The sequence below is a fragment of the Capra hircus genome, chromosome 7, assembly GCF_001704415.2.
Source record: "Capra hircus breed San Clemente chromosome 7, ASM170441v1, whole genome shotgun sequence".
NCBI classification, from domain to species: domain Eukaryota; kingdom Metazoa; phylum Chordata; class Mammalia; order Artiodactyla; family Bovidae; genus Capra; species Capra hircus.
Genome location: NC_030814.1, coordinates 47,382,323 through 47,454,237, shown reverse-complemented (window position 1 = coordinate 47,454,237; position 71,915 = coordinate 47,382,323). Strand labels below are relative to the sequence as shown.

At 41.0% G+C, this 71,915-nt stretch overlaps 2 protein-coding genes across 5 annotated transcripts in view; one reads left to right on the top strand and one right to left on the bottom strand.

Annotated features, from left to right (window-relative positions):
- Positions 1-8,407, bottom strand: part of ATOX1 (antioxidant 1 copper chaperone) — a 25,604-nt gene extending 17,197 nt beyond the window's left edge. For both annotated transcript variants that reach the window (XM_005683195.3, XM_005683194.3), the window contains exon 1: positions 8,279-8,407. In XM_005683195.3, the coding sequence (XP_005683252.3) occupies positions 8,279-8,284 (6 nt within the window). In that variant the 5' untranslated portion in view covers positions 8,285-8,407. The remainder of the gene's footprint in view (positions 1-8,278) is intronic.
- G3BP1 (G3BP stress granule assembly factor 1) lies at positions 25,604-60,071 on the top strand. 3 transcript variants are annotated; one of them, XM_005683197.2, is made up of 12 exons: positions 25,604-25,848; positions 38,176-38,288; positions 40,340-40,421; positions 40,867-41,040; positions 44,835-44,925; positions 45,707-45,800; positions 46,783-46,984; positions 48,200-48,301; positions 48,802-48,913; positions 49,129-49,257; positions 50,065-50,174; positions 53,143-60,071. In XM_005683197.2, exons 2-12 carry the CDS (start codon positions 38,194-38,196, stop codon positions 53,347-53,349), a joined length of 1,398 nt encoding a protein of 465 aa, XP_005683254.1. In that variant the 5' UTR covers positions 25,604-25,848; positions 38,176-38,193; the 3' UTR covers positions 53,350-60,071. The 3 variants fall into 3 exon arrangements, with proteins under 3 accessions (XP_005683254.1, XP_017905618.1, XP_017905619.1); XM_018050129.1 differs by lacking the exon at positions 25,604-25,848 and adding an exon at positions 26,097-26,510; XM_018050130.1 differs by lacking the exon at positions 25,604-25,848 and adding an exon at positions 36,951-37,078.

Here is a 71,915-nt window from a genome sequence, read left to right as displayed (position 1 = left end):
TCTCCTTTGCCTTTTGCTTCTCTTCTATGATCTCTGCCTCTTGGTATTTATGCCCTTGAGTAGTCTCATCCCACAATGTCTCAGGGTTAGCCTGTATGTCTTGTAGAACATGGCTGAAGTGATGTTAGGGGACCTTGGAGGCTAACTCATAAAAGACATGTGTTGTCTGCCTTACTCTCTCTAGGATCATTCACTCCAGAAGAAACTGGCTGTCATGTCCTAAGGACTCTCAAACAAACCTAGTGAGAGGTGCACACGGTGAGAAACTGAGCCCTTCAGCCAACAGCCATGTGAGGGAGCCCTCTTGGAAGCTGATCCTCCTTCAGAGGGCCACAGCCCTGGACAATACGGTTACTGCACCTCCAAAGAGACCTTAAGCCAGAAACACCAGTAAACTGCTTCCAGAGTCCTGACTCTCACAAACTGTAAGTTAATGAATATTTGTTGCCTTAAACCACTAAGTTTGGGGGGCAATTAATCAGGAGTGATAGATAACTAGTATGTTAGGTAAAGAGATTGAAGCCTAGTAGTAGGTTCCACTGGGGTAAAAAGTTAGCTATCAGGGACTTTCTTGGTGGCCCAGTGGCTAAGACTCTGCAGTTTCACTGCCAAGGGCTGGGGTTCTATCCCCAGTTGGGGAACTAAACTCTGTGGTGTGGCCAGAAAAAAAAAATAAAAAAGAAAGTTAGCTATTCTGATTATTATTGTTATTACTTTATTCCACTTCCCTCTTTTCTATCCCTTAAAAAGAAGAAAAAAACAAAAAAACTATGGCTACATTTTTCATGGAGTATTTCAAATCTGTTACCTTAATAGGAATTCTGGGCATAGCATTGTATCTTACTGGAAGACCTCAGGCAAAATCCTTGCCCTTAAGGGCCCCAGTTCCCTTATCTAAACCATTAACCAATTAAGTTTTCTCAGCCTCAGTGCACATAAGAATCACTTCGGGCCTTGGGGACCAGGCAGGTCTGCAGGCTGCCTCAGTGGGCACTGTGGCTCTGGGTGGGCCCTGGGACCCTCCATTTTTAACCCACTGAGGAGAGACAGACAGAATGTGGTCCACTGGAGAAGGAAATGGCAAACCACTTCAGTATTCTTGCCTTGAGAACCCCATGAACAGTATGAAAAGGCAAAATGATAGGATACTGAAAGAGGAACTCCCCAGGTCAGTAGGTGCCCAATATGCTACTGGAGATCAGTGGAGAAATAACTCCAGAAAGAATGAAGGGATGAAGCCAAAGCAAAACCAACACCCAGCTGTGGATGCGACTGGTGATAGAAGCAAGATCCAATGCTGTAAAGAGCAATATTGCATAGGAACCTGGAATGTCAGGTCCATGAATCAAGGCAAATTGGAAGTGGTCAAACAAGAGATGGCAAGGGTGAACATTGACATTCTAGGAATCAGCGAACTAAAATGGACTGGAATGGGTGAATTTAACTCAGATGACCATTATATCTACTACTGTGGGCCAGGAATCCCTCAGAAGAAATGGAGTAGCCATCATGGTCAACAAAAGAGTCTGAAATGCAGTACTTGGATGCAATCTCAAAAACAACAGAATGATCTCTGTCTCCAAAGCAAACAATTCAATATCACAGTTATTCAAATCTATGCCCCAACCAGTAACACTGAAGAAGCTGAATGGTGCTATGAAGACCTACAAGACCTTTTAGAACTAACACCCAAAAAAGATGTCCTTTTCATTATAGGGGACTGGAATGCAAAAGTAGGAAGTCAAGAAACACCTGGAGTAATAGGCAAATTTGGCCTTGGAATGCGGAATGAAGCAGGGCAAAAACTATTAGAGTTTTGCCAAGAAAATAGCAAACACCCTCTTCCAACAACACAAGAGAAGACTCTACACATGGACATCACCAGATGGTCAACACCGAAATCAGATTGATTATATTCTTTGCAGCCAAAGATGGGGAAGCTCTATACAGTCAACAAAAACAAGACCAGGAGCTGACTATGGCTCAGATCATGAACTCCTTATCGCCAAATTCAGACTCAAATTGAAGAAAGTAGGGAAAACCGCTAGACCATTAAGGTATGACCTAAATCAAATCCCTTATGATTATACAGTGGAAGTGAGAAATAGATTTAAGGGCCTAGATCTGATAGATGGAGTGGACCTGTAAATGTAAGACTATGGCAAATGAGGTTCGTGGACATTTGTAAGCAGGGAGAAGTGGATCGGATCAAGAGGACCATCCCCATGGAAAAGAAATGCAAAAAAGCAAAATGGCTCTCTGAGGAGGACTTACAAATAGCTGTGAAAAGAAGAGAGGTGAAAAGCAAAGGAGAAAATGAAAGATATAAGCATCTGAATGCAGAGTTCCAGAGAATAGCAAGTAGAGATAAGAAAGCCTTCTTCAGCGATCAATGCAAAGAAATAGAGGAAAACAACAGACTGGGAAAGACTAGAGATCTCTTCAAGAAAATTAGAGATACCAGGGGAACATTTCATGCAAAGATGGGCTTGATAAAGGACAGAAATGGTATGGACCTAACAGAAGTAGAAGATATTAAGAAGAGGTGGCAAGAATACACGGAAGAACCATACAAAAAAGATCTTCACGACCCAGATAATCATGATGGTGTGATCACTCACCTAGAGCCAGACATCCTGGAATGTGAAGTCAAGTGGGCTTTGGAAAGCATCGCTACAAACAAAGCTAGTGGAGGTGATGGAATTCCAGTTGAACTATTTCAAATCCTGAAAGATGATGCTGTGAAAGTGCTGCACTCCATATGCCACCAAATTTGGAAAACTCAGCAGTGGCCACAGGACTGGAAAAGGTCAGTTTTCATTCCAATCCCAAAGAAAGGCAATGCCAAAGAATGCTCAAACTACCGCACAATTGCACTCATCTCACATGCTAGTAAAGTAATGCTCAAAATTCTCCAAGCCAGGCTTCAGCAATATGTGAACCGTGAACTTCCAGATGTTCAAGCTGGTTTTAGAAAAGGCAGAGGAACCAGAGATCAAATTGCCAACATCCTCTGGATCATGGAAAAGGCAAAAGAGTTCCAGAAAAACATCTATTTCTGCTTTATTGACTATGCCAAAGCCTTTGACTGTGTGGATCACAATAAACTGTGGAAAATTCTGAGAGAGATGGGAATACCAGATCACCTGACCTGCCTCTTGAGAAATCTGTATGCAGGTCAGGAAGCAACAGTTAGAACTGGACGTGGAACAACAGACTGGTTCCAAATAGAGAGAGGAGTGTTTCAAGGCTGTATATTGTCACCCTGCTTATTTAACTTATATGAAAAGTACATCATGAGAAATACTGGACTGGAAGAAACACAAGCTGGAATCCTGATTGCCGGGAGAAATATCAATAACCTCAGATATGCAGATGACACCACCCTTATGGCAGAAAGTGAAGAGGAACTAAAAAGCTCCTTCATGAAAGTGAAACCGGAGAGTTAAAAAGTTGGCCTAAAGCTCAACATTCAGAAAAAGAAGATCATGGCATCCAGTCCCATTACTTCATGGGAAATAGATGGGGAAACAGTAGAAACAGTGTCAGACTTTATTTTTTTGGGCTCCAAAGTCACTGCAGATGGTGAATGCAGCCATGAAATGAAAAGACGCTTATTCCTTGGAAGGAAAGTTATGACCAACCTAGATAGTATATTCAAAAGCAGAGACATTACTTTGCTGACTAAGGTCCATCTAGTCAAGGCTATGGTTTTTCCTGTGGTCATGTATGGATGTGAGAGTTGGACTGTAAAGGCTAAGCGCTGAAGAATTGATGCTTTTGAACTGTGGTGTTGTAGAAGACTCTTGAGAGTCCCTTGGACTACAAGGAGATCCAACCAGTCCATTCTGAAAGAGATCAGCCCTGGGTGTTCTTTGGAAGGAATGATGCTAAAGCTGAAACTCCAGTACTTTGGCCATCTCATGCGAAGAGTTGACTCATTGGAAAAGACTCTGATGCTGGGAGGGATTGGGGGCAGGAGGAGAAGGGGACGACAGAGGATGAGATGGCTGGATGGCATCACTGACTTGATGGACGTGAGTCTGAGTGAACTCTGGGAGTTGGTGATGGACAGGGAGGCCTGGCGTGCTGCAATTCATGGGGTCACAAAGAGTCGGACACGACTGAGCGACTGAACTGAACTGAGGAGAGACAGAAGGGTAAGGCCACACACCTGAGAAAAACTGGTCTAAATGGCTTCTCAGGCTCTCTCCAAGTCTCAAACCATCTTGGGTCTGGATTATCATCATGCTGTACAAGGGAAACTGAGGCCAAGAGTGAAGTACTTCGGTTTTTCAGTGCTGAGTTATATAATCATCATTTGCACCATCATTACACAACCAGCAAACCACTATTTTACTGAGGCCAAATCTGCAAAACTTGCCTTAAAGAAATAGTCTTCCTTTTCTTCTAGTTAAACACATTTGATTCTTTCAGCTAATTTTGTGACCATTCAACAACAACCACAACAAATTCTGGAAATAAGGATTTCTAGTGGGGACTCCAAAATCTTGCCTTTAACAGGTGGCTTTCAGTATCAGCATCATCTGGGAACATGCCAGAAATGCAGACTCTCAGGTCCTACCCTCAGGCCTCCTGAATCAGAATCCTCGGTTTTTAACAAGACACCCAGCTCATTCCTGCCCACATAATAGTTTAAGATGCTGCTCCAGCACACAAACTGTCAAACTACAGCCTGCCTGCAACCTGGCTTTGTAAAGTTTTACTGAAACACAGCTAAGCTCATTCATTTACTTTCACACTAGAATGGCCGAGTTGAGGACTTGTAACAGACCATATGGTTCATGAAGACTTAGGTATTTACTGTCTGGCCCTTTAAGAAAAAGTTTGCTGACTCCTGCTCTAGAGTACGGAGAAGGCAATGGCACCCCACTCCAGTGCTCTTGCCTGGAAAATCCCATGGACGGAGGAGCCTGGAAGGCTGCAGTCCATGGGGTCACTGAGGGTCAGACACGACTGAGCAACTTCACTTTCACTTTTCACTTTCCTGCATTGGAGAAGGAAATGGCAACCCACTCCAGTGTTCTTGCCTGGAAAATCCCATGGATGGAGGAGCCTGGTGGGCTACAGTCCATGAGGTCACTGAGGGTTGGACACGACTGAGCAACTTCACTTTCACTTTTCACTTCCCAGCATTGGAGAAGGAAATGGCACCCCACTCCAGTGCTCTTGCCTGGAGGATCCCAGCGACGGGGGAGCCTGGTGGGCTGCCGTCTATGGGGTCGCACACAGTCGGACACGACTGAAGCGACTTGGTAGCAGCAGCAGCAGCAGCTCTAGAGTAACTAGTAATCAAGAATTGTCGGTGGGGGTGGGGGTTTCCCTGGTAGTCCAGTGGTTAAGACTTAGCCTTCTAATGAAGAGGTTGCAGATTCGATCCCTGGTTGGGGAGCTAAGATCCCACATACCTTACAGCCAAAAAACCAAAACATAAAGCAGAAGCAATATTGTAACAAATTCAATAAAGATTTTTAAAATGGTCCATGACAACAACAACAACAACAAAAGATTGGTCAATAGCTTGCATCTGTATACCAATCCAAAGCTTTAATGGGTTTGCAAGACCAACATAAAACCTAAATCTGTTGAGTACCCACTACGTGAAATGCTCTTTATATAGTATCTAAGTCAGTCCCCACCCAGCTTGGAAAGGGAGCTAGTCACCCTACTATACTTAGGAGAAAACTGAGGTTCCAGGGGTTAACTAAGCTACCCAGTCACGTGGTGGGTATATATGGAGGTTGGGATGTGAATCCAGGTTTTCCTGGCTCCAGGGACACCTTGCTGGTTCTGGACCAGCAAATGGGGCTGCAGAAACCCTGAGACGGGGACACCTTGGGAAGAAGCACAAGGTTTTTGCTGCCCGAGGACCTAAAGTCAATAGATCTCTAGAGCTTTCTTTTGTTGGCTATGAAGGACACGTCTCTTTCCATCCTGCACAGTACAGAGGTCAGAAGCCAGCAGACAGGCAATCATTATTCAGGGCTCTCTTCCAGTACCTCTGAGTTACAAAAGTAAATATGGGGGTTGTGGAAAGACTCCTTAATGAGTAGAGTAATCCATTCTTTACAGAGAATCCCAGGACTGGCCCCACCACTGAATGCTTGACTTTGCAGAGTCAGCCCCTCAGCGCCTCTGCTCTGCCACCTATAAAACAGTTTCTGTAAAGAAGATGAAAAAGCCCAGTCATCTGTACAATCCTTTAATAGAATCTCAGAACTGGAAGGGCGGGAATGGAATGGAGTAATACTATCCAGATGCCTCCCAGAGGCGAAATGCTTTCTCAAATATCCAGAACATTCAGTCTTTGAACACCTTGATGATTGGGAATTTACTAAGATAAGAGTGCCTACTATGTGCCAGGCATTGTCCATGCATGTCTTTGTTTAATCATCACAACAACCCCACAAGATAGGCCTTAGTATTATCACTTCTTGACAGCTGAGGTCACTCACTCAGGGTGACAGAGAACAGCCACTGTGGTCCTTGTTAACACAGGGTTGAAACTTGCCTGCTGTAGTTCTACCCAATTTGTTCTAGGTCTACACAAGAGCTACCATTGCTTCAGGACTATGCCAGTGGCTGAGCTACGAATTTTACTGGCACTTTTCCTGTTACTACTAATGATAGTCTTGTGAGGTTGCAGTTTTTATCCCCATTGTATGCTGAGGAAATCAAGGGACAGAGAGGTAAAGCAGTGTGTCTAAAGTCACCAGCTGGCAAGGGTGGCGGTTGGGGCACAGCTTTTTCAAAGAAGTTTCAGAGATTCCAAGTGTTTGTGTGAGAAGCCTCTCAGGTGACTCATTGTTCCCTTTCCAGCTTTGGTGTGAGTCCCTTGATTAATACCCTTCTTCCTTCAGCTGTTCATCTCGTGATAATACTGCCAAGTGCCCTCTTCATTCTGATATCCACTCTGGTCTTTTGTCAAAATCCCCAGAAGTATAAAAAATAAATTCCCAGAAGTGAACCTAGAATAGAGCCACCCTCAAGCTGGCTTTTCCCTCATGCCACCCAGCCACCAAAACCTGGTAGCCTCCACTATCCCAGACCCAGAGTGATTAGTGCTGTTCTCTGACACTGTCACAGGCAGATTTGCTCAACCGGGAGGGCTGGTTCTGTCAGGTTCTTTGTTCATACTTTGGTTGTCTGAGGATTTGTCTCAAGGTGCCTGGCAAGACCCAAGGGGAATGACACTTGAGATGTTTGTGACCTGGCCCGGAGGAGTCTCTAGCTCACCTGTCAGCTCCCCAAGGCTAGGCTGCTAAGACACAGGGCATCTGTGGGATACCTCTGGGTACCTACTTGGAGCAGAGCCATAAAACCAGGCAACCCTGGGGAAAAGTGTTAAGCACCACAAGACACCAGCCAGAAGCCCCGAGATCAGATCAGGAACAGAACTTTCTCCCAAGCCAGCATGACTACTTTTATTGAGCAATTATCATGTGAGACCAGGAGAGACTTGGACCCTGAAGATAAGGGGCTTAATCTGAGCGCACCCATTTCTCAACACCACCCTGAATAAATCAGTGGACCTTTTTTTGTAATCTGAAAAAGGCCTTAAATTTTTACCTACAAAATGAGACCATGAGACTGAGTCAGTTGCAAAGGTGCCCTAAGACCTGCTCTGCCCATCCCAAACTCTGCCACTGAGCAACTGGTGACTTTGGGCAGGACCCTGAACCTCTCTGGAGCCCATGGGTTCAGGTTCATAAAGTGACTGGTAGGAAAGGGTGAAAGCACTCTTTCCATTCATTATGGCTCAACTTGAAACTCAAAAGTGGCCAGGGGAAGCGAAGAAAAACACAGATTTCTGAACACCTGTCCTATATGGGAGGCAAAAGCCACCGCAAACCCCTCTTTCAGGCCAGCTCTGCCAGAAGAGACATCCAGGTGGGACACGCAGCGACCAGCCATCCCCGTTCCTGATAGCCACCTGTGTGATCTCTGCGACTCCCTGCCCCTGTTGGGGTGGTCTCAGTTTCCCCGTCTATGCATGAAAGGTTCAGGCTTGTAATCGCATGAAGGTTAGGAGCTTCCATATGCTGAAGCCTGACTCCCAGATAAAATTCTTTTGGGGATCCGATTTTCTGGAGGGTCGCAGAAGCTGTGGGGAGCTAGGTGGGAGGGGCAAGAAGTGAGGCGACAGTTCCGGCCGCTGCCAGACCCCTTGAAGAGGGACGTCTGACCCACCGGCGGTGCAGCCGAGCAAGCCGGAGGCCGCGGGTCTGCGCGGGGCGGGGACGGCGCGACCACTTACCGGCATGATTGAGGAGGAGGTGGTGGCTGCGGCGGTGACTACGCCTCCACCGGCTCTGAGCGCTGACGCGGCCGCGCTTCCGGGTGTGCACGCCACAGGAGCCGCCCTCTGGTCCCGGCCCCGCCCCCTCCGGTCCTGGCCCCGCCTCCTCCGGCCTTGTGGGCTGGCAGCCACTTGAAGGCCATTGGCCTCTCCGCTGACTTCCGCCCAGGACGGGGTCCTTGGACGCCAGCCACGTCTGCGCTAGGCGGTGGGAGGGACAGCTCGGCTAGCTTGCCTTGCTGGTTGGTCATTTTTAGAACGCCTGCTCAGTGTCAGGCTGATATTAGGGGCTGGGAAGACTGGGCCCCCCGCTGTGAACAGGCCGGACACAGCCTCCACCTCACCCCCGTCCCTCCCTAGAGGGACAATCTCAGTTACTTACTTAGTATTTGCTGATTGCCAACCGTGGGGCGGCACTAAGCTAGGCATCCAGGATGCAGTAATGGAAAAAGACAGCCTAGCAGGGAGCCAGGGAAGCAAGAGGATGATGCAGGACAATACAAGTGTTAAAGGAGCTTGTGCCTTTGGAGCCATGAAAGGATCTCTCGCTCAGACGGGAGGGGATGGGGACGGTTCATGAAGAGAGGAGGCTTGCAGAGGAAGAAGTCTTGCTTCATCTCAAGATGGAAGATGGACCCACTGGGAAGGAAGGAGACAGAACAGCATATGAAAGTTGAAAGGGGGACGTCCCTGGTGGTCCAGTGGTTAAGAACCTGCTTTGCAAGGAGAGGATGTGTGCGCTAAGTCCTGTCTAACGTCTTTGCAACCCATGGACTGTAAGTCCACCAAGCGTAAGTGTCCACAGTCAAATAAGTATTAAAGTTGAAAGGTGTTAGAGGGCACGCTTTGGGAGGCCGAGATATTTAGACTGAGAGGCAGGCACAGAAAGAGATGGGGAAACAAGCTACAAAGACATGAGACCCATATCCATGAGTGAAGACACACAGAGGCAGAGCAGTTCTAGTATCTTACAAAGAGGTGTGCCAAGACCCAGGACTTCACACATAAACACACACACACACACACACACACACACACACACACACACACACACACACACACACACACACAGAGTACCAGGCTGGTTCTATCCTTGTAATATCCAAGGGGCTCCACCGTCCAAGTTAGTAGAGTCAAAGTTCTCTCATCAGTCAAGCTGCTTGGAGAGCTTATTAAAAACTCAGATTTCTAGTCCTTTCCTTGGATATACTGTCCCTTAGTTTCCAGGTGTACTTATAGTCTCCTTCTTCTGGTTTTGGGGAACCACGCTGAACAAACTATAGACATTTTCTGTTTTTTCTGCTATGCTGCACAGCATTCAGGATCTTAGTTTTCTGACCAGGGATCGAATCTGTGCCCTCTGCAGTGGAACCTCAGAGTCTTAGAAACTGGACTGCCGGAGAAGTACCAAACTATAGTTTCAGTACATACATGAAACCCTTTTGAGAAAGTGCTGGTTGTTGATTTATTGTCTCAGTTCCAATTCAACCTTTTTGCCTGCTTGTGATAATCTGAACCATTTAAACATTGTTTTATTGCCTAATGGCACGATATTAAGCATTGCCAATAAAGACCCTGGAAAGACAGTGGAGGAGAAAAGGTTTTCCTTTCTGATTCTGGTGTGCTCATTCTCCAGGCTCTTGCAGAATGAGAGGGTAATTGGTCTCTGTTTAGCTTCTGAGGATGACTTCCCCAGCACCAGGCTCCTGCTGTGTAAGGGACCAGCAGGACCTAGCAGCCAGCAGCTTCCCCCAGGACCTACCCTGCTTATGTGCTTTCATACAGTAACTGCGGTGAGATGATTTTCTATGAATAGCTTTCTCCAGCATCCTAGTGGATAGTTTTCCATCCTATAGGGTGAATTTCTAGCAAATTCCACCAGCATGGTACCATAGCCACTCCTCTGCCATTCACAAGGGCTGGATCTTAGCCTGGGTGTGTGGGGTGCAGGATTCTTCATTGGGCACAACCATTGTACTATTTTAGCCCTATGGCTAGTGGCTGTGCCCCAAATCTGCTACTCCTTTATTCTTTCAAGTTCTCTTTACTTCTCAGTGGCCAGTCCCTCTTTACTCATGTTAGTTGCTCAATCATGTCTGACTCTGAAATCCCAGGCTCCTGTCATGAAATTCTCCAGGCAAGAATGCTGGAATGGTCAGCCATTTCTCTGAAAATATTTTATCAATTGCAGAAAAAATAAGAATAGGAGCATCTTGGATGATGTCATTAATGATTTAAATAGATTTCTATTTACATTAATTTGTATTGATCTTATATCCCACACAAATGTATTCAAAATTTTGTATCTCATACATTGTTATTAGATATCTATTGCCGGGGGCCAGCGTGAGGAACTCCGCCCATGGCAAAGGTCATGAGGAAGGAGGCTTGGCATACGCAAAGGCGTGATCAAGCCTCAGGAAACCCCCTGTTCCTGAGCATCTAACCCCAAAACCAGAGTCTGTTTTATGCTCTCACCTACATCTCTGACTTTACGGGGGGCTCTCCCCCATAACCGTTTCTCTCAGAGAAGGAGTAAACATGCAGCTCCAAGGCAATAAAAATTCCTGGGCGTGACGAGTGTTTCAGCTTACAGACTCCTTTGAAGGTTATCTAGCCCACCTGTATAGGTTCATCCGGCCACATGTGATTGTTTACAGCCTCCCAACCTGAGAGGCACGAGATGTTTTAGACTTACTAAAGGCAAAATCTTTTGGGGAGTTGGAAATTATTAGTATAATGGGTTGGTTAGGAATTATATTGGTGAAGGGTTCTTCATTTGTTGTGTCAATAATTGCTGCTAATTCCCTGCTCTGGGTGGGACAAGGGTGTCTCAGGTCAAACCTCTCTGCTGACAGACTAGCTTGTGTGACAGGATTATCCATACTCCTGCCACATGATTGTTTACTACCTCTTAACCATAAACAGCACAGAGAGTTTTGGAGTATTTTGAGAGTCTTAATTAGCACAGGGCTTTTTCTTCTTGTTGAGTCAATGATTGCCGCCAGGCCTCCATATCCTTAGGCACCTGGGAATATATTAATCAATGTATTTGGAATATAGCAAAGGAAATACAGTAGTTTTTGATGTTAGCAATACTAGACTTTTTGAGTTAATGGATTTTCTCTTTTGTAATAGATCACTGTACTTTGTTATAAATCACTGTGTCCTTGCTATGTAAAAATGTAACTTTATCATATCTTAAGACTAAACAGATCTTAAGGGGATCATTGGTGAAAGGATTTTCATTTGTTGGGCTGATGTTTGCTGCTAAATCTCCATGTTCCCTACCCTTATAATGAATATAACTAACATATAGGAGAAATAAGTATTAACCTTTAAGCATATAGGAGAAATAAGTATTAACCTTTAAGACTAATCATGTTAACCTTGGGTTAAATAAATTCCTTTCTTAATTGTAACTCACTACACCCTCACCCTATAGGAATGTAACTTTATTTGGAGGGTGGTGCCTGGTTTAAGAAAAAACACCCTTGGAAGAAAGAAGTTTTTTGGTTATCAGAAAGAAAGGATCATAAAATGTCAGCAGGTCTCACTCATGGCCAGAAGATGATGTAATATCCCTAAGACCTTTTTTTTATACATTTATGTGAAGCACCTGATTTTGATAAAGGTCAGGACTGCTGACCCCTGCGTGACTCTGTATTCATCCCTATGTGTAACAAAAGGTATATAAGTAAACCCAAAAATAAAGAAATTGGATCAGTTTCCAGAAAGACTGATTCCCCCATGTTGCTTCTTCTTGCTCCCATTTTTCTGGCTGAATTCCCATCTGGAGCATGGATGCTATTCCAAGTAATCCAAGTTATTCAGCCTCTTTTTCTCCACTAATCTTCCTACTACACTATCCATTTCTAATCTCTCTATATCTGTGATTAAATATGTATTTTTCCAAAGACGCCGACTCTGTCTCCACCTTCGAATCACCCTGGATCCACTGGGGCTGGACCCCGGCAATCTATCAGTTCAGTTCATTTCAGTTCAGTCACTCAGTCGTGTCCAGCTCTTTGCGACCCCATGAATTGCAGCATGCCAGGCCTCCCTGTCCATCACCAACTCCCAGAGTTCACTCAAACTCACATCCATCGAGTCGGTGATGCCATCCAGCCGTCTCATCCTCTGTCGTCCCCTTCTCCTCCTGCCCCCAATCACTTCCAGCATCAGAATCTTTTCCAGTGAGTCAACCCTTCGCATGACATGGCCAAAGTATTGGAGTTTCAGCTTCAGCATCATTCCTTCCAAAAAACACCCAGGACTGATCTCCTTTAGGATGGACTGGTTGGATCTCCTTGCAGTCCAAGGGACTCTCAAGAGTCTTCTCCAATACCATAGTTCAAAAGCATCAGTTCTTCAGCGCTTAGGTTTCTTCACATTCCAACTCTCACATCCATACACGACCACTGGAAAAACAATAGCCTTGACTAGACGGACCTTTGTTGGCAGAGTAATGTCTCTGCTTTTGAATATGCTGTCTAGGTTGGTCTTAACTTTCCTTCCAAGGAGTAAGTGCCTTTTAATTTCATGGCTGCAGTCACCATCTGCAGTGATTTTGGAGCCCCCCCAAAATTAAGTCAGCCACTGTTTCCACTATTTCCCCATCTATTTCCCATGAAGTGATGGGACCAGATGCCGTGATCTTAGTTTTCTGAATGTTGAGCTTTAAGCCAACTTTTTCACTCTCCTCTTTCACTTTCATCAAGAGGCTTTTTAGTTCCTCTTCACTTTCTGCCATAAGGGTGGTGTCATCTGCATATCTGAGGTTATTGATATTTCTCCCGGCAATCTTGATTCCAGCTTGTGCTTCTTCCAGCCCAGCGTTTCTCATGATGTACTCTGTATATAAGTTAAATAAGCAGGGTGACAATATACAGCCTTGACTTACTCCTTTTCCTATTTGTCTATAGGACATTAGAGAAACTGGTAAAAAGATATCATTACTAAATTTCAAAAAGTAGAATTGTTTTTTTGTGTGATTCAGTGATATTCTGTGTATCACTCTTATCCTTTCCAATATTATAGGCGATTTTAATTTCCTTTTTGAAACTTTGTCACATTTTAATTTTTAAAATTTTTCTTGGTTTTGGCTGTGCTGGGTCTTTGCTGCCTGGGCTTTCTCTAGTTGCAGCAAGTGGAGGCTACTCTAGTTGTGTTATGCAGGCTTCTCACTGTGGTGGTTTAAGTTGGTGTGGCTCACAGGCTCTAGAGCTCGGGCTCAGTAGTTGTGTGTATAGACTTAGTTGCCCTGCAGCATGTGGAATCTTCCAGGACCAGGGATCAAACCTTGTCCCCTCCGTTGGCAGGCAAATTCTTAACCTGTGGACCACCAGGGAAGCCCTTGCCATATTTTCTATAAGGAAAATGTATTAAAAGATCACAGGGAAAAATATTTTTAAAAAGCAGACTTCAGGACTGCCCAGTAATCTCATTACTAGCCTTGTCAACTTGGGTAAGTCACTTCATCACAAGCCAGTGAGCCTGGGAAGTGGGCCCTTTCTGACTGTTGGGAGGATAGGAATGTATAGACTATAGTCACGTGTAGTGGTGAGTGGAATCAAGATTGCCAAGATTTCAAGGAGAAATATCAGTAACCTCAGATATGCAGATGACACCACCCTTATGTCTTAAAGTGAAAGAACTAAAGAGCCTCTTAATGAAAGTGAAAGAGGAGAGTGAAATAGTTGGCTTAAAACTCAACATTCAGAAAACTTAAGATCATGGCATCCGGTCCCATCACTTTATGGCAAATAGATGGGGAAACAGTGGAAACAGTGGCTGACTTTATTTTTCTGGGCTCCAAAATAACTGCAGGTGGTGACTGTAGCCATGAAATTAAAAGACGCTTATTCCTTGGAAGAAAAGTTATGACCAACCTAGACAGCATATTAAAAAGCAGAGACATTACTTTGTTAACAAACGTCCGTCTAGTTAAGGCTATGATTTTTCCAGTGGTCGTGTACGGATGTGAGAGTTGGACTATAAAGACTGCTGAGCACCGAAGAATTGATGCTTTTGAACTGTAGTGTTGGAGAAGACTCTTGAGAGTCCCTTGGACTGCTAGGAGATCCAACCAGTCCATCTTAAAGGAGATCAGTCCTGGGTGTTCATTGGAAGGACTGATGTTGAAGCTGAAACTCCAACACTTTAGCCACCTGATACGAACTGACTCACTAGAAAAGACTCTGATGCTGGGGAGGATTGAAGGTGGGAGGAGAAGGGGACGACAGAGGATGCGATGGCTGGATGGCAGCATTGACTCAACGGACATGAGTTTGGGTGGACTCTGGGAGTTGGTGATGGACAGGGAAGCCTGGCATGCTATGGTTCATGGGGTCACAGAGTTGGACACAACTGAGCGACTGAACTGAACTGAGTGGAGGGTGGGTTCTCAGACATTAATTGGTGCTTTCTTCCAGGAATACCCTACCTCTAAACTCCACTTACTTGTAGTGACCCTATGGCAGATGCTGGGGTTTGTCTGTGTCTGTTAAAGTTGCTCAGTTGTGTCCAACTCTTTGCCCACCAGTCTACAGGCCGGAATACTAGAGTGGGTAGCCTTTCCCTTTTCCAGGGGATCTTCCCAATCCAGGGATAGAACTGGGGTCTCCTGCATTGCAGGCAGATTCTTGACCAGCTGAGCTACCAGGGAGCCCTACGCCGTGGGTTAAGCTTTGCAAAGAGAGACTTTTGTAGCTGCTGTTTACTCCATTAGACCAAGTGCCTATTTTCTGTGTTATAATAAAGGTATGCACTAGCTGCTTCATTGCTTTATCTACTGAGGAACACTTAGCCTAGATTCAAAGGTTCTGAGCTGAAAGGGCCTGCAGAGAAGCCCAGGCGTGAGAAAAGAGGGGGTACAAAGCCAAGGCAGCTTGGGCTGCAGGCTTGGAAGGGGGAGCCTAGCATCTGGCAAAGTTTCAAACTGACTCAATCTGGCCTGTAGACATATTTTATTCAGTTCCAAAAGTGTTCAAAACATTTTTGGAGTAGCTGACCATATTTAAGAACACTGAGTGTGGTGGAACAACATTGTGAATGTGCTTCATGCTACTAGATTACAAATTTTAAAATGGTCATATTGGTAAATTTTATGTTCTGTGTATTTTACCACAATTAAAAACAAATCTACTTAAAAAAAAATCTACTTGTAGAATGGCATGTAAAATTAGTTGCTTCTTTGTTATGAGCATTGAGAAGCATTTTTTCTTTTTTTTGGGGGGTGGGGCACTGTGCTAGGTCTTTGTTACTGTGAGTGGGCTTTCTTCAGTTGCAGTGAGCAGGGGCTACTCTCTGATTGTGGTGCGAGAGCTTCTCATGGCAGTTGCTCCTCTTGTTGCAGACAGGCTCCGGGTGCTTGGGCTCAGTAGTTGTGGCACACGAGCTTAGTTGCTCTGCCACATATGGGATCTTAGTTCCCAGGTCAGGGATGGAACCCATGTCCCCTACATTGGCAGGTGGATTCTTAACCACTGGACCACCAGGGAAGCCCAAGGGACACATTTTAAAACAACTTAAATTCCAAAAAAAGTTTTAAAAAAGAATAAATTCAGTTATGGTCCTAGAATATTTCACTGCAGTTTTTAAAGTGAGAGCAAAACAGTTGTATACCATTAATAAAGCCTTAAGGAAAAAAAAAAGAACAGAGTGATGTCATATGATGACCCAGATTTGAGTATCTCCTGAAAAACTGGAAGATCTGGAAACCTATCTGTAATTGGCAGGATAGGCCAGGTAATGCTGTGGTATTAATAATAACAAACATTCCTCAAACCTCAAAGGCTTGAAGCACAAATTTCTTTCTTGCTCATGCATTTTGCCCATCAGAGATTGGGAACCTTGGAGGAATGGCTCTGTGCCAATTGTTGTTGCCCAGAGATCGAGGTCGATGGGGATTATCCATATGGGACAGCATTGAATACTGGGATGAGTGTGGGTAGGGGAGACCTTGGCAAACGATCACCAGCTCCAAAGACTTCTCTGCCTGGAAGATATCTGGGTCAATTCTGCTCACATTGTTTTGGTCAAAGCAAAGTGCATGGTCATGTCTATCTTTAAAGGGAATAGGAAGGGACTTCCCCAGTGGTCCGGTGGTTAAGCATCCGCCTTGCAATGCAGGGGACATGGTTCAATTCCTGGTCGGTGAACTAAGATCTCACATGCTGCAGGGGAACTAAGCCTGTGTTCAGCAACTACTGAGCTCTCAGGCTACAATTAGAGTCCCAGTGCCACAGCGAAAGATCCTGCAAGACCCAACAAAGATCTGGAGTTCCACAACTAAAATCCAACACAGCCAAATAAATAAACATTTCAAAAAATAAACAATGAAGGGGACAGGAAAGTATAGTCCTGCCAGGAACCAGGAAAGAGGAGAAACCATAGGATCAGAAAATAATACTGAGTCGGGAAGATCCCTGGCAGAAGGGAATGGCTACCCACTCCAGTATTACAAAGTACCAAAGGGTACTTTGAATGAATGAAAACTAAGCCTTTCTCCCACCTGGCCCAATTTCATCGCCCTGATGACTGCTAACTCCAAAATCACTGCAGATGGTGACTGCAGCCATGAAATTAAAAGACACTTGCTCCTTGGAAGAAAAGTTATGACCAAACCTAGACAGCATATTCGAAAGCAGAGACATTACTTTGTCAACAAAGGTCCAAGTCAAAGCTATGGTTTTTCCAGTAGTCATGTATGGATGTGAGAGCTGGACTATAAAGAAACCTGAGCACTGAAGAATTGATGCTTTTGAACTGTAGTGTTGGAGAAGACTCTTGAGAGTCCCTTGGACTGCAAGGAGATCCAACCAGTCCATCCTAAAGGAGATCAGTCCCGGGTGTTCATTGGAAGGACTGATGTTAAAGCTGAAACTCCAATACTTTGGCCACCTGATGGGAAGAACTGACTCATTTGAAAAGACCCTGATGCTGGGAAAGATTGAAGGCAGGAGGAGAAGGGGATTACAGAGGATGAGATGGTTGGATGGCATCACCAACTCAATGGACATGAGTTTGAGTAAACTCTGGGAGTTGGCGATGCACAGGGAGGCCTGGTGTGCTGCAGTCCACAGGGTCACAAAGAGTCGGACATGACTGAGCAACTGAACTGAACTGAACTGACGACTGCTGGGGACTCTTTAGACAAGGAACAAACTCTTTGGGCCACCACAGTCCCCAGCATGCTTGAGTGGACTCCGAGCACTGTGTCCAAAAGTAAAGAGGATGTGTCAGACACCCTCCCTTTGTCCCTTTGTTGTTGTTGTTGTTCAGTCCCTCAGTCATGTCTGACTCTTTGTGACCCCATGGACTGCAGCACGCCAGCCTTCGCTGTCCTTCACCATCTTCCGGAGCTTGGTCAAACTCATGTCCATCAAGTTAGTGACGCCATCCAAGCATCTCATCCTCTGTCATGCTCTTCTCCTGCCTTCAATATTTCCCAGCATCAGGGTCTTTTCTAATGAGTTGGCTCTTCGCATCAGGTGGCCAAAGAATTGGAGCTTGTTCTTTTATTCTCTGCCAAACTACTGTAGGCTTCTAGGATTTAAAGCTGTGTTCCATGAGACAGTCCAGACAAACCTCTGTTCAATTCCTGGCTGTTTTGGACAATTAACCTCTCCAAATCTCAGTTTCTTTTCCTGTAAAATAAAGATAATATTAATAATTTGACCTGTATTCATAGTGCTGTTGTGAGAAAAAAGACAGGGCTCATAAAATGATCAGTTTAGTGCCTGGTACATAAAAGCACTCAAAACCTCCTCTTAGAGTTATGACAAGCTAATTTTAAAATTACATATTATAGGAAAACTTTCTTAATGTAAAAAAATAGAAAAATACAGATAAAGTGAAAGTCTCCTTCAAACTCTTAGGTCACTGTTCTCCATAGAGTTAGTAACTGATCAGATTGCTGCACATCTTTCCAGATAGTTTCCTATGCATTTACAAACACTGATAAACACATGCAAATAATAGTCATTGGTATTTTGTTTATTTATGGCTGCGCTGAGTCTTTGTGGCAGTGTGTGGGCTCTTTGTTGCTGTGCGTGGGCTTTCTCTAGTTGCAGAGAATGGGGACTACTCATTGCTGTGGCTTCTCTTGTTGCAGACCACAGGTTCTAGAGTGCACAGGCTTCAGTAGTTGTGGTGCATGGGCTTAGCTGCCGTGCAGCATGTGGGATCTTAGTTCCCAGACCAGGGATCAAACCTATGTTCTCTGAGCTGGCAGATGGGATTCTTAACCACTGGACCACCAGGCAAGCTCTAAGTTTTGGTATTTTTTAAGCATACACGACATACTATACATAATTTGTGAGATGCTCTTTTTTTTATTAATATCCTCTTGAGATTTATGCTATATATTATTGTAGCATATACTTAAAATATGAATATTGTGAATACAAATGCACATATATACATAAACTAGCTCAATCTTTAAAATCACTGCATAAAATCCTCTAGTATGTATTTATTATTATAAATTTAGATATTCCCTTATTGAGAGATGTCTAGATTATTTTTCAGTATTACAAACAATATTGTAATGAACATCTTTGCTCACTGTATACATGTGGTAGTGTTTCTTCAGAGTAGGTGTGGAAAAGTAGAACTTCTGAGTTATAGGGCTATGAATTAAAAAAAAATTATTTTATGCAGTATAGTTAATTTACAATTAGTTTATGGTACAGCAAAGTGACTCAGCTGTACATACTTAATAGTTTGCATTTGCTAATCTCAGACTTCCAATCCATCCCTACCCCATCCCCGGTGGATTTTAACAGTTGCTTTGAAATAGCCCTCAGAATGGTTATGCTACCTTATATTTCTACTAATAGTATATGAAACCAACTCTTTTCCCACACCCTGGTCAACATTTTTAGAAAGTATTTATTTATTTATGGCTGTGATGGGTCTTAGTTGTGGCATACGGGCGCTTTAGTTTTGGCTCGTGGCCTTAGTTGTTCTGTGGGATGTGGGATCTTAGTTTCCTAACCAAGGATTGAACACTAGTCCGCTGACTTGGAAGGTGATTTCTTAACACCTTTGTGAGGAGCAGCTCAAACATGGTGCCTAGAGCACCATGCCTATCACACAGTAGGTGCTCGATACATGCTATGTTATTTGCATTTCCAAGATTTGGTCCCTCTTTGAAGCCACAGGAAGCGAGGACACGGAAGTCTATAGATGGTACCAGAGTGTGCTCTTTTTGCAAAAAGCTTTGGCTGTAGCTTACAGGGATTTGCTGTGGATTCAACTCTGTCTACACAGCAATACCTGGTGCCTTGCCTGAGGAAAGGAAAGAAAATCCCAGCCTCTCAGGGGTTTCTGAGGCGGTCCTGACTCCTTTCTCTACCTGTGGCTGCTGTATTGTCCTTCCCTGGGCAGTACTCACAAGTGGGTAAAAGAACATGGACTTGAAGTCAGAGAGTCCTAGTTTCTAGCCTTCGGTGTGTGACCTTGGGTCAGTTGCTTACTCTCACTGAGCCTGTTTCTGAGATAGGGTTGTTGTGACTACTAAATGAGATGATTTTTATAGAGAACATTAGCAGGATGCCTGGCTCATGGTCACAATCTGAAGATGTGATGTGTCTGCAGACAGTCAGTAACAAGAGACAGGGATTCAGTTAGGCATGCATTTTTAAGCTAGTGAAGGGTCTTTGGGATCTTTGTATGATTTTTGTAAGGTAAGGGGCAAAAGGAAAAGAGGTTAGCAATCTGGGAGGAAGGCAGATTAAAACTTTAGTGTCTCATTTCCAAAACACCTTGTATACCTAAAGGGGTAATGTAGAGTATTCCATCCTGTTTGTTTTAAAGATCAAAGTTTTCATATGTGTAGTTCCTCATATCACTGTTATGAGGTTCCTCATATCAATGTTAAGTAAGATCCATACTTAACATTGAATTTTTGAAAAATACATGGCACGTTTTAAAAAAAATTAGGGCTTTCCTGGTGCCTCAGATGTAAAGAATCCACCTGTAATGCAGGCGACCTGGGTTCAATCCCTGAGACAGGAAGATCCTCTGGAGAAGAGAATGGCTACCCACTCCAGTATTATAAAGTACCAAAGGGTACTTTGAATGAATGAAAACTAAGCCTTTCTCCCACCCTGGCCCAATTTCATCTCCCTGTTAGCAACCATTACCAGTTTCTTATGACTCCACCTTCAAGATATTACCTGTGCATGTACAGCAAAACCATTCAGGATTGTGCATGGATAACTATAGCAATACAGAATATCTTAATAGAAATAATTGTCCCCTCAATAATGGTCCCCTGCCGCCCTTTTCTTCCTGTCTTCACTTACATCTCTTGGAGATCTTTATAACCATATACATAGATCTGCTTCATGTTCTTTATGGCTACTGGACAGTCCACTGTAAGAGTGCATCGTATGGTTGTATTTTATCCACCTAGTCTCATAAATTCCATATTTAGGTGTTTCCTATTTCTACTCCAAGTAGTTAATCACCATTTCTGAGTAATTAGCTATGTTTGGGAAATGCTGATTCAGTTTTTTAAAAACATTGCACCAGGTCTTAGTTGCAATATACTTCAGCTTTGTTGTGACATGCAGGATCTCTAGTGTGGCCTGCAGATTTTTAGCTGTGTCATGTGCCCAGGCCCCCTGCATTGGGAGCTCAGGGCCATAGCCACTGGCCCACAAGTCTTGGACATACTCATTCTGATGATATTCTTAGGAGCATTCCTTACCTAATACACCACCCTTCCATTCTCTCCACAAAACTGTACTTTCTGGGGTCTTGGCCATGCATCTTTCTGTTACTCTTAATAAATAGAAGTTCATGTGCCAGATGCACAGTGAGGCTAAACAATCTGAAATGTTGAAGTTTGGAGCAGTTCAGTTCAGTTCAGTTGCTTAGTCGTGTCCGACCGACTCTTGCGACCCCATGAATCTCAGCACGCCAGGCCTCCCTGACCATCACCATCTCCCGGAGTTCACTCAGACTCACGTCCATCGAGTCCGTGATGCCATCCAGCCATCTCATCCTCTGTCATCCCCTTCTCCTCCTGCCCCCAATCCCTCCCAGCATCAGAGTCTTTTCCAATGAGTCAACTCTTCTCATGAGGTGGCCAAAGTACTGGAGTTTCAGCTTTAGCATCATTCCTTCCAAAGAACACCCAGGGCTGATCTCCTTCAGAATGGACTGGTTGGATCTCCTTGCAGTCCAAGGGACTCTCAAGAGTCTTCTCCAACACCACAGTTCAAAAGCATCAATTCTTCAGCGCTCAGCCTTCTTCACAGTCCAACTCTTACATCCTTACATGACCACAGGAAAAACCATAGCCTTGACTAGATGGACCTTAGTCGGCAAAATAATGTCTCTGCTTTTCAATATACTATCTAGGTTGGTCATAACTTTTCCTCCAAGGAGTAAGTGTCTTTTAATTTCATGGCTGCAATCACCATCTGCAGTGATTTTGGAGCCCCCCAAAATAAAGTCTAACACTGTTTCCACTGTTTCCTCATCTATTTCCCATGAAGTGATGGGACCAGACGCCATGATCTTTGTTTTCTGAATGTTGGGCTTTAAGCCAACTTTTTTGCTCTCCTCTTTCACTTTCATCAGAGGGCCATGCATGGGGAATGGGTGAGTCAGGTTAAAAAAAAACCCCAAACTCCCTGACTGTTTTCAGTGTGAGGTTTTTACTGGTAAAATTTGGGGTGAGGGTGAAACTGTTTACCTCATCTTGGGACTTGAATCCAGCCAAAACCCATGGTACCTGGTTTTAGGACCTAATGAAGCTCAGGTTCTTGAAGTCTCATTGCAGAAAGAATTCAGTGAGAGATAAAGTGATAGGTAAGAAGTGGATTTATTCAGATTCAGAGAGAAGCACACTCCATAGACAGTGTGGGCCATTGCAGTGGGTGAGTATCGGCTTGAAATGTAGCATGGATAGTTTTTATAGGCTGGGTAATTTCATATGCTAATGAGTGGGAGGATTATTCCATCTATTTTGGAGAAGGGTGGAGATTTTCAGGAGTTGGGCCATGCCTACTCCTTGGTCTTTTGAACTGTCATGGCGCCTCTGGGTGTGTCATTTCATTTGCTGATTGAGGATCAAGGTCTAGTCTTGTCTGCCATCTAGGTCTCATTTGGCCACCCTCCCCCAACCCTGTGACTTTCTTCTGACTGGTTGGTGGTGAGGTAATGGGATGGTTCTAGGGATTTTGACTCTCAGCCTTAAGTCACCATCCTCCTCCTGGGTGGGGCCCTTAGTTCCTGCAGAACTCAAAAGATATTGTTATGCATATTTCTTAAGGAGGAACCGGGACCCTACCCACAGGCTGCATTATCCTTTCTTGATTGCTCCTCCTTTGTCTCTGCATCTTCTCCCTTCCCTGGCTAGCAACAATTTGAACCAGCCCTTTGGAACTCAAGGAGGGTCAAGGAGGCTGAAGTCTTTTTCCGCCCCACAATAAGAAATAGGCCATAGAAAGGATATGTACCTGAAGAGTCCCACAGGATCTTGCTCTGTTTCCTTTCCACCCTGTTTCTCAGAGCTTTGGGGAGAACTGGCAGAAAAAAAAGGGTGAAGTCATGTTCTGAGGGGTTTGCACAATTTGCTTACCAGTGGAAAGACTAGGAGGAGGGTGGGTACTCTCCCTTAGATGATTAGATCAGAGTTTCTCACCTGGGCACTATTAATTCAGCCCCCTTCATCAAAGGGCTCTCCTGGGCTTCCCTGCCTTGCACCCGTTAGATGCCAGTAGCCCCTCTATGTAGTTGTGAAAAGATCATGTCTCCTGAGGGCAAAATCTCCCGCATCTTGAGAACCAGCACTCCAGACACTTCCAGGGTGGTAAATTATTCGCTGAACATTTACTAAGTATCCAGCATCTGCCTCCTGAGGGTTTATGATTCCAGTACAGAAATGACCACAGGAAGATGCCAACTTGCTCTCTCCTGTGGAATATAGTCACAGCCACCTGAGGGGTCTTATCCACATTCTCTCTCTGGTAATCTATTTCCCCTTCCTTTCTTCCTACAGACATATTAGACAAAACCATAGGGCAAAACAGTAACACTTCCAAGTAACATTATCCTTGCCACTCCCAACCTAGGGGAATGACTTGTTTTAAATCCCCTCCCCCCTTCCTCCACACTTACATACCTATTTAAACACAGGGAAATCAAGAGATCTGGTTTTTCATTTTTAACATAAATTGGAACTCATTGTATATTTTGTTCAACTTGATTTTTGTCAGTTAATCCAATTAACAACTGGAGATCAGCTCATATCAGTATAGTTTGACCTCATTCTCTTCTAGTTTTTTCTCATTCTCTTTTAAACTGCTGTACAGTAGTCTATATTATGGGTGTGTTACCGGTTAGTCCGTTTGCAAATTCATGAGTAGTTATGTTTTCAGTTTTTAAATATCATAACAAAGTGGACAGTGCTGTAATGAACACCAAGTACATGCCTCTTGGTAAAGCCACATGGCTTTCAAGCAAGAAGGGAAATAAACACAATTTTAACAGACTGCCAAAAGTCCTACAAAAAGAACTGTCTGTATCACTTAAAATTCACTCCAAATGTGATCAAGAATAGCCTGGACACCCCATCTCAGGCCAACTGGGTTAAATTACCAATCTGTGAATTTTAAGGGTTGCCAACCAGCTCTCATTAGCTTTTCAATTTGGAAAGCTGTCTTGTAAAATGCAAAATTCTTAGTCCACCCTCTTAAGAAACCTTTCGGGGGCTCTCCACCGCTCTCAGAATAAAGCTCAAATTTCTTAGCAAGGTTAACACGATACTGTAGGTTCCTTACTCCAGAAAACCTTTAGCAGCTTCTGCCTGAGCCGAGTTCCCTCAGGTGCCTCCAGAGACCCACACACCGGTTCCCCAGTTTGGGGAGCTCTCGGCGCGGCGTCGGGGCTTGTTGAATGGATGACAGCCAGCAGGGACAGCGTCTCGATCGTCTCCGATCCCAGCCGCTGGAGCCCAATAAATGCTGAATGAGCCAAGTCGATGCTAGATGGGGCTTAGGGAGCCAAAGGGATGCTCCCGCTTCGCTCCTGGGGCCGCACCTCCGACTTCACCGGCTGCTGTCCGCGCCCCCTTGTCTCCAGTAGAGAGGCTCCACGTGCTTCATTTCCAAATTTGCAAAACTTAACGCGAGCCCCTACTGCAGGGTCACATGCCTGGAAGGAGAACGGGACCGAGGCGTGACCCTGTGTTTCCATATAAAACCGCTCATGGTTACCAATAGAGGGCCCAACAAATCAGTAAGAGACGTGGACAGGACCAGTCTGGTGCACCACTTAGCGCCTGAAGTGTTTCGCGAAAGCTTCGGGGTGTTCACAAAGGAGTTTGACAAGCTACCTTGTCAAGACATAACGACCCGAAGAAATAAACCCCCACAGCCACAGCATTGGAAATCTGAATGACAATGGTGGTGACGCCCTGGATGTTGCAGGAAGGCCCAAGCCGTTAGGAGAATTTACAAACTCCGTTTCTGGATGGACGCGCAAGAGTGACCTGCAGCAGCACTTGCCGAGAACCGCTGGGTGGAAATATACGTCTTTAAACTCAATGCTCTTCACGTGAGACTTTTTTTTTTTTTAAAAAGAATAGGATCTTAGGTACACAATGGGAGTTACTTTCCCCTCTGGTTTCCCTGAATAGTTGTCCAATAGTGCTGACTAATGGTGGGAGCCACCAAGTGCCCTTAGGCGGCCACATGGAAATAAAGTTGGTATAAGAAAGAAACAAAACAACCAAACAACGGGAAACTTTATCACCTGATTCCCCTGGTATCAAACTGTGCGGAAAAGGTGGGATCAGGGGTCTCAGGGATCGCACCCAATGAGTCAAAAAACGAAAGGAAAAAGGAGACAGAAGCAGGGACCAGCAGAGCCTCAGAACCGCCCCAAAGGGCACGGCGACCCGGGGCTCGGTCTCCTTGGTGCTGTCCAACCCCCGCGTCAATCAGCTCCTTCCCGCGCTGCGATTGGTCGGGGGCTTCCTTGGCCATCCTGGCGCCCACCTCCTAGTTGCTTGGGGTTTACTTCCCCAAAGTACACGGGCCCCACCTTGTGGAGCAACCGCTCCTGCAGGGAGAACTGATCTCCGCCCAGGGGAAGACGTTTTAACGAATGGGAACGGCCCCACATATTTATTGGCTACAATGGACATCGATCAAATGACTTCCCTCCCTCCTTCACACCGTACCCTTCACTTATTGGCCTCTCTCAGTGCCAATTCGTTACTAGGGAAACGAGCTCCTCACAGTCTCATAGGTAAGAGTTAAAGCCAATCAAGAGCCACGCCTTCATCCTGAGTCAGTACCCAATTGCTGCTCGAAGAGCCCAGAGGACGCAGTCGGGATTGGCCACCAGCCTGGCCGACCTGGCCGCAACAAGTTAGGCTGAGTCACCGTTATATAGCCCGGCGACGGAGCACGCGTGTGTGCGGACGCAGTTGCGTGAGGGGTTTTTTTACCTTTTGCCGTGCCGTGGAGCAGAGCTTGTTCCTCTCCCGCTCAGCCGCGCAGGTAAGCTGGAGCGTGGGCGGGGCTGGGCGGCCCCAGGACGCGGACTAACTGGGGCTCTGATGGGTGGGAGGAGAAGTCCGAACGGCGACCGCGCCAGGCGCGCCCACCGTCCCCCCCCTTCCCCAACGGCCGCAGGCGCGCGCGGCGGGCGCACGGGCGCGCGGCGACTCTCCGCCTCCCGCCCCCACTGGCCCGGCGCGCGTGGCCGTGTCCGCGTCCGCCGCGTGCGCGTGCCGCGCCCAACGGCCACGCGGGGCGAGAGCGAGCCGCGGCCGCCGCCCGGGCCCCAGGGTGATCTTGGGGGCCTGGGGCCCCGCGCGGCCGGATCGTCAGCTTTTCCCGCTCGCTTTCCCCGCGCGCTAGCGAGGCCTTCCTCCTTTGGTGGGGGCTCCTCCTAGACCAGAGGAGGCTTTTCTTTGATGGTGGTGGTGGTGCGGGAGGGGGGAGGTGAGGCACGAAAGTGCGGTGAGAATTTTTCGACACTGGAAGCCGAAATGCTGCTCCTAGGTTTTCGATTTTTTTTACAGGGAGTAAAGGGGCAGCGAGTTCATGGGTATTGAGTGATGATAATAACTAACATTTTTCTAAGCCCTCACTATGTGCCAGGCACTGTGTGGAGCAACTTGTGTGTTTCTTCTTTACTCCTGAAACGCCCGGATGAGGTAGGTACGGTGATTTTCCTATTTTTACAGCCGACTCGAAGGCCCAGAGGTGGAGTGACACGGTCAGAGGCACACAGGCCATGAGGGGCAGGTATTTGTTTGAACCCAGGCCTCTGACTCCTAGTCCCCGAACCTGCTTCATTCTTTGTTCCAGCGCTCTGTGCGGCCACAGGGTATCTTTGCCCCCAGAGCTCTAGTCCCTGGGGACAACCGCAGCCTCGGAAGACCGACTGCAGAGGCATTTATTTGTACTTGAGCCACTTGCAGGGTTTCCAGGGAGAAGAGGGTTGGACGTGGGATTATGACAAAGGGTAAGAAAGGGTTCCTTTCTGCACATCTTCCTACAGGTTTGCTGCCCTAAATGCTTTTGGGGAAAGTGTAGAATAAAATCAATACGTCCAGGTGATCCTGGACAGTGTTCCTCCTCGGATTCGATCCTTACAGCCTGAGGATGGGAAGTTATCACCAGCAGGAAGTTAGGCTCTGATATTAGATCTTGAATCTTTTTTTCCCTCCATTTTTTAATTGGAGCAAGGTTTTGAGAAAGACCTTCCACAAGATTAACTTCCTCGTTTTATGTAGTTGAAAAAAATGAGGTTGCAGAGCGATGAGGTTCAGGTCTGGCCAGCATGTGTAAGTGAAATTTTGAAATTGGAGTGGAAAGCTTGGTGCCCACTTACAGTACAGGCTTGACCCTCTGTGGAGCCTAAGCTGGATGAATTAGGGGTGATTGAGGTAAACTACTATGGGTGAAAAGCTTTTGTCTTCATACATTTATTTAGTATTCTGTAGATGCTCCCGTTATATGCAAAGAAGACACCTTCAAAAACTTGAGTGTAAATTTTTCTAGTAGAGTTACATTTGAGATTTTTCAAAGCTACTTTATTCCTTGGCTTAATGAAATAATAAATATTCCTGTGTTGCAGGTCTGAATCATTACTTGGCATCACAAATGTCTCTACTTGAGCTAAAGCTGCAATGAGTTTTGGAGCTAACTGTTCCGATTTAATTTTCATTGAAATGACTGTCAACCTTTTCCTTTCTCTTTTTAAAATCTATTTTGTGTGTGCAGACACTTTTTAGAATTGGCCTTTATATAAGAATTTTTTTGCTGCTAAGTGAAGTGAAAGTCGCTCAGTCATGTCCGACTCTTTGCAACCCCATGGTCTGCCAGGCTCTTCTGTCCATGGAATTCTGCAGGCCAGAAAATTGGATTGGTAGCCGTTCCCTTTTCCAGGGGATCTTCCCAACCCAAACCCAGGTCTTGCACATTCAGGCATTCTTTATTGTCTGAGCCACTAGGGAAGCCCTTATTTTGCCACTAAAGGGAGCACATGATTCACATCTTTAGAAGTAAATTAAAAAGCTTTGAAACACTTGTGTTTCCATTTACCCAGTAATTTCCATATTTCTTAACCGAAAGTAGTAGTAAATACAGGATCAAAATATCTTATGAATAGATTGTTAACCTTTGTTGGTGTTTTCCTGAATGGCAGATAGCTTGGAGTAGAACATTATTTTCCTTGGAACTTGACTGTTTTTAAAATTTGTATATTAAAAATTTTTTTTGCCTGTGCTGGCTTAGTTGAGGCATGTGGGATCTAGTTCCCTGAGGAGGGAGTGAACCTGGGCCCCCTGCATTGGGATCTTGGAGTCCTAACCACTGGACCACCAGGAAAGTTCTGGAACCTGCCTTCTTGTAACAATTACAGTTACCTGCATTTAGACACCAGTTAATTAGTAACATTTTAAGTTATCGAATGTTGAGACACTAATGACCAACATTTAAACTGTTGAGGTAAATATCAGACTGAAAGTTTGTGCATTAAATGAGGGAAATTTTTGCTAGTTTCCCCTTTAGATGTTTTAAAAAAATCTCTTGACTTCAGGCAAATGGGTTCCAGTGCGTAGGAATATGAAAATGTATTTCACAGATTGGTAGCCTCGTTGATGACTTGTGCTTTCATTTATCTGGAGCAAATTAATTGAAGCAAATTGTGATAATGTAAGACTTGTCTGCCTTCCAGTCTCTCATCCAAACTAGAGATTACTTTTGTTGTTAAATCCTTTTAATATAAGCTTTTGTACCTCTTCTAACTGGTAGAAAAGTAGGTAGTTCTTTGTTCTTTATTCAACTCAAGTTTGCTGTTCTCAGCTGACAGTCTGTTAAGGGAACGTTAGATTTGGTAATGTTTCTTGGTGACCTACTTCACAGCAGGTTTTGGTAATTTACATTTTAAATAATTTGTTTTAGCATTTTGCCTAGAAAGTAAAGGGCAGAAGTTAGTGTTAAATTTTTATAGGTTTGTGAACTGTATATACTTAAGATGGATGGGACAGTTGTTAAAAGATGAAATTTGGTATAAAGCCTGCATGTGTGCCCTAAACCAATTTTTCTTTTTGCCAGTTTATAACATTAGTCCCTTGATCACTCAACATTTTGCAGTTAGATTTGTTTTTTAAAATATTTCAAAATTCAAGTATAAATTGTATATTCATTTAATTGTGCTTTAAGACTGCCTTGGCAAGGTTTATTGATTTTAAAAAGGAAGATGATTGTTAAAGTAGGTAGGTAAGAAAAGCTTTTTTTCCCACCTCTGGCTAGTCAGTTTTTAACAGCTATAGGACATTTAGTACAATATTGTCCTTCCAGCCATGGAGTTAAATTTGAGGTTCAGCAACTATAATCACTTGTAGTTGGTGAGCATTCTGTGGTGAACAACTACATTTATGTTTTTAAATCTCAAAAATCAGCATTCTGTTTATTTTTTTAGTATCCTTAGTCAGGCCATCTGGCTTTAGTTGGGAAAACTTAATTGCAAACCTGATGATTAGATGAAGAGGGTGAAGAGTTACGAAAAATTTGCACTTGAAGACTGGAGCATTACAGAGCAGAAAGTAATTAAAAGTTCTCTTGAAGACTGTGGTCTTTGTAAATAAAATCAAGGCTTTAGATGACATGAAGTGATAGGTTTCCACTTCTGACCACTGGCCAGTCTTTTATGTCATATTGCTTAGCTGTTTAGTCTGTGTGATGTATTTCAGATATTTAATAAAAAGCAAATACTAGAGATGGTTCATAGAAAAACCTGGCTTCTTGCATGGGACACGCTCTGACTTGGTAGGAATGTCATCCTTAAGTGGCTGTGTGGCAGCATCATTGCTTGTTTGTATAACCCTTTATGTATTTTTGAAGTTGTTTCACACATTTTTGGTGTTCTCATGTTTTTGCTTGTAAGACCTAGAGCCCTGTAACCCAAGTAATTGTCTTAAACTATTTTGTAAAGCTTGTGGTATACCTAGTAGAGATATGTGCTAGATATATTTCCTTATTTAAAATTTCAAGGTTTTAGAATCTTGGAAGGCATCAGTGGCACCTGCCTTTTTTAGTTTTTTTTTGAACCTGCCTCAAGTATACCCCATGTTTATCAACTGTCTTAAGCTTACTCCTGGCATACATCCACCTTTTATGAGATCTAAAGCATAGGAAATTCATGTTTAAGGAATTTGATAGACGAAGTATTATAAAGGTATTTTTTCATCTTAGGCCAGATTTTTGCTTAATTGTAAATCTAGTTGACTGGGTTTTACTGCTGGATTGTGGGAGGGATATTAAAAACCAAGAAAAGTTAGTGAATTAAATTTCCCAATTCTTAAGTTTTTTTCTCTTGGGGGTAACTTGTTTTTTAGGTAATTTTAGATTTACAGGAGAGTTGGAATACAGACATGTCTTGTATACCCTTCACTCATCTTGCTTGTTAGCATCATACCTAATCATGATGCATTTATTGACAGTAAGAAATTGACGTTGATAAAGTCCTGTTAACTAAAGGACTGACCTTCCTTGCATTTCCTTAGTTTTTCCACTGGTGTCCTTTTTTCTGTTTCAGAATCCAGTCCAAGTTACCACATTGCAGTTAGTTCTCCAGTCTCCCTGGTTTCGCTCCTCTGATCTGTGCCAGTTTGTTATTTTCCTTGTGTTTAATGACTTTGACACTTGATCTCAATTTGAGTGTACTTGGTGTTGGGTAGACTAAGGTTACAGATTTTGGAGAAAATACCAGAGGTGATTTAGCCTTTCTCACCACGTCCCAGGGCACATAATATCAATCCTGGTTGACTTTAACCTTGATCACTACCTGGTGGCTACCAGGTAGTATTTCTTTCCTTTGCATTATTTTCATTAGAAGCTAGTCACTAAGGAAGGAGAGCCTTAGAATTTGTGAACATGTATTAAAGCTGCCACTGTAGGTAACTGAACATTTTTGGGGGAAAACACTTAAGCAGATACTCTGTTTCTCTAGTTTCCCTGCTAAATTTTTTCATTTTTTAGTAGACGTTGCCTGCAGCTCTTGAGGTGTTCTCATGGTGATTCTATATTTCCCTTGTGTTTTCTACATTTAAAATTCTTTTGTAAGAAAAGTGTCCTCATTTTAAAAAATTACTATTTGGCTGTGCAGGGTCTTTACACAGGATCTTTAGTTGTGGCTCTGAACTCTTCATTACGGCATGTGGGATCTAGTTCCCTGACTAGGGATTGAACCCACGTTCCCTGCATCAAGAGCACAGTTTTAACCGGTGGACCACCAGAAAAGTCCTGCGTATTTTTTAAGAATGTCATTTTCCCATTTTTTAAACACATTACCCATTAATTTTTAGATTTTTAGTTATTTTAGGGGGTTGTAATCCAGTGTTCTTCTAACTTATTTTTGCTTCTTATTACTTTATTGCTTCAGTTGTTCTAGTTTTGACTTGTGTCCTTTTGATTGCCCTTTTTTTTTTTTAAAGCATTTCCTTTGTCAGGTACTTCAGACTCACCTTGTATTTTTGCCTGTCCCATTTCTCTAATGAGTTCTCAGGAAGAGCTTTGAAGGAGGGTAACAGGTGGTGAATGTGAGGAGTTTGGAAAGTAGATTGAACAGTAGTAAGTTCAGTGATGGTTATGCTGCTCTTGCTGTGAGCTAGAGTAGCTTGGTTTCTGCAGTAGTTTCTCTGGTTCCTGGAAAGCATTTTTATTTCTCATGGTTAAGCCAGATTTCATGTGTTTGAATACATAGCATAGCCTTGCAGCAAACTTCACAATAGTTTAGTACACCAGTAGTAGTAGACAGAAACCCTCACTGTTTATTTCTCCTTAGTGTTTTTGATAGGTATTACAGTAGAGTAAAAAAATTCCTTAAATGTCTCTATCTCAGAATTGACAGTTAACATTTTGCATCACTTTTTAAAATTTGCTTACTTTCCTATGTAGGTTCCCATTCTGCTCTCTTCTTGTGAGACAATCTTTGGTCTTTCCAAGCTGTTATATTAGTGGGTTAAAAAATAGCTTTATTGAGGTATGATTGACATACAGTAAACTGCACATAGTTCAAGTGTAGAATCTGACAGCTTTTGGTGTTGTTTATACCCATGAAACCATCACCACAGCCAAGACCACAGTGAAAATAGCGCTTATCCCCGAGAGTGGCTCGTGTGCCTTTGCCTTCTCTCTCTCTCGTCCACCCCCCCTCCTCCTCTGCCCCCAGGGATCCCTTACCTGCTTTCTGTCACTGAAGATCAGTTTATACTTTCTAGATTTTTTATATAAATGGAATCATACAATATGTGCTTCTTTTTTTTTTTTTAATTGCTGACTAAGGCACAGAGGAGCCTGGTGGGCTGCCGTCTCTGGGGTCGCACAGAGTTGGACACGACTGAAGCAACTTAGCAGCATTGACTGTTCTGGTCTGTAAATATACAACAATTTGTTTATCCATTCACCTGCTGGTAGTAATTGGTTTGTTTCCAGCTTTTGGCTGTTACAAATAGAGCTTCTTAAGAAACTGCCTAACTTTTCCAAAGTGGTTGTACTGTTTTACATTCCTGCCAGCAGTGTTTGAGTGTTCCTTTTCCTCAATATCCTGGCCAACACTGTATGCTGCTGCTGCTGCTAAGTTGCTTCAGTGGTGTCCGACTCTGTGCGACCCCATAGACAGCAGCCCACCAGGCTCCTCTGTCCCTGGGATTCTCCAGGCAAGAACACTGGAGTGGGCTGTCTTTCCTTCTCTGCAACACGGTATAGTCAGCCTTTGAAGTTGTCACCCTGACAGATATGTCAGTGGTACTTTACTGTGGTTTTATTTTGCATTTCTGTAATTACTGATGATATTGATGTTCAGCATTTTTCATAATTTCTTTGATGAATTGTCTCTAGGTCTTACACTAATTTTTTATCGGGTTATTCAGCTTTGAGAGTTCTTTATATATTCTGGATACAAGTTGCTTTCCAGATATTTACTGCAAGCCTTTGCCTTTTCATTCCCTTAATAGTCTCTCTTGCAAAGTGAAAACATTTTTGGCCACATCATCCAGTGTACAAAATCCCAGCTTCCTGACCAGGGATCAGACCTGCACCCCCTGCATTGGAAGCAGTGAGTCTTAACCACTGGACCTCTAGATAAGTCCCTGAAAGGTTTTAATTTTAATGGGAGTTCACATTATCAATCTGTCTTATTATAGAATACATTTTTGTTATATCCAGAAATGACCCAGGGTCATTAAGATTCTCTTTAGAATTTTTATAGTTTTTTAGGTTTCATCTAAAACTATTGAGTTAAATTTTAATATACTGTGAAGCTTGAATTGAGGTTGTCTCTGTATTTATGGATATACAGTTATTCCAGCACGATTTGTTGAAAAGAATACCCTTTTTCTACTGAATTGTCTGCCCTTTTGGAAATCATTGTCTATTTATGTGTGAGTATATTTCTTTATTCTGTTTGGTGGGTCTATTTGTCTATTTTTATTTCCAGACTATTTAAAAGATATATTTACCTGTGCATCTGAACAATGTACTATTTTACATATACTGAATATACTTAAATGTTTCAGGGCTATCATACAAGTACATATTTGGCAGGTGACTGTGTTTCTTAGATCTAGTTCTTACTGACTTAATATGACTGCTATAAATAGGGTGACTTTATATTGTTTCCCAGAAATATCAATTGTGTCACTTCTTAATCTTTTAAGTGCCTGTGTGACTATCCTGGGGCTTCCCAGAACCTGCCTTCCCGTGCAGGAGACACAGGTTGCATCCCTGGATTGGGAAGATCCCCTGGAGTAGGAAATGGCAACCGGCTCCAGTAATTCTTGCCAGGAAAATCCCGTGCATAGAGGATCCTGGCAGGCTATAGTCCATGGATACAGTCCATGGGGTGGCAAAGAGTTGGGCATGACTGAGCCACTGAGCAAAAATATACATGATGCTTTGTTTATATTTTTTAAAGAGTAGAAATTTTTACTCTTTAACATAGTGTGAACATAGTGTGAACACACTAAAATCATTTTATCTTCACTATGTATGTTTTAAAAATTAAGATAACTAAGACGTGCACTTGATTTGGTTTTACAGTTTAATTGGACCAGTTACATTCTGTGGGCATACAGGCGAGTCTTCCTATGTGGCATTCATGAGTGGAACAGTGTTGTCATCAAGTCAACCTAGAAGTTCAGTAAAACATAGTTTTATATTAGGTGCTTGGGCTTTTTGTAGTCCAAGGGTATTCTACAAAATTATTCTTAAAGGAGATAATCCTGTTTTTATTTTGCTAGCAAAATGGTTAAGGAAATAGTCTTCTGGGTGACAGAAAATGGTGGAATGTGGAAATGTTTTCTTTTGTTACAGTTAATAGTTACAATATCAATATATTGTAACAGTTAATATTAAGTGCTTACTACCATACACTTAGTTCTTGCAGTTATGATTTTAATTTCATTATTTTTTAAATTTTTATTATTTTTTTTTATGATTTTAATTTTAGAGATGAAAGAACTGAGGGGCACTAGAGAAATTGTTTCTAGCTCAGGGATACAGTAGTGGATATATTTCTAAGTGGCCACGTTTTCCTTTACTTCTTTAGAACAAGAACTGTTCTGTAATTCCTCTTTCTCTAACCTAGGACTTTTAAAGTATTTCTTGAAAAAGTAAGAGAAAGTATAATTTTTAAAATACGTTTTTCTTATCCCCTATACCCCTTTTGGCTTATTATGACATATGACAGTCACAACATTACAAAGTTGGATATAAAATTAGTGGAATGTAAACTTGAATGGAAGTGAGTGATTTCTTCCCTTTCCCTTTATTTTTGCCAGGTCCTGTTTCTTTCATCACTGATCTTTCTAGACTATATTGATTTCCGAGTGATTTGTAATATATGCCCCCAAAAGTTTATCCTTTAGATCTGAAAGCAGTGTTAAAAGAGAGTGATCTCCAAATTAGGTATATTTGGAATGTTCAGCAGACTAGGAAGTCTCCCAGTCTTCACATCAGCAGGAGGAAGGAGGATTTGCTGTTGATAATTAACAAGGATAAGACTGTCTAGTTTAACAATTTCTGATTGTGGTACATGCTTCATAGTCCAACCAGTAATGTATCCATTGGCTTGTGCTGTTATATAGGTAACAACCAGAATCCATAATATTCTAAAAGGACATAGTGTTTCAGGAGTATTTAATAAAAAAGGGAGGATCTTGAGAAATTTTTAGCCTATATTTTCATTGGTATGCATAGTTTCTAATTATAATAGATCAGGAACTGATAAAACATTAATTTTTCTGAGAAAATGCAATTTGATTTTGTTTGCTTTCATTGTTTTAGATAGAATTTGAGGAGTTCTAATGAACCAGGGTGAGACTATTCTCAGAAGGTACGATGTTAACATATTCTTCATAGCTTCTGTTTTATGTTTGAACTAGAAATGAAGATGGAGATTTCACAGAGCTAATTTACCAAATAAAATTTTTCTGATGAGAATTGATTGAGTCTCATATAGACTAAATCTTTTGGGTTCAAATGCCAAAGTTTTCTTTAAGTTTATTTTCAGCTGGGCTGGCTCTTCTTGCTGCATGTGAGCTTTCTCTAGTTGCAGTGGTTTCTCTTGTTGTGGAGCACAGGCCCTAGTGCATGCAGGCTCAGTAGTTGTTGCTCGCAGTCTCTGGAGTGTGGGACCAGTACTTGGGCCCCACGGGCTTAGTTGCTCCTCAGGATGTGGAATCTTCCTGGATCAGGGATCGACCCTGCATCCCCAGCATTGGCAGGCAGATTCTTAACCTCTCTACCACCAGGGAAGTCCTACAGTTTGTTTTTTACTGGAAATGCTGACATTATTCACAAAACTTGCAGAGTATGGTCTTAGATTACTGAAGAACTTCCCCAAACATTTTGTAGTCATTGGTGCTGTTGGGTGTTCATTATTCTTAATTACTCTACAACATTTTATCCTTTCAAGATTTTTTTTTTAATGTGAAAGCATTTTTATTTAAACTTTTGAGGCATAATTTCCAAACCACAAAATTATAGAATTTAAAAGTTCAATTTGAAAAGATTTTTAGTTTTGTACAATAAGCCATCACTCAAATGCGTCGAGTCCTCTCATCCCGGGCAGTTCCCCTCAGGTCCTTCCCAGTCTGTTCCCTCTCAGGCAGCTTAGATTTTTTTTTTCTAAGTATCTTTGCTTAGTTTTCTCTTTGACTTTTTCTTAATCATTGAAAAAAAAAATGTATCTGCTGTCATAATCTGAATTCTGGACAACCTTGACAGTTCAGCCTGACAAATGGATGATCAAAAATCTGCTTTGCTAGTATAAAATTCTAACCAAAAAGAAAAAAAGAAGATAAACCTCTTTTGTGATGAAAATGATGAATGAAAGAAAGCTTTTTATTCATGAGTGTGTCAGATACAGTTTTGGAGCTAGAAAGTTACCTAAGAAATGGTCTCTTAAGAAACTTAACTCTTAAAGGAAGCTTGCAGCCTTCTTTCAAATGTTTTTATCTGACCATGACTTATGTAGAATTCTTGAAGCCATTTGCTATTTTAAGAATCAGTCCCCCCTCTTTATTTTAAGCATTGAAGCAATATAGTTTCTTAGCACTAAAATAATGTGTATTCTGTTACTTTTTCTTTTTTTCTCAATTATTGAGATACACTTGACAGAAGTATTATTTTTAAGTACTGCTACCATTTCGCTTGAACGGATTGGTTAATATTTATTATAGATAAGCTTAAAGGAGAAACTTGAGCTGTAGTTTCCAATTTAATGGAACCATATAGTGCTTATAGTGTGAATATCATCTTTGGGAGTCTGCAAGACTATGTGAGGTAATCCTGAAATAAAGTATCATCTATTTGAAACATTTAAAAATGCTAATTGAGCCCTAGTTTGTCAGATACTCAATTCTATAAACTGTTAACTAATAAGAAACTTGGTGAATAATAGAGATTTTTCTGAGAAGCTTCAGAATTATAACAGTTAAAGGAAAAAAAAGTCAAAATGAAGTAAAGATCAATTTGCTATATAAATATGAATGTTTCCCTTTCTTGGCTTTATGGCAATGACCTAAGATAAAACATTGATGATAATGGTGTAATCAAGCTGATGGAGTTATTATTTTTTTCAATTTGAATTATCTAGATAATCTCAAAGGGAAAGGAGAAGTTGTAGATGTGGTCTGTAAGTTTTTCTTTTTCTTAACCTTTAATTTTGTAACCTGGAGGATTTTCATCATTTTGCGTGAGAAGATTGAATGTGGTAAGCAGTATTTGATAAACTATTATTTAGAAATTTATAATGAAACTACTTAGCAGTATCAAAGGATACAGTTAGATTGATGTTATTAGTCTAGTTTCGTAGAGTTTGATGAAACAAGTAATAAATGGTACATGTAATTTAAGAATAATGCTGTCATAGACTAGTGAAGGATAAACATCTCCACATCCTGCTTGTGCAAGAACCAAATTCAATCCATTTTGCCCATTCTTTAAGAAAACTGTAAAGCAGTTTCTCTCATTTCTTCTTTATGCTGTAGTTAATTATATATACCTCTCTTTGCCTTTATGTTTATAAAGTTCAGGGTGATTTTATGTCCTCAAATGAAAAATTGGGTAATCTCATGCCAGATACTTTTTTGAAAGGGTTTTTAAAAGTAGTGAGCGACAGTATTTGAAAACTTACCATGTGCCAGGTGCCTTTTAAAATATTCCAGTGCACTCACTTAAAGTCTTAATTTTGAGATGGCAGGGATTATTTTGTTGAATAGAAATATCTTGCTTGTTACTTTTTGCCTGTTTTCATTTTTTGATCTTGTTATAAAATAAACTAAGCAAGTTAGAATTTTTTAAAGGTAGTAAAATCTCTGATTTAGACTAAAAATGTGATATTGTGTATCTGTATTGTCGCACTTGAACTTAATACTGTCACAGTAGTATGTTGTAATGTTACAGGTGGAATACTTCTTTTTTTTTCCCAAGTGGAACCCTCTTAATTGAGTTTACTAGCTTGGGAAAGTTGAAATGCATGTTGCAAATATGTACCTTTGACGTTGTTATGTTCAGTTTACAAAAATTGAATATTGGGAATAATGCTGACTTAATTCTTCATAGGGATATTTTTTTTCCCCATAGCATTTGTCTGATTACAGTAAATTTGAATGTATAAAATCTCACTGGTCTATGTGGGTTTGCTTTGTTTCTTATAATGTTTATTCCTTTTAAAATCCAAGAATTGCTGAAGTGATCTTTTTGGTCTATTGAATCAGTCTCAGCTAAATGATTCAGTCTTCACCCCTACTCCTTTCTCCCTATACTTGATCTATCAGGTAGAACATACTTGATTTTTTTTTTCCCCAGGTTGAATTGACCAAAGCAATGGTTATGGAGAAGCCTAGTCCCCTGCTGGTCGGGCGGGAATTTGTGAGACAGTATTACACACTGTTGAACCAGGCCCCAGACATGCTACACAGGTAAAATTTTTTTTCCCTGAGTATCACCTAACTCTGTTTTAATGAGTATTTAAGATGCTCTTATTCCCTCAAGAGGGAGGAGACATATGTATACCCATGGCTGATTCATGTTGATATATCACAGAAACCAACACAATATTGTAATTAACCTTCAGTTGAAAATAAAAAGATTCTCTGATTTATTATGTGCTTTCTAGGGTTGTTGCATAAAAATGCTTTGTAAGTACCAAAAAGTGATAGGTATTCAAATTGTATAATAGTAGAATATGTAAATATTTGAAAATTAGACAAAGTTTCCTATATATTTTCAGAAAAATAATGCTTTAAATATAAGTGTACATTTGTACTTTTGATTTATTTATTTTTCGCTTATTTTTCTCTTGGTGAACCATGAATTATTTAGTTATGAATGTTTTGAAGGTATAAGACTGTTTTCTGACATATTTTTGTGTTAATATGCTTTAAAAAATTAGGATGTACTTTTTTTGTGGAAACGATTTGTTGTAAATTAAAACAAGTGTATGAAATAAACATGGGAGTCTTTAGAAAAACAATGCTAATTTTTCTGTGTAGATGCAAATATTTTTATTATGCTGTGTGTTAGCTATAATGTTATCTTACAAGGATAGTATATGTATCATATTAATTTTAATATCCGTGAAATTTTTACTTTCTAAAAAAATTGTTGTGTTACTCCACTAATGATGAATATGTAAGTTGCTTCCAGTATTTCTTCCTATAAACAATGCTGCAGTGTAGAAAACTCCTCAGTCTATTTCTGTGGAGTTATTTGACTACTTTTTAGAAATTTCAAAATGTATGTGTATTTGTTGGACCAGAACTAATTTTTCTCCTTTACCTTTCTTGATCTTTAAAAAAAAAGCAGCTCTTAGTGTAAGGTCTTGGGGAATAATTACCTTCATTTCACAGGTAAAGACACTAAGGGCTTAAAAACTTGCTGGTATTTACAGGACTATTGAGTGAAAGAGTAAGTCTTTAAACCATAAATATCCCCCTTTTTTGTTATTTTTTGGTCAATTGTATTCTTTGCTTTTAGTAGTTAGATACATTTAGAATTTAAAATGGAGTAGGAGTTGAAACTAACTAACCAAATATATTTCTTGTCACTGTTGTTACTTATTGATTCTAACACATGTATTTTTTCACATTTAATCTCTGAGACATTTTAGATACAACAAAAAGTGGATTAGCCAGCAGTGAACTAAGTGGCTGGCTGATGTGGAGCCTTTTAATAACTTAAAAAGTTGAAAGGTAGTTTGGGTATCCCTAAGGGCCCAGATCTGTCCCTTTTTGGGGGAGCAGGGGGGAACAGTCAGGATAGAGAAAAATATGGATTGGTTTGTGAAAGATTGTCTAGAATACAGGTGCCAAGAAATCCTAATAGTGATTATCCCCGAGTTAGGGCATTGCGTGTGTGTGTGTGTGTGTGTGTGTGTGTGTGTGTTGGCAGGCTGGGGGTGGCAATGGTTTGTGTAAAAAAAAAAAAAAAAAAAAAAAAAAAAAAAAAAAAAAAAAAAAAAAAAAAAAAAACAAAAAAAAAAAAGACTGTGGGATGTGTGTCTGTCAGTCTTGGATTTGGTTGTGCAGGCTCTGCTGGCCGGAATGTTGTTGCACCTTCCCACCCAGGGATGGAACCTGAGTCTCCTGCATTGGCAGGTGGATTCTTTACCGCTGAGCCACCAGGGAAGTCCGTAGATGTCCTTATCTATATCAAGACTACCTCTCTTCTCCATGAGTGAAAACAGGAACTTGAGTGTTACGTGGCCTTCCTGAGGTGCACTACAAGATTCCTTCCAACACAATCATTCTTTCTTGAGACCTGGAACTTGTGACTTGCAAAAATTCCTTGACCAAATTCATTCCCATTCAGCAAATGTTATGAATGTAGGGGGTGGATGCATACAAAGATGAGAAAGAAAACACATTCGTGCCTCCAAGAATGTACTAGTGAAGCAGATGGGTTCAAACATGAACAGTAAATAGCTGGTCTTAGGATGCTTACAGATGACAAGTATCTTTCTGTTTTACAGGTTTTATGGAAAGAACTCTTCTTATGTCCATGGGGGATTGGATTCAAATGGAAAGCCAGCAGATGCCGTCTATGGACAGAAAGTAAGCATAACAAGCTTTATGTAGGCTGTTGATCAGCTAGGAAATAACCCATAGAATTGAGGTGGATACATGCTTAATGTTTGTTGATATTTGAAAATTAAAATTGTCAACTTCTGTTTGGAAATTTAGATCTTCAGTAACTACTTGGTTTATTAGTTATTGAAATTTTTTTTGTTCATTTGGTGTGATATATTCTGAAGTTTTTTTATGTTTGAAGATAATTGGTTTTAGCATGGAGATCACCTATTGTAAACATGTTTAGATATGTTAAAGACTAATTTTAAAAAGTCAGGGTGTCACTGGAAATATAGTATATGAAGACAAATTACAGTGGGGTCTCTGTAGTTTGTAATTCAGATGTGCACAGATAAATGCTCTTTGTTGTGTTAGAAAGTTTTTGGTTATTCTTGGAGATTCTGCATTATCTCTTGCCTTGATTCCTTAGGAAATCCATAGGAAAGTGATGTCACAAAACTTCACCAATTGCCACACTAAGATCCGCCACGTTGATGCTCATGCTACTCTGAATGATGGTGTGGTGGTCCAGGTGATGGGCTTGCTCTCTAATAACAACCAGGCTTTAAGGAGATTCATGCAGACCTTTGTCCTTGCTCCTGAGGTATGAAAAAAAAATTACAAAAATTTGTACATGTCTTTCTAAAGACTAATTTTTGAAATTTTAAATTTACAGAAATAGTACAGTAGTAACTCCTACATGTTATGTTACCCAGAGCCACATTTGTCCACACATTTATAGTTCTATTTTTTGATATAATTCTATTTACCTTGTGTTTTAATTCTAAACTGTTTGAAAAGTAAATTGGAGACATTATGGCTAGTCATCTTCAGATACTGAAGTGACCATTTCTTAAGAATGAGCACTTCATTTTTTAATCAAAGGCAAGAGGTATTTATGGGATTTCTTGGTGGTCCAGTAATTAAGACTTCCCCTCCCTCCCAGTGTAGAGGGCCCAAGTTTGATTCCTGAAGGTCTCCTGGAGAAGGACGTGGCATCCCCCTCCAATATTCTTGCCTGGAGAATTCCATGGACAGAGGAGCCTGGTGGCTACAATCCATAGGGTCACAAAGAGTCAGACATGACTGAGCGACTAAGCAGCAGCAGGGAACTAGATCCCATGTGCTGCAACTAAGACCTGGCACAGCCAATAGATAAATAAATACAATATTAAAAAAATTGTGATAGTTATTCATCTATAGTCCATATTTAAATTTTGATTACTGTTCCAGTGATACAAAGAAGAGTATTTTTTTTCCTTATCCAAGATTCAGCTCATTATGACACATTGTGTTTAGCTGTTATGTCTTTTTAGGCTCCTTCAATCTGTTGTAATTCATTAATCTTTTGTTTATCAAGATGTAGACTTAGCAGCAGCAGCAGTAGACATTTTTAAAGAGGACAATCAAGTTACCGTGTAGAATGTGTCAGTTTAAATTGTCTGGTAGTTCCTTATTAGTTTTAGGTTATATGTGTCTTTCAGCATTTGTTATCATTTAGTCCTATTATTACCAGAGAAGGCAATGGCAACCCACTCCAGTACTCTTGCCTGGAAAATCCCATGGATGGAGGAGCCTGGTGGGCTGCCGTCTGTGGGGTCGCACAGAGTCGGGCACAACTGAAGCAACTTAGCAGCAGCAGCAAAAACACATATTGGTTAGCAGTGGAATTAAGAGAGTTGCAATAACTCTGAAGGACGTGAGATATTAGTTGCTCAGTCGTGTCTGACTTTTTGTGACCCCATGGTCTATAGGCTGCCAGGCTACTCTGTCCATGGAATTCTCCAGGCAAGAATACTTCAGTGGGTTGCCATTTTCTTCTCCAGGGGGTCTTCCTGATGCAGGAATCAAACCCCAATTCCAGGCAGATTCTTTACCATCTAATCCACCAGGGAACTCTACAGTTTTCTAAAAGGAGAGATGAAGGAGAAGAAAAGAATATGTATGTGTACATATATATATATATGTATAGCTTCCCTTGTAGCTCAGTTGGTAAAGAATCTGCCTGCAGTGCAGGAGACCCCCGGGTTTGGTTCGATCCCTGGTTTGGGAAGATCCCTTGAAGGAGGAGATGGCAACACACTCCAGTATCCTTGCCTGGAAAATCTCATGGACAGAGGAGCCTGGTGGGCTGCAGTCCATGGGGTCGCAAAGAGTGGGCACGACTGAGCGACTAACATTTACACTCAGTCCTGTTATTAGTATTACTTAGCTAAGGTGATGGTCACCAGGTTGACATGTAAAGTTAATGTTCTGACTTTTATCATCAGAATGTAAATAGTGCCTGCTTCTTTTTTATTTATTCTATTTCTGGCTGCGCTGAGTCTTTGTTGCTCTCTACCTGGGGGCGAGCTGGGGCTACTCTCTATTACAGTGGCTTCTCTTGCTGTGGACTTAGGCTCTTGGTGCGTGGGCTTCAGTAGTTGTGGCTCACGGGCTCAGTTGCTCCAGGGCTTGTGGGCTGTTCCCAGACCTGCATTGGCTCGATGGGTTCTTATCCACTGCACCACCAGGGGATTCCTTGTGGGCTTCTTTGAGACTGTGCATGTACTTATGTTCTTCATCAAACTTTTTAGGTATTAGTTTTAAGCATTCATGAATTCTTGCTACTCTGATGGGTGCAAATGGTGATCATCTAAATTTTTTTTTGTCTATTCGTTGGCATTCTACTGTAAGTAGCTTTACCTTTTCTCCTATCTATCATGGGATCTTTGTTTAATAGATTTAATTAATAACTTTTATCGATTTCTAAAATGTCCCAGATCTGCTAAGTGTGAACCCTTTTGAGTGGGTTTGGTTTTTTTGTTTTTCTGGGGGTTTTTTGGGAATAGGGCACTCCATGGCACAGGAGGTTTCAGGATCACCTTGCATTTTCCCTGCTCTATCCTCCACTTCAGTTTTGGAATCAACTGTTTCTTCAAGGAGTCCTGTTTTATTTTATTTTTTTTTGGTAGTTATCATGAAAGGACCACAGGTTTATGTTGATTAATTGCATTTGAAGTTTCTTCTCGCCTGGTCCAAAATGAGCAAAGTTAGGAATCCTGTCTGATCTGTGTGAGCATGTGGAAGGGGCTCATGATGACTTGCTGGCTGAAAGTTTTCTCTAGCATTACCCTTAAGATAATTTTCTGTTAAAGGACAGTGAATCTAAAAATCCCTGTCATTTTACTGTTTAAATATAAAATAACTCAGTTTGTTTGAAAAATCATGTGAAATCAGTTTTGTCATGATTTTCTTGAGAAGGCTTAGATAATCTGTAGTGTTAAAATTGTTGATTGACTTAAATATGCAAGAAATCATGGGATATTAATAAATTTACATCTTATCTTTCAAGAGGAAGATTTCAATATTACCTTAGTATAATGGATTGTTTCATAAACTGTCTCATTTAATAATCAAAACTCTAGTATGAGTTTGTATCCCTCATTTTACAGGTGAAGAAACAGTCTTAAAAATTGAATGACTAGTAAATGACATAGATTTCAGCATAAGTGTATCTTATACCTAGGGTAGGCAAACCTTTTTAGCTATACCACATTTGAGAGCTTGTGTTAGTATTCTTGGATACAGATTTAGGGGATTTTAAAATACATAGTTGGTAATAATGTATTTATTGTTCAAGAAGTGATTTGAGATTTGGGCTTTGGCAGCTTAAATAATTGGTCAATTTTTAGATATTCATCTGGTGGTATTTTAAGCACTCGGTATATATGAGTGCTTCTTAACAAACATGTTAAGTCTTAAAATCTTGGAGATTTTAACCTATTTGAGGGTAGAGCAAGGATCTTTTCCACCTTGACTTAAAATTTGAGCCTGGATAATTTTGTTGTCAGGGCTATCCTGTGTAATGTAGGACGTTTAGCGACATCCCTGCCCTCCACTCAGTAATTGTTAGTTCTGCTCCTTGATGGGAGAGCTGAAATGTCTCCAGAAGTTGCCAAATGTCTGTTGGGATGGGCAATACTGCCATTAGTTGAGAACTAATAAGTCCCTTGGACTGCAAGGAGATCCAACCAGTCCATTCTGAAGGAGATCAGCCCTGGGATTTCTTTGGAAGAAATGATGCTAACGCTGAAACTCCAGTACTTTGGCCACCTCATGCGAAGAGTTGACTCATTGGAAAGGACTCTGATGCTGGGAGGGATTGGGGGCAGGAGGAGAAGGGGATGACAGAGGATGAGATGGCTTGATGGCATCACTGACTCGATGGACGTGAGTCTGAGTGAACTCCGGGAGTTGGTGATGGACAGGAAGGCCTGGTGTGCTGCAGTTCATGGGGTCGCAAAGAGTCGGACACGACTGAGCAGCTGAACTGAATGGCCCAGGGTAATTTGGTGTAGGGTAATTTGGAGTTTGAAAAGCCTGCTGATAAGTGAAAACTTTTTGTTGGTATTACAGGGCTCTGTTGCAAATAAGTTCTATGTTCACAACGATATCTTCAGATACCAAGATGAAGTCTTTGGTGGCTTCATCACTGAACCTCAGGAGGGTAAGTTACTTGTCTAAATTTTTTTTGGATGGCATCAGTTTGACTTGGAGAGAGTGTAAGTTTCTTGAATGGTTTCATAATTCTCTGTATTTTTCATTAGTAACTTTTAATTGTTAAGATATAAGAAATCTCGGCAATTTTAATCTACTTGAGGCTAACCACTTAGTCTACGCCACTGGTATTGATGGGACGCATCGAACTCCTAAGTTAGTAGACAAGTTATGACAGCAGTAGTAGCATCTTGGTCACAGTTTGTGTAGGACTCTGCAGAAGTTTAGATGGTACCTCCACTGCAGTGGGGTGTGTTACTAGAGTGGAACCCTAAGTTTTAGGAGTTGAAACCTTGTAATGGTCAGCATATATAAGATGCTCTGGAGAGAGACTGTATTTTAGTGTTTTCTATATGACTGAGAATTCTAAGTACTTTGTATTTATTTAAGGCTGTAATACAACAACCTTACAGATAAGTATGTTACGTACTGTTGTTCCCATTTAATAAACTAGGGCACAGGAGTCATTTGCCTGATGTCATATAACTAGTGAGGTGGTAGACCATTTGTTGGATTACCTCAGATTCCATGCTTGTAATCCAAACATTAAAATAGCCTTAATTCTGTCCTTAAATCCTATCTCATGATTTTATCCAGTTGCCCTATTTTCTTTATCTTTTATGTGTATGTACTCATATCATTGCCTTTTTTTGTCATGATGAACATTGTGAAAGTGAATATATTTGAATTAAGTGAACCACAAAGATGTTAAATTTTTTTTTCTTATTTAGAATCTGAAGAAGAAGTAGAGGAGCCTGAAGAAAGACAGCAGACACCTGAGGTGGTACCTGATGATTCTGGAACTTTTTATGATCAAACTGTCAGGTAAGGAAAACTTTGTTCATTTGTCCAGAGCTGCATGAAAACTTGGGTTGTGTAGTCTTGTTTGCTGGAGGGCAGCCATAATGCTCAGAGTTGACTCAGTGATAATTTCCCAGAAGAAAGGTTTTGCTTTTGGTGTCTAACATAAATATATAAAGCATGTTTAATATAGATTACACTCTGAGGCCTACTTAAATAGTATCCATAAGTAGCTTTTTGGTTCAGTTTTTTTCTTCACCATAAGTGGAAATAGATTTGGGATTTATCAAGTGTTAATACATAAAGGCATAGTATTAAGTGCTTTGAGAGAACTAGAAGGTGTGATGGGACTGACTTTACTCACCTGGGTTGCTGGTTGAAAATGAAGATTCGTTATCCTGCCACAAGCCTACCAAATTAGAAGTTCAGGAGGAAAGCATATGCAGTTTTAAAAAACTGTTTTTGACTTATGTAGAAGGTTAAGAACTATTTTGAAATACAGCTGATTTTTTTTTTTCCTCCAAAATTCCTTGTGTTTTTGGCGTGAGAAAATGTTTTGGTTGTAAAAACCACATGACATTTTAACCATTTTCAAGTGTACTTTATAGTAGTGTGAAGTATATGCACACAGTTGTGCAACAGATATCTAGAACTTTTTATCTTACAAAACTGAAACCATACCTATTAAGCAGCTCCCTTTCCCCCCTGCACACCGCCTGTTAAGAGTTTTGTGATATATGATAGGTAAATTGTGATAATTTGAGATTTTGAGAAACAGTGGTCTAGTTCCTTTTGATATGGTTAATGCATTGACTTAATCAGAATCTAGCAAATCTGACTTGCTCCTCGAGGGCTTTTCTGAAAAGTTCTCATGTTTTAATACTCAAATACATAATTTGTAGATATTTGTGGGAGGAGGGAGCTATTTTTAGGTTCAGGTCTCTATAGGAATTTCTTGCTAAATCAATGGAAGCAGAATGATATTTCTCAAATTTTACTGTGAAAGCAATGACTTAGAAGAACATTTAGAAGAAGCTGTTGCTGAACCAGAGCCTGAACCGGAACCAGAACCAGAGCAGGAACCTGTATCTGAAGTCCAGGAGGAAAAGTCTGAGCCAGTATTGGAAGAAACTGCTCCTGAGGATGTTCAGAAGAGTTCTTCTCCAGCACCAGCAGACATAGCCCAGACAGTGCAGGAGGACTTGAGAGTATGCAGCATGTCTTCAGTTTTATTCTGCTTCTTTCTGTTGTAAAAAATCTCTCTTCTCCTTTTTTGTTGCTAGGATGACTTTTGTAGGTGAATTTTTGTATTCATTTGGGGAAATTCTTCCATACTGAGCCATACCTAAAGATGCATATTGCTTTATAAAGTCAAAAGTAGTTTTTTTCTCTCCTCTAAGGAATTTGAATACTTTCAGACAAGAAGTTTTGGGTGCTATATTGTTGCCATATCAACAAACTCTTTTTAATACTACATTCAAATTGCATGTTACTCTGCACTTGTTACACAAAGAAATGATAGTGTATCTTCAAAAAAATAACATGGCACAGCAGACTTTTCCTGCCTTTTTCTGTGAAATCTAATTGAGGACAACTTTACAGTAGAAGTAGAAACTAATTGTAATACGTTCTAATTAGAATAACCGATTTCAACAGTTTGAAGCTTCTCAGTTACCTCTCATGAGTCACACCAGGATGACACTGGCTGAACTCACAGAGCCTTTACAGCTGATGCTCTGTGAAGGAGTGTGTTAGTGCTGTATTTATGCGGCCAGGGTTCTTAAACTGTTATTTGTCTAATTAAGTGTCTTGAAATTTTCTGGGCATTATTCTATGGGAACTGTCAGTAACCTCCCTGGTTTGTAGTTTGCTGCTCTGTATAAAATAGGTGTGTAGGTGAGTAGTAAAGAGGAATGGTGACATGACTGTAGCTTGCAGGTGGAAAATGTTTATTGGAGTGAGAGTAGATGACAAGTTAGGTGGTTTAACTGTAGTAGTCCTTGAAGAGGTAATGACATCTTGGATTAGGGTCATGGCAGTGAAGATGGAGAGATCAGAGGTAAATAAGATCTGGTGATTTTGGTACTGATTGAAATTTAATTCAAGAAAATTCTAAAGGTGGTATAATTGGATCACAGAGTGAGAAAATCAAAGGAGGAAGAGCTGGCTTTGGAGGGAAAATTTTCTTGGATTCACAAACTTGAAATTGAGTGGAAGTAGCTGCTCATATTTTGCTGATGCTTGATAAGTCCTAAGGAATTTTAGTACTAAATTTTAAGTGGTGGGGCAAGGAATCTCAAGTTACTTATAAACCATCTTGCCTCTTGAGAATGTGATGCGCATATAATGTACAAAAAATCAAAAGCCTAGAAATTTTATTGTTTTGCTAAGTATTATAACAACTCATGGTGGTGTTCCCTTAGACCTTTTCTTGGGCATCTGTGACCAGTAAGAACCTTCCACCCAGTGGAGCTGTTCCAGTTACTGGGATACCCCCACATGTTGTTAAAGTACCAGCTTCACAGGTGAGTTTATAATTAAATTTGCATGTTAGGCAAATTTACTTATATTTTCACGTAATGTGAATTTAGAGAGGTTTAACAGATAAGACAGGGTTCCCTGGTGGCTCAGTGATAAAGAATCCACCTGCCAGTGCAGGAGACCCAGGTTCGATCCCTGGGTCGGGAAGATCCCCTGGAGAAGGAAATGGCCACCCACTCCAGTATGCTTGCCTGGAGAATTCCATGGACAGAGGAGCCTGGCAGGCTGCAGTCCGTGGGATCTTGAAAGAGTCGGACACGACTTGGCAACTAAAGAACAGCAACAGCAACAGATAAGGCAGAGGAGAATGGGTACAAGGTGATTTTTAATGTGTTTTTATTTTTGTTTGTTTGGGTTTTTTGGGGGGAGTGGCGAGAGAACTCAAGAATTGTCATTTTCTAGTTCTAAACCTTATTGTTCGTTAGAACACTTAAAAAGGAAAAAAAGATAAACTTGCTTTAATTTTGATGCATATATTTTTCAGCCTCGCCCGGAGTCTAAGCCTGAATCTCAGATTCCACTTCAGAGGCCTCAGAGGGATCAGAGGGTGCGAGAACAGCGAATAAATGTTCCTCCCCAGAGGGGACCCAGACCAGGTGAGAGCTCAGAAGGGCTTCTCTCCACTGCACATGTTGAGGATGAGAGCTTGTTTTGGGACGGCAGTTGATATTTGTGGGTACTTACATTTAAAAATACACTGCAGAGTGAATTGAATTATCTGTGTTTAGGGGTAGAGAGAAAACTGCTGAATGGGACAGTTACTGCAGGGTGTCTTCTTTCTCATTCTTTGCTGGTTTTGTTTCCTCTTCAGTCCGTGAGGCTGGTGAGCAAGGCGATGTGGAACCCCGAAGAATTGTGAGACATCCTGACAGTCACCAGCTCTTCATTGGCAACCTGCCTCATGAGGTGGACAAGTCAGAGCTTAAAGACTTTTTTCAAAGTAGGTTAAGGTTTTTTTTCCATCTTTGTTTAAGATTTAGTTTTAATTGGAAGATAATTGCTTTACAATGTTGTGTTGGTTTCTGCCATACAACAATGTGAATCACCCCTAGTATACATAGGCAGCCTCCCTCTTGAACCTCCCTCCCACTCCATGTTGAGTTTTCAACACTAGATTCATCTGCTCTCCAATAGAAATAGAAGATAGTTACACATGTAATTTTAAGTTTTCTAGTAACACTTTTTTTTTTGAGATATATTTATCTATTTGACTGCGCTGGGTCTTTGTTGCTGCACTTGGGCTTTCTCTAGTCGTGGTGCACGAGCTTCTCTGCAGTGGCTTATTGCGGAGCACCAGCTCTAGGGTGCTTGGGCTGCAGTGGTTGTGGCACACAGGCTTAGCTGCTCTGCGGCATGTGGGATCTTCCCGGACCAGGGGTCAAACCCCTGTCACCTGCATTGGCAGGCAGATTCCCAACCACTAGATCACCCTGTAGTTACACTTTCAGTTCAGTTGCTCAGTCGTGCCCGACTCTTAGAACCGGACAATTAAATTAGTATTTCACTTAACCCAGTGTTTCTAAGACATCATCTGAATATATATAAACATGAGATATTTTCCATGATCCTATTGTAAGTCTTTGAAATCCTGTGTGTGTGTTGGCAGACAGGGCATGTCTTCTTTCAGAGTAGCCACAGTTCACATTCCCCATAGCCACACGTGCCTAGTGGCTGTTGGTGGACAATGTGCATGTAATATTTTTTAAAAGTGTTCTAACTTATTTGAGAATCTGTGTTTCACTTGCAGATTATGGGAATGTGGTAGAACTGCGTATTAACAGTGGTGGGAAATTACCCAATTTTGGGTTTGTTGTGTTTGATGATTCTGAGCCTGTTCAGAAGGTGCTTAGCAACAGGGTAAGCAATTTTTCATCTTGTATTTTTTTTTAATCTTAATGTATTCATCCATCATTAAAACTGTCTTACATGTAAAGTGCAATTTATTCCAACCTGTCTGAGTAATATTTTTCATCATGTTTAACCATTATTAAAAGAACTGCCCGGGAACTTAGCAAAACAAAACTATCATATAAATAGTTTTTGCCTAAGTTGCGTGATGGAGAGTGAAGTGATTGTGGTTACCAGCACACTGAGATTTATGCAGTTCCTTTATTCGTTGTAAGAGATGAATGAAGCACTATGTTACTTTTAGCTAAGAACTTTTGTTTGTTTATCAGGTATACTTGCAATTTTCCTATATAACTGTTTGGGTATAACTATGAGGAGCATCTCCTTTTGTTCTTTAACTTGTCTGGATTTGGAGTCAGTCTGCCTTCTCCAATAGTAGAGGAATTTGTAGAATTGGAGTCTTGTTTCTGTGTCCTTACAGAGTCCTTCCCCCACATCTTTCATTAGCAAAAAAGCTCTGTAGTAGTAGTCGTTGTAGAGAAAAACAAAGATATAAATACTGATAATTTACTGAGATGGGTGTGGGAATTTTAAGACCTCACTTTTTTTCAATTGAAGTGAAATTCACATAACAAAATTAAACGTTTTAAAGGGTACAATTCAGTGACATTTAATACACATTGTTGTGCAACCATCACCTGTCTAGTTGCAAACAATTTCATCAAGAGTAAGTCCCTTACCCATTAAGCAGTCTCTGCCCATATATATCCTCTCTCCCCAGCCCCTGGCAACCACTAGTCTGTTTTGAGTGTCTGCCAGTTAAAGCGTATACATTTTATTAACCATGTTAGTTAGAAATGGTGCAGATCTTTATTTTCCAGTGGTTCTCCAGAATGTCTGATGTTCTCCAGAATGTTAGTGGATATACTAAAAGTTGAATGCTGTGGTTATAAGTTAGCCTTCATTTGGAAATGTGCATTATCTATCAAACTGTTTGACCACTATTTTTGTGAAGCATCTCCTCCAAAACACTGAGAAATGTGGAGAAAATAATGGCTTATCTCACCCAGGACACAGGAATACTGAACCCAGAAATGTCCTGTAGGCCTTGTTGTAAATTCACCATTAAGCATGCGATAGTTCAGTGGTCATACTTTTTGGTGCAGCCTTGAATTTGTATTTTCTTCAATGGTGTGATAATCCCAGTGGGGCCAAACAAGGTCAGACCTGATTGCTTCCTAGTTAATTATCCAAGAGGAGGGCTTTGGTGTTTTGTTGACGGCATGTGGGTGAGTCATGGTATCTTTGGGCATAAGAATTGTTAAAGTAAAGTTCCTCAGAAAGGGGTGTATGTCTGGTACCTTTTTCCATTCAGATTGCTTCTGTCCTTTTGATACCACCTTAGAGATGTCTTCTATAACTACCTTTTAAAATATCTGCAGTCATAACCTCTTATCTTTCAGGCTTAAAATACTTCTGTTCACTGTATGTAGAACATTGCCAGGAATAGCACTTCATATTAATGTGTATGATTTATATAGTGTATATATAAAATATTTGTAATATTGGATGTGTTGATATTTATATATGTACAAATATATGTTTAATCAGAGTATAAAATTGAGATTAGAATCAGAGCTCGAAGGGGCTTCCCTGCCCAACCCCTGTGCAGGTTTCCTCACGTGCACTTTCAGATCATGTCTGTGTACTTTGGGAGCTTCAAATGTAGCTTGCTTTAGCTGGCTCAGAGAGTAAAGAAACTGCCTGCTAGGTGGAAGATCCAGGTTCGATCCCTGGGTCAGGAAGATCCCCTGGAGAAGGGAATGGCAACCCACTCCAGTGTTCTTGCCTGGAGAATTCCATGGACAGAGGAGTCTGGTGGGCTACAGTCTGTGGGGTTGCAAAGAGTTGGACATAACTGAGCAAGAAATGAGTTGGACATGACTGAACGACTAACACTTACTTACCTTTACCTCACTGTCTGGGTAGAAGTTTACCTTATTCCCTTCGGCAGTTTTTTGTGTACAGAAATAGCTTGTAGAATATAACTGGTGTCTGTCCATGCTGTGTAGACTGAGTGCTTTACTTCCCTGTCAGTATGCCTGGGTTTGCATTGCTCTTCTGTCACTCACTAGACTTGTGACCTGTGTAGTATGTGTTCTTTAACCTCCCTAGTACCAGTTTGCTGGTCTATATAAAATAGTTGTGATAATAACCCTTCAAGGGTTATTGTGAAGATTAAAAGAGATAATAAAAGTATATAGACCACTTCTGCATAGTAAGAACTGTTTGGTATTTATTTTGAAAAAATACTTCCGTTAGAAAGCCACAGAATGCCAGCAAGGAACATAAATTGAGTTCATTGAAGTCTTGAGTAACCCTTTGTTTACTATTGTTCTTTTGGCAAAAAAGAAGACCTAAGACTCTTTTCCCCTGCACTAAGATCTGGTATTGTTATTTTAGTATTTTCCTGAATTCTGTTAAGGCAGATTACATTTTCTTAAGGTTATATTGAAATGAAATTCATGATGTTTTTGAGATGTATGTGTACTTTGCATAAACATGTACAGCAAAATCTTTCCACATTACGTGATGATGGGATTTTATTCTAAGTCTCCCAGTCCCTGGAGAAGGTGACAATTTTTATTTATATCCCACTTACATAATTCTATGAGAAGGTAAGGTTTACTTGAATAAGAGTCACTTGTACTGCTGTGTACAAGTGGACTTTTTAACTTTTGAACTAACTTGAATACCTAATCGCTTTTTCATGTGTCTGTTAATGGAAAAATTATGTGTTCTGAGTTTGAGACAAAAAGTGAACTGTGAGAAGGCAGCTCATTTGTAAGCTCCTGGTTCTTGTTTTTCTTTTTTTAGCTTTCTTTTATCTTTGAATGCTAGCTCATAAGCTCTTTTGCTACTCTTTTGAGAGTAGTTCATAAGCACTCTATAAATCTGTTCACCTTGATTCCTACAGCCCATCATGTTCAGAGGAGAGGTCCGTCTGAATGTGGAAGAAAAGAAGACTCGAGCCGCCCGTGAAGGGGACCGCCGGGATAACCGCCTGCGGGGACCTGGAGGCCCTCGAGGTGGGCTGGGCGGTGGCATGAGAGGCCCACCTCGTGGAGGCATGGTGCAGAAACCAGGATTTGGAGTGGGCAGGAGCATTGCTCCAAGGCAGTGAAATACTCTTCACCAGTCTTCAGGCAGGAGTACAAACTAGCTCCCACAGAATGATGAATTTCTTCAGCCAACCTTGGTATCTTGGAATATGATCCCACTCTGTCACAGACTGCTTAAGTTTGTGCAGTTTTACTTTTTGTGTTAATGGTGTGTGCTCCTTCTCTCCCCTGCTCCCTACCTTTTAGTCCTTCACTTCCAATTTTGTGGAATGATATTTTAGGAAAAATGGATTTTTAAAGAAGAAAAAAAAGACTGAATTTCTTTGCTTTATTTGCATATACAGACTGGATTTTTTTTTTTTTAACAGTTTCCCCAAAGGAATGTGTCTTGCTTCTTACTGACATTTGGTATGTTTCATTCATTGGACTATTTCTTACTTACTTTCTATGTGTTTCAAAAGCCTGTGAGAATTACAGGATTTGATAAACATTTTGAAGACCGGAGAAACCCAAATTGTTTTCCTCTTTGAGAGTCATGACTATCTTCTGGTGTGGAGAAATTGCCATTGGAAAAATTGACAATTTTGATTCTCATTGATGTGGTTAAAAACTGAATAAAAGGTGTTCGAGTTTTCTTTTAAAACATGATCACAAAACAATTCTAAAATCTACTGTTTTTGACATTGGAATTTAAATTGTGAGATAGATTTAAATGTCTAGAATGCAACTGATAAGCTTTTCTTGAACTGTTAGTTTTTTTTTGAAGTAGAGTTTTTTTCATGTTTAATTTGTATTTGTAAAAAAAGAAAAAAAGAACAAAAAAAATTTCCAAATCTAAGTAACACAAAACCAGAGCAAAACTGTTGTGCCTTCTATTTATCTTTGATTCCAGTCTTGGCAATTGTTTAAAGAAAATAATAAAAAAAAAAGACCCCTAGATTTGTTCTATCAGGTTCAGAGTATGTTGGGAATTATGACTCCCTTTTTTACCCTGTATGTCTTGTGTTCATTTGTTATGCCTTATTCTGAAATTGAGTTTCGAACTGGAATGCCTTTGAGTACAGATGCTTCTGTAGAGTCCTTTGACCTGAATAGTTCAGCATTTGTATTAAGTTTTATTTCAGTGTCTATTCAGAATCATAGCCCATAAGAAAGAATGTGACATTAATGTTGGACTTTGATGGTGTGCTTGAGTGAGTGCTAGGTTTTTTTTTTTTCTTTTAATCATAGCCATATGGTAAATTTTCTGTTTTGTTATGGTTCCCTTTTACTGGTGGGCATGCAGTGGGTATTTCTTGGAAATGGCCAATTTTTATTAAAACGTTTCTGGAAGATCTGGCGATATAGACTAATACTCGTTTTGCATAGTATGTGTTGAGTGCTGTGTGTGAGATGGGTGAAGGTTTTGCTTACACATTTGTGTAGCAAGCCTTTGTGTGATAACTTGTCACTACCAATTGAAGGACAATGAGGTTGTCAACTTAAACTTATTTTTTTAACAGTGTTCATCTTTAAGACTATTGTTTGAGGCTAGTATATTAGTAGGAATAGGAATGTTTTGCTGTTGCTGGGAAACTAGGTTTACTGAAGGGTGTAATCTTAAATGAAGTTTTTGATGTTATCAGTTGGTCCTTAGTACCTCAAATATTGGCAACATCTCCTTCATGTATAACAACATAAAAAAACTATATAACTGAATCCCGTGGCTGGTTTTTGGGTCAGTTTAAACAACTAGTTGGTAACCACTTCATTTGGCCCAGAATTAGAAGACATTCAGCTTGTACTTTTGTAGCTTATATTAAGCTTGTAGTTGAAAGAAGAAAATTTAGCCTGAGTTATTTTTGAGGAAAAAAATTAAGTTGTAGTAACTATTAGGTGATAAAATATAGATAACCTAGGAATCATTTTTCATAAGTGAATACTAAACCATACACTTCTAAATGTTTTTCCTCCTCAGAGCAGAGCTTTAAGGGCACTAACTAAATACAGTGTTCCTCAACTTGGGGCTGTTGTTGCACCCTAGAGGACATGCGGAAATGTGTGGCTTCTTTTGGCGGGGAGGCGGGTGGAGGGAGATGCATGGCCTGCATCTGGTGTTTGCTGAATGGGGGCCAGTGATGCCAGAATGCTCTTGGGAAATGAAGCAGCCCCACTGAGAACACAGGGAGTCCTTACTCCTGTAATTCATGGTGGGTAGAGTGGTGCGATAGGACAACTGGAGTGAAGGCTCATTCCTTTGAAATAGAGTCTCAGAAAAATAGCAACTAGAAATCTCTCAGGAATTATAGTAACAACTACTGTAAGTAATTAATCCCAACTTTACTTTATTTGTACCAATTGTGTGTGTGTATGTGTGTTTTAATTTGGAGTGGTAGCAATATACTATATGCTGCTTGTAATTTATTGCAGGGAATTCCTGCATAATTTCACAAAAGTTTGCTTCAGTAATTTCAAGTTACCATAATTGGGATATTATGGTGATTTGACTTGCATTGGACTTTATAAGTAGGATTCAGCATCATGGTTAACACTCTTTATTGCTGATGTAATAAACATGTTACCCTAGGTACACATCTATTCACATATTTCACGGTTAGTGAAAATAAAATAGGTGAGGGCAAGATTTTCTGTAGGCAGTATCACCTCATCACATTCAACATAATTTTTTGTCTGTTGGAATGGCCCAACAGGTAGTTCTTTTCTCCTGAGCTTAAAACCCTTCACACATGAACATTTTAGCTAAGTTACACTAGTTTGGTTCAGTAGATTTCAGTCTTTTAAGATCTGTTGAAAATAAATAGACCTTTGACTGTACAAAAATAATTTTGTTTGCTTTTATATTGAGGTTCGTTTTGTGTTTTCCTGTGTTCTCAACATTTTGAGTTATTGCTGCAAAGTGGTGAAATGGATAATGCAAGAATAATTGTTTGGTTTTGGATCAGTAGGTTACTACCGCCATGTTAGCTGAATTGCACTTTAGGTTAGACAACTAAATATTTCACAGCTATACGCTGTGACTTAGGTGTTATTCCCCCCTCAAAGTAGTAGGTGAAGAAAGTACATCACGAGCCTCCATGTAGTAGGAGCAGATTGGCCTCCAAAACTGATGCTTTTTTTCTAGAACCATAGTGCCTACTTATATTTACATTTGAATACCATTAAGGGAATAGGGCATGAAATAACTACAGTGTAGAGACTTGAGTCTGCAAAACATTCAGGTCAAGACTAGCATTACCATTTTCTATTTCCTTGAAGGTAAAGTAGTTAATTTTGTAGGACTTCTTTTGATTTGTAGACTTTATTGTGGCACAGTGCTATTGAATTACTAGATTATTTTCTCATCTGGGTTGAGAATACATTTAGTACAATTTAATCTGGATGTGAAAGACAATATTTTTAGCATCATCCAGGTTAGTTTAGTTGTGTTTTATGCTTATAAACTGCCATCCTCTGATACTTTTCTTAATCCCTTTATTTGAGAACCCTGGTAGAGTTAGTGATTTAGTGGAGAACGTGGCACTTTATAGATACTGTTGGTCAGAATAAATGGAATTTCTTTCTATGGAATTTAAATTTGTAGTCCATTGTTTGTCTCGTGGCTTATTTTAGGGAAGTTGTTTGCATTTGTCAAACCTACTGATCTCTAAAAGTAATTTTTATATTAAAGCTTTATTTTTGTGCTACTTAAAAGAATCTCTGTAGGAGCTGTATACAAATTAGACAGTTGTTGAACTTTTAGTTTAGCAATTTTGAATCTTGTAAAAGAAGCAACTTCAGCATTTATTTGAATATGGAGTTCTAGCTAAGTGCCTAATGTACCATAGATTGGCAGTGGACAGTTAGAGGTAGTCTTTTGCAGATGTTTTAGAAACCTTAAAGAATGTGTTAGAAACTTAGCAATATTTTATGTGGGATGGGGTTGTAGGTTAGTCGCTTGTCATGTTGTACTAGGTCATTAAACGAAGACTTCTGGTTTTAGGGTAGTAATACCTTTTGGAATTTGTGTTTATTGTAATATCAAGGTTCTGGGGACCACAGATGGGCTTGTGAACTTACTAGACTGAATTAAAGACATGGTGGCACATGTGAGATAAAACTTGTATTTTTATTATTTTTAGTGGATGTGTATCTAACTCTGGATGATGCTGAAATTAGATTGCTTTGCTCATGCTTTCATGAAGCAGTCTTTAATAATGGCCTGAATGAGTGAAAGGTTGATTAAAGGTGGCCTACAACCCTTAACCAGTTTTACTTTTGATCATGCTTATGTATTGGCTTATAATCAAAGTTGCTGTCTTTTGATTGCATGACTTTCGAAGTCTCAACTCTTCAGTTTCCACTCAAACCTGGTAGCCCTGGGTGAGAAGAATATAGTATTGGAAATCAGTTCTCTTGTTACTTCTATAAACCATGTGACCTGGTCAGTTTGAGAAATCTACTGCGTGGTTATTACTTTGAAATGTGTCCAATGTCACAGATTCCTAAGGGACTCTTTTTTTTTTTAAGTAAGTGATGCTTACCCAAAAATTCACTATTGAAGTACTTTAGCAAGTATTTATTCTTCAGAAACCCACTTGTGGGAAGTTTGCCTGTATTTTTGGTAGTAATTAGAGGGATGATTCTATCATTTAATATGGATTTAGTTCAACTATCGCTGTAACTAACCACTTTGGTCACTGATACTCTCCCTAAGTTTTGTTGTCACCTGTTTGGGTTTGGTTTGGATTCTTAAATGTTTTTATGAGGAGTGTGTGTACAGTGATTTGGCCCTTTTAAATGAAGACATAAGGAATTAGCAAAGAAGGGACTTCTTTTAAAGATTCAGTATACAATGTAAGTAGATTATGTAGAACATACATTGTGTTAATAAATTTGCATAGGTATCTACATTGGTTTTCAAGAAGAGTGGGATAGGGGTGGAATTTAGCTGATGGAATATGAATAATTTATGGTTTACATAAAAGAAAATCATAATTTTAAGTGAGAAACTATTTCTATAAATACTCCCCCCCCCCCCCCCCCACCGCCGCCGTACTGATGGTTATCACAAGAAACAGGAGGAGACTCCTAGATTTCTTAAAGTATCAGTGCTGGAAAGGACTAAGGTGATTTGTGTAACCCCTGCAATTTTCAAAAGGTCGCTGACTCAGATGACTAGTCCAGCACATTGAGGAATTGCCAATCCTGCCCTATGTTTGCTTTAGTAAGCCAAAGCTGTCAAAAGGTAGGATGTGGGGAGAAAAGGGAAGGAGCCACATTGTGTATGCTTATCCAGTTGCTTCATTAGCTCAGTTTTCATACTCACGTTTTCTGTTTTCTTCCAACTGTTTTAATGCCTGTTCCAGGGCCTTTTGTCAATAAGGACATTAACTTGTGTTCCCCTCAGGGATGGGTTTACTACTAGCTGTCAGAAAGCTATTGGGTATCCTAATGTGTTAATAGCTGAAACTCAGCTGTAATTCTCTCCTAAATCTGTCAGCATTTTGCATTCTGTACATTGTGGTGCTTTCCCCACCTTGTATTGTTAAAAGTGTAAGCTCCTAAGGGGCAGCAATTTGGTCTTAGGCATATCCCCTGTTCAGTGCCTGGCAGCACCATGTTTGAATCAGGGTCCTAATCTGCTTTTCCGGTGGTTTTTCCTATTCCTCACGGAAGGATGGTTATGGTTTGCTGACAAGCTAGGTGTTGCTGATTCCGTGGCTTCAAGTGCCTTCACTTCCCTGAGGATAGACTTGCATCTGCATTCTCCCTGCCACCCCTCCTCCCGCCACCTCCAATCTCTTACCATCAAAACCTTTTTTTTCCAAGACCTCTATCAAGAGCTTTTTCTTTTCTCCCTAAGAGAAAAGATGTCTTAAGAGAGGTTAATTCATTACCCTGTGGGGGTTGGTCTGTCCAGAATTTGAAGTAAGGAGCAAATTTACCTTCATCTACTTATCTTCCACATTGTCCCTCCTGTTGGAAATTCTATCCCAATCTTCATTTTAAAATGTTCCTAGCATATTTAATACCGTTCTCCTAGCTTATAACTTACCCCTTCAACCTAGAACTAGAACATACCATAACCTCCTGGAGGACAAGGACTGGAGGATTAATCCATTCCTCCTGGAGGTACATGAAAACACCCTTAAATGACGACTCACTCAGTTGAATAATGTATTCCTGTTTTCATGCTTATGAGGGAGGCATGCCTAGGGATTGGTTATAATTCAATAAATTATAGGCATCACGCATTTCATATCGGAGGGGATTGGTGTGAAATTTTGAGGGGTGGGCAGAAGAGGGAGAAGTCACTGGTCATTTTGGAGTACTTCCATCCCTGGTCTGGGCAATTAGCTGTTTTCTTTCTGATTGCGCCCAGTATATCCCGGGCATTTTGTGTTGACATGCAGGAGCTGTATGTGCCAAGTTTCGTTTCTTACCGTACGCCTACTCCGTTCTCAGTTTGCCATCACCCATGCTACAATCAGTCACCCTAGTCACCTGCTTCCTGTCTCCTTACATCCTGTCTCCAGCTAATTCCTGTCATTTCTACCTCAGCAGTCTTTCACATCCTTCCTCCCCACTTCCTTTCAGTGGCCTCTCAGCTTTCTTTACCTCTTCTTACTTCTAGTCTACTTTCTACACGATATTAGATTCATCTTACTGAAACCTAGCTCTGACCATGTATCCCATGTATGTGTTCTGTCTTCCCTGCTAGACTGTAAGCTCCTTACGGGCAGGATCTGTGTTTCAGTCATCTTTGTATCCCATAGCACCTATCAATAAATACATCTTGAACGAACAGCATAAAGCCTCGTCTTAAGTGAAATGATGTTTTCCAGATGATACGTAGGTTTCTCTCGGGTAATTGCGAGATTTCAAAAGTTCTAATATCAAGTTGGTTAAGTAGTAACAACTATGAATTAACCACAGGGAAAATTTCAGAAAACTTTTAATTTTTTTCCATTGGAATCAGCATGGATGTGTGTATATGGATGGTTCAATAAATATATTTTTATATATACATGTATCACAGAAAGTTTACATTCCATCTTCAAACTGCAGAAATGGAAGTTTTTTTTTTTACAAGCCAAAAAATAACTGCCATAACATTTATGACTTCATGCAAAAGACAGGGTTGAATAAGGGACAAAGGGGAATTGGTTGTTCAAGGTTAAGAGCCTAGGGAGAAGTAAAAATATACAATAAGGAGGCAATTACTTAACACGCTGCTTAAGGTGGTAGCCAAACAAATCCTTAACTGCAGCATTAAGGCCATACCAAGTTTATACATATATACAAGAAATTTCCATATAAAAGACATACTATCACATTTTCTTCCAGGAAAGGATGAGGAGCTTTGTGAGTAATCCTGACCCAGTTTTCCAGGCCCATTCATTGTTTAAGATGTCCCCAGGCTACTGAGAAATGTCTTCTACTTTGGCTAGTTGTCAGTTACTGCTGTGTGGGCTTGTGACTTTTGCAGTCTCTTACAGGGAATTATGAATTATTTTGAACCTCTTCCATCATGGATGATGAAGCACTTACCAGCTTAGCTAACACTGCCCAATCCAGCATAATTTTTACATCTCCCCAAAAGTATGGTAATTACAGTCAGAATTGTAATTTGCATTTATCTTACCTGTAACAGACTCTACAGTCAGTGTTGGCATTATGACCTAAAGAACTACACAGTGCCTTTCTATTCTTTGGAGTTAAAAGAGAACTTTTTGAATAAAGTGTAATGACCAGAGTGAGGTTTCAGGTAACAACCCCTAGAGTCACTGAAGTTAATAACTTGGTTTTTTTTTGGCGCCACGAGGCAGACAAACTCAGTTCCCGACCAGGGATCAAGCCCATGCCATCTGCAGTGGAAGCAGAATCGATCACTGGACACCCTCCAGGAAGTTCCCTTAGTAATCAACTTTTATCTCCACTGTATCACACATGTAAGTTGGCAGTTAGCTTTTTGGAAAAAAGGAAATGTAAAATTACTTGCAGAAGTATCATACATGGGATTTGCTCTTCTGCCTAAACAGGCAGATCTTTTGTGCAAATATCTACATGAGTTAAATGGGGAAAGCTTGAAGGGCAAGTCCTTTGGAGCTGACTTCCAGTGATGCAGAAGTCATTTACTTTGGCAAGGTTGAGGGGAAATCTTGAGATTGGCCCATCTCAGTGAATTAATCTTGTCCCCCTCCCCCCCCCCCCCGCAAAAGAAAGTCTAAGATGAATTATGTAAATAAGGTACAGCGACTGAGCATTTATTTGATAATGTTACCACTCATTTTGGAATGTTGTATATTAATCTAACAGTGCTTTTTCATTAATGTTGACTTAGCTATGAATTGGCTATCAAATAGTCCTGTTCATCCCCAGTTGTCTGTGGGCCAGTTTCCAAGTAGGGCCTTAGGGCATTCACAACTTTGGTTGCAAGGTAATTCGTCGTGTCCCATGTTCCCTGGGTCAGTCAAGTTTGAGAATGAGGTCTCTGAAAATGGCTTGTCCTGGGAGAGGACAGATAATGTGTAGTTTGGAAGCACTTTAGTATGTCTGAACACTCAGAAAGTGAGCAGTCACTGTACTTTCCAAGTGTACTTCACTCAGAATGACACTAGTTATTTACATTGCTTGCAGTGATTTGAATCATTCTAGATAAACGGAGTTTGGACTGATCCAGACAATGAGACAGGGATACACTTTGGCAACCTTACCTCCAGGCATAAAATCATTAAGGGTTTTGTCTTAGACACTTTGTGGTTCATGTTGTACATGTCAAGTCTAATTACAACAGTGAAGATGTGTATTGCATTGTTTTTCAAACTTATTTGCAGGCTGCTGAAGTCGGTATGTTTGTCTTGAAAGTAGAACTTGGCTATTTAACTTGCTTGGAAAAAAAAAATTTTTTTTTTAAGAACATTGTACTTTTGTTTAATGTGTGCAGAAATCACATTGGGTAGGTATTTTATCTGTGTCCAATATACTAAGTAGCAAAGATGAACAATTTGGGATTTAATTTACTCATCTCATTTTAACTGTTGTTAGTGCTGAAAATATAATGGACCAAGTATGGGAAGATTGAACCATCAAAATATGAAATGGTCTGGATTTTAAAAATGCTCTGAAATGCATTGTGATAATGTCCAATTTTTTTTTTTTTCCCCTGTCTCTTACTAGTCTGGCTAAATGACATGTTGAGCATGGTACACCTTTCAATGACATAGAAATATATCTAATGTGGGAAAAACTGAGTTTAGCAAAGTGATTATTTGATATGTAAGCACCACTTCTAAAAAAGACTTGGGCCAGTCTTTCGTTTACTAGGATAGGTAATACCAACCTTCTCTTTCCCCAAAATATTCTTTCTGAAGAAAGGTAAATCATTCGGAAAGAAACTTCTTTTTATATACTTCCAAAGGCAATGACTTACTAAAAACCAGTACTTTTGTCTTTTTGTTTTTTCTATTCATATTTGACTTTTTCCCCGTCCATACACTTCTTCCTTTATAGTTATGATTTTGTGCTTTGAATGGAGAGATGTTCTCTGGGTTGGGAGAATTATTTTAGTTAAAGCTGAAGGAAAAAAAAGGGTGTGCTAAACTGTACTTGTCTTCTAGGTCATCTCTGTTTAATATTTCAGATCAACAAAATGTAATAATATTAGGAGCACAGTCTCTCCTTTACAAATACCTGCCTTGTACTAAGATTGGCTTGGCTTGATATTTGACAAAACTCTAAAAGTAACTTTCTCAGAATCACTGTAGAATAGCGAGCTGAATGTACCTTTATTGTCCTTTCTAGTGCCTACCTATCACAAACTAAATGCTTAATACTTGGCTTGAATTGATGTCCTTGACGATGTGAATTTCTAGTGGGTACTTAACTATATCTGCTGCTAAGATAAAGTTGAGTTTGCTGCAAGAAAGTACAGGTAAGTTTGAATTAGGTTGGAAGTATTAATATCAGCTAATGGCGAGGGGATAGAATGAACTGCTTTACAAACCATGAGGGGATACCCTTTTGTTTTTTTCTACTTGTAAGGTAGTCCTGATATACTCCAAATCTGTCTTTCCAAACATGCCTACCATTCGTTAGACTTCAGCCAAATGGATAATCACAGTGCCTTATATTGTGCCCCTTGTTATTTACCTCCTTATTTTTACTCATATTCCTTGCGCCAGAATACTCTTCTCCCATCTGTCAAAATCTCGCGTGTTCTTTAAGGCTACCACTTCTCAAATGGCCTGTCAGCCATGAAACACTCCATGACTTATTTTCCGCACAGTCCCTGGCACCCTCCTTTCTCTGTCACGCATTTCCGGCGTGTCACGCTAGTAATTACTTCCATACTTCTATTATCCCTTCCTTTGTTGTAAGAAAGCAGCTCTGTTATATTCTGATACCCTGCTTTCATGGTGAACTGCCTTGATACAGTAGACTGAATAAATAGCAGGTAGATGAAGACAGGTGTAGGGAGGTTAAAAACAGAGCTGATAGGAAAACTGGAAAGAATATGTAAACTCTAGTCCTGACTATAACACTTTCTTTTGAAACCTCCCCCTTGAGCTTCCAGCTCAAACCTTGAAGGGCTAAGCTGCTTTCTTTAGGCTGAGACATTTTGAAAAATCACCCAAAGGCAAGCACTCAACAGTTGCCTGGAGACCTGCTGAACCTGACTTGTGGTCACTAGATAGGGTCCATTCAGAGTGCCATTTTTGCTCACCAGCATCCAGACAGAGCTACACAGAAGTACAGCTCTGGCCTTCAGAGCAGTAGCCAAGATTTGCCTGGCATTGCTGCTTATAGCTCATGGTCCTGTTATGCCAAAGGCCAGACTTGTGGGTGCAACTGTAGAGTCATGGATGAGGCCAGAGGGGACCTCAGAAATGTAAGAAGCCTACTCCCATGAGTAGGCTGGCTAGTTTGTACACATCAAGTTACTTAGGTGATTGTTTAGTCAGAAACATAAGGAGACAAGTAGTAGCTTGGAGACAAGTATTAGCTTATTAAAAATTTTTGGGAGTGGTGGTGGGTTACGTTCATATGTTATAGAGTTGCTCCCTCTTTACCTTCGCAGCTACTTGAAGGAAGTGGTGATCTTGGGTTTAACACTTTGAAAGGTGACTTAAAAAGTAAACTGTTATGCAAATAGCAGTTTCTTAAGAGTCTGAGCCTAGATAGCCATCCTCCAAGAGACCTCTCCTGATTTCTCTGCCTCATCTGTTACCATATCTTTTGGGTTATTCATATCCATATCACATTTCACTTCATAAATTAAGTTCTGTAATTACTTTTGGTTCCTGTGCCTTGTTTGTAGTAGGTTCTTGGTTGGGTGTTTTAGAGGGCCCTAGGAAAGACTTCCAGAAAAGGTCTAGTTCTTACCCATGAGTCCAGCCAAATCCAAGCCATTCCAGGTCACAGTGACCTCTCCTACAGGACTACAAACAAGGTGTTCTCATTGTCCTCCAAATGCTGTTTATTCCCACTGTGCCCTGCTGTCAACTGATTTTGCTCGCTTCCACAGTTCTATAGCCAGAAAATGGACCCATATCACTTCCAAATTCTTCATGTACCAAACACTGGATCAGTAGGCTCTCAGTCTTTAAAGGTGGGCTGGTTTATATTGTTTATTACCAAGAGGGAGGCCAAGGATTATTTTGATTGGTTCTTATTTACACGATGCTTGATTTCCAGTCTAGTACAAAATGGTATGCCTTGGCATGTAATGTTACAGGAGGTTAAATTTATGTATATTGGGATGTACCTAGGCTAAAGGAACTGTGTGTGTTATCAGAAGATAACATTTTGAGTTAAACTATTGTCCCTTAGATATACTGTTTTTTAATGACAAAGTAAACTACCACATCAATTGCTTGACTTTATACTCAACAATTTGGGAAGATAAGAGGTTTTTACAAGCAGGTGACTAAGATCACAATGAAATAATTTGTTGAAGTCAAAAACAGGTGAGTGGAAGAGGTAAACATGTCATGCCTGTTTCAAAACTTGGCCTACCATTGTCTGCAAAGATGTCAAGCTTGGGAAGGCTGGGACTTGGGCTCGTAATAGTAACATAAGTTTTCTGAGCCTCAGTTTCCTCATCTATAAAAGGAGAAATAGGATGAGGGCCATTGTGGGAATTAAGTTATAGACTGACATACAGTACTCTTTCAATAGTCTACATGTGACTGAGCGCTATTCACAGTTTACTAAATACGGTGCTTCTATTATATTTAGGCAGTACTCAAATGGTGCCTATGGAAAAAGGGATGCAGTGCTTGTTAAGTGGAATCAGAATTTAGGTTTCTTGGAATGTGTGCAGCCTCTGAAGTGAGCTCAGAGTAATTCACCAGTGAGAGAATGCTTGGGGCTAGGCATGAAATTTCCCAGCATGAATCAGCTGCTCTGGAGAGTGGGTGGGTTTGGCCCTTTGGGTACCAGCCTCAGTTGTGAAAGAAAGCTTTTTGGTGACCTCTTCTGGCAAACAGGAAGAAATAAGGAGTTTCAGAGAGGCTGAAATGATGAAAATGCTCTACAGTTTACAACAAGGGGGTGAAGTTAACATTATGTCATTTTATTGAGACAGTGGGTCTGTGATGTGGGTATTATCCCCAGATACAGAAAGAAGTTGAGAGTCAGAGGGGTGATGGTCTTGCTCAAGATCACTCACCTCCTTGCTTGTCAGCCTTCTAACTCGGAGCTTGTGCCTTTTCCTCTGTACTAGGAAAATCACGAGTGGGTTTAGAGAGGAAAGTTGAGAGAAGAGGAAGAATAAGACCATCACAGAGTCTGGGGAAGTCCTTATTTTTTCTCTGCAACTAAAAGACAACTGGAGAAGTGGCCTTAAAAAAAATCAACAAGCTTTACAGCTAGGAAGACTTCATGCTCAACTAATTCAATACTCCTGTTTTAGAGACAAGGAAACTGAGGGGAAAATAGAACTTTACAGTGACTATATGACTACTGTTTCACTATATATGTTTCATCACACATCTATCCATTCTAGAGGTCTTTTAAAATATGCCTGGCTTGAATCTTTTAGGGACAAAGGAGGAAGTGGTTATATGGTGATGGGGAGCTGGGATAGGAAGCAGTTGGTTTCCTAATGGAAGCATTATCATTTAAAAGTCTATTAATTTTTAAAAATTTGGAACCAGATAAAAGTTCAGTCTGCAGTATTCCCGTTAATTTTAGGGCCAGATGAAGGGAGGGAAGATTATTTGTCATGTCATCCTGTAAGCATTTTGAAGAGATTCTGTTGCTATAAAGCATAAATACATCCCTGGTGGGAAAGGCAGGAGCAGTGTTTTCTGATTATAAGCAGTGTTTGGTGGAGCGACAGAAATGATTTCAGGAACATTGTTGCAAGGATGAGATTTGTTTGGGGGAGGGGAGTGCTTGCAGACAGCTGGCTCTACTGCACCATACTTGCTATAATAGTTCTTCTCCTTATTAGTATAACCTAGCCAGTGGTATGAATTTAGATGAACCTTCCCAATGGTATGAAGCATCTCCCCTCCCCTTTTGTTTTCTGCCTGCAACTGCAGCTAGAGAGAGAGGGACAGAGGAAAATATTTCTAAGTCTTGCCCATTAAACGATGTGTGGTGACAAGTTAGGGGAAACTTGGAATTGCTGCAGTTATTTCCGCAGAGGTATTTCAAAAGTTCAGCTCTGACGTATTTCTCTGTGATTCTTCCAGAGTCTCTGGCATAGAGAATTCAAACAACTGCCCTGGGAAGTGGGGTACAGCCTTCACAGGACATACACGCTGAACTACAAGAGCGGAATGTTGTCCTTAGGTTGCATGGCATTCTCAGGTGAGAAGTTAATTTTATCTGTACTGTGAAATATCTAAGACTTTCATGGCCAGAAAATTAAGATGGTAATCTCCTTGAGGACCAAGACGCTCCACTTTCTTAATTTCTCCCTACCTGCCCACTGAAGGGCTGGGGTGGGGTCCCAAGCCTGACACTGAAATGGGGAAGCAACGGAACCTTTTTAGAACACACAGTATACTCTTGGTCAGTCCATCAAAGTATCCAGAATTTGGCTTTGATAAATCTCCTTCAACGCCCTCTGTTTACAGGGGTGTTTGGGCAAAGAAAGGTGGAGTAGCTAGCTTACCTATATTTCCCTGGTGAGCCTGAGGTAGTGCCAGAATGAGGACCCGCTTCCCATTGACCTCTGTCCACTTCAGGAGACAGGTGTGTTTACACAGAACACTGAGTTTCTGGAGTTGCACGAGAAAACAGTTGAATCTGAAGAAAGGCAGGCCTAAAACAAGGCAATGCGAGGCAGTGGGAAGCAGGGCAATCGACCCATCGTGCTTGGAATCCTGTCACCAGTCAGTGTCTTTCACCCCCCAGGTCAGTGACCTGCTTCTGCCCTATTGCTGGTTAATAGCCTTACATAGAATATAATTTTTGTCATTGGGCTCTCTGAAGGGTATATTTTTGGCTTGCCATTCTCTATAGTCTGACTTACTGACTCAGTGTTCCAATGAACATTTTCCAGAGCATTGAATTCTCCAAAATGCAAGAGCTAGAGGAAGAATAGAAATCACAGCCTTAAAGCAAATGAGACAGAAGCTACTAATCCCTTCTAGTCCCCATGCCAGTACCCCATTCCCCACCCCTCAGGAATACATCCCCATCTTCTGGCAGAGCTGGGGTTCAAAAACAAGGTGAGCAAACTGATGAAAAGAGGAGGTGGAGGGAGCCAGTGGAAGGAGGCAGACGTGGGATGGAGAGAGAAGAGGGAGAAGTAATGGTCTGGATCCTAGCTAAAGAAGCCTTAATGATCCTAGAAATTATTGGGCAATAATGTCTACTTCGGAACTCATTTCATTGTTTCAAAGAATGATAAAGCACCTTAATTATTGCTTTAAAGAACCACACGGCTCCATCAAAACAGCATGACGTAGCACCCACATATGAGCAAACTTATCTCCTGCCATTGCTGTTTACAGCCTAAGAAATCCTTAAGGAAGCAACAGGGTAATAACTTGGTAGAGGCATCGTCTAGTCTGGGCCCTCAAGATTCTAGATGCCTCAAGGATGGGGGAGATGTTGGCAGCTTGCCCTCGTCCTCCTGGACATCCTGAGATCTTTAACTGGGGCAGCCAGAAAGTAGTTGTTGCTTTCATTCTCTTACCCCATGGACTAGGATGGGCAGGGCAGCATTTGGCCTTTTTTTTTTTTTTTTTTCAAATTCCTAATTATTATAGGGATTTCAACCTGTCTACAGAAGTTCCTCCTATCCATTGGGATTTCACGATACTCTGAGACTGAAGCCTTTGCAATATATGCTTTTCCTTATAGTGTTACAAGTAGTTAAGAACAGCCCAGCTCAATCAAAACAAAGTATGTCTTTTACTCCTTCCTCTGGTCAGGATAAGCTTCTGGTTCCTAGAGCTGTAGGGAAATATGAGGGTTCTTCATTCAAATTTCAGGAATTGGTTTCTGAGAGAAAGGTCTTAGTGGAAGAAGAACAATTCTATTTTAAGAATATCCTGCTTCTAGAATTTTTGGTCTGGTTGGTTTTATTAATCAGGGGGTAGTGATCCACTCATCCTTTCTCATCAGACCTTACCAGCCCCTCAAAGTGCAAGCCTTGCAGTCAATCTGAGAATCATAGCTCACAGAGGAAACCTGATTCTTGCCTGGTTCTTCAGAGCTGGCGTGGAGGGCAGCCTTTTAAATGTGTAGAAGGTGCTCATTGAATAAGTCTGGTAGCTTTCAGAGTGGTGTTGATTGTCCCTGGGCTGGGCTTCCAGCCAGATGGGGGGATATCTGCACAGCTCAGATCTCCAGCCCAGTCCCAAAGCTGATACAAAGATTGTACCTATGGCTCGCCAACTTCTCCTAAGGAGGCAGTTACTGCAGACATGATGATAACTCAGCGCCCTTCAATTTCAGTGTTGCAATTAACTAAGAAATCTAATTTTCATGGCTCTTACCAGTGATGGTACTGGCTTAGCTAGGCCACCGATCTATTCTGCAGTCTAATATGAAGCCTCACAAAACACCATCTCATCTCTTTTTAATGATGCTCATAAAAGTGCATATTTCTAATGAAAAGAACTGTCTCCTGTCATATTTATTTTCTCCCCAATTTGAAAAAATAGCCTATGAAAGATACTGGTGAACTTCCTAGAGGAGTCCCTTTTTTAAAAATTTAATGACAGCTTAGAAGAAGAAGTAATTTGGATCAAATTACCTTTTTTGTTTTTGAAGACAAAATAAAAATAGAGTTAAGTTCAAGGTATCTCTCTCATACACACTTTTTCCTTTCAATTTGTGTCTATCCTTGGTCACTCCCTATAGCATTTGTCAAGAATGGGCTCCTGAATACTTGAAAGGACCAGAGGAGCGCAGAGCTGAGCCATTTATTTTGGCTGCTCTTGAAACAAATGAGGTCTATTGTAAACAAATAGGTGAGAAGTTGTCGGTATTATCTGCTTAATTGACATCTCCTAAATTTGACTGCTAGGAATAGCTGCAGTTTTGGAGGTAGGTGAAATCACCCACTGGTCTATGCCAGTATCCATTCTCCTCCATGCATCAGTACTGGTCTCTACATGTAAAGGGTTTGAAAACCAGTAAACCGCTTGTTTACTAAATCAGTCCCCCCCCGCCTCCCCGACGTTAGCACTTGGCATGCATAGTCCCAGGGCATGATGTCCTTTGTGAGCAAATTGAAAGGAAATTAAGAAAATATTGCCCTGTTTATTGGAGCCATCTTAAAAAAATGGCCTAAATTACCTACTTTGATTTTCTATAATGATGAGATCCATATAATTAATTGCCAAATCTTTACTACATTATACATTAATGATAATATCTTCTCCTTGAGCATGCTCCATTCCTAATTCATGATGGGATTTTTGACATTATAATGATTGCTGTCTTTTCCGTCACCACTGTTTACCTTTGATAAAGTAGAGCAAAAGGAAAAAACAAATCTGCCAATTGTCCAAAGATGAAAGGCAACAAGAATTGTGTGTCTATATACATGTGCATATGTATGCTCATGGCTACCTGGAGAGTTCAGAAATCAAAATGATATTAAACTTTCTGATGCCTGAAATTCCTACAGACCAGTTCAAACACATAGAACAGTCAGTGCTAGGAGGGAGTTAGAAATCACCTGTGACACTCTCCCCATTGTATAGTTTAAGAAACCAAAGCTTAGTGATTTACCCAAGGTCACCCAAGCATATTAGTGGCAAGACTAAAATTCGCATTCTTCTTTTCATTGCTATCATGCATCTCCTCACATTTATTTTCTGTGAAGGGATACCATGTTTAGAATAGCCTGAGAAAAGATTTTGTCTCCTCTGTGTTTGAAATGATTCTGTTGTCTGGTGGATACTGTCAGCTAGGCCTGGCAGCACCCAATGGGCACACAGATTCAATATTGTGTGAAGTTCAAGGATCCAGCAGAGGTTGGGCAGATGGCCCAGTGATTTCCACGTCTCAAAGAGATTCTGGACACCTCATCATGTAAGGAGACCAGTGTGATTTTGCTGTTTGAGCAGAAACAGAATGTCTTAGAATAATTGGTACTGTCTTAGTTGCCTGATTCACCTAGATTTCAGACATGTTGAATTTAGTCTAACAATGAGTAAAATAGAGAGAAGGGGTTCTTTAGTTTTTTTTTAAATTTAAAAATGATTTCTCCTTAAATAAAGTGAATGAAGTGCTAGTGAAAGGGACTGATAGCCTCTCCAGAGACCCATGTGCCACTTGGAAATTAAGTTTTTCCCCACCACCTCCCTTAAATAACGTGAGTGTAGTGCTCATGAAAGGTGCTAATAGCAGTCCAAAGTCCAATATTCTAGTCTTGAATTGGTAGTGATTGTTCACATCCCTCTATTTAACTTTTCCCCCTTCAGACACCTGTTGCTGCTGCTGCTGCTGCTGCTGCTAAGTCGCTTCAGTCGTGTCCGACTCCTAGCGACTCCATGGACTGCAGCCCACAAGGCTCCTCCATCCGTGGGATTTTCTAGGCAAGAGTACTGGAGTGGGATGCCACTGCCTTCTCCCAGACACCTGTTAATGGTGGGGAAATGAGCAGTCTTACATGAGAGACTCCTCACTCGGCTGCCATCCCTCAGTGCTTCTTAGAAAAAATGATTTCGGGATCCATCCCACACCCTCCAAAGCTAGAATACAGCTTTGTTTTCTGCTCTACACAGGCCAAGAGAAAGGAAGGCAATGATTTATTGACCTTGGAACTTGGTTGCAAACAACTTTTTCATTAAAGCCACAAAGCCAAATCCTTTTTTGGCTGCATAGTGCATTTTCTTGACCTGAACCACTTCTGGGTCCTTGTCTCGACCCACTTCTTTGGGCCTCTGTGGGAATTAGCTATTGCACCATGGGTAATGGGAGACATTTCCCCTGGGGAAGGTGCTTTAGGGTGGGGTTAGGTTCCAGTGTCTCACTTCTGTCCTGCCCTAAGTTAGGGATGCTCCAAAGACACAAGTGAACCCAAAGTCACAGTACAGACTGATTGTCAGCTGCCTACCACTCTGATCCACAAAAGTGCAAAGAAAGAAATGTAATCCCAGTATTCTGGTTATAGGCCACAGCAGGGAGGATGCCACAAATAGTAGTGCCGTCGTCCCCGGTGCAGTGGTGT

Excerpts from the sequence above, each read along its gene's own strand:
- G3BP1 (XM_018050129.1), top strand. The coding sequence starts at position 26,412 with ATGATAATAACTAACATTTTTCTAAGCCCTCACTATGTGCCAGGCACT. Across the intron at positions 38,289-40,339 it reads GCCCCAGACATGCTACACAG|GTTTTATGGAAAGAACTCTT; the intron begins GTAAAATTTTTT and ends TCTGTTTTACAG. Across the intron at positions 46,985-48,199 it reads CAGTGCAGGAGGACTTGAGA|ACCTTTTCTTGGGCATCTGT; the intron begins GTATGCAGCATG and ends GTGTTCCCTTAG.